This window comes from Silurus meridionalis, chromosome 28 (assembly GCF_014805685.1).
Source record: "Silurus meridionalis isolate SWU-2019-XX chromosome 28, ASM1480568v1, whole genome shotgun sequence".
NCBI lineage: Eukaryota > Metazoa > Chordata > Actinopteri > Siluriformes > Siluridae > Silurus > Silurus meridionalis.
This window is the reverse complement of record NC_060911.1, coordinates 3,277,584-3,349,672: the sequence shown is the minus strand read 5'-3', so window position 1 is coordinate 3,349,672 and position 72,089 is coordinate 3,277,584. Positions and strand designations below refer to the sequence as shown.

Below are 72,089 nucleotides of genomic sequence, written 5' to 3'. Positions count from 1 at the left end.
GTGGAATTGAAGGAAACTGAACACTGATCTGATTCTGATTCTACTTCTATGGGTTTCAGGTTCTGGGGTCAGTGGGAACCAAATGGTAAAGAGAAAGAGAATTGTGTAGAGGTTTACAAAACTTCAAACAGCATCGTGTGGAATGACAAGCAATGCTCTGAAAAACGAAACTGGATCTGTGAGCAACATGTTTCACCCTGAAGTGAAAAGTGCTTTTATACAACATGAGCCAATGATATACAATATAAGAGACAGTATTTTAATGAGAGTTGTGTCTCAGTGTCCGTTCTTCTTTTCTCAGTGTGCAGAAACTGAGAAACTGTTCATGTCTTTGTATGTTTAATGTAAAATGTAATAAATCTGTATAAAGTATTTGTTGCACTACATTCTTATATTAAAAAGCTGATGTTTTACACAATTACCATATTTGTTAAAAAAAAAGACATCATTATCCATTTATAGTTACATGTAATGATACATTTGTGAAACATTATTTCCTGCTATTGGTTAAAGTCGTTCCATCAAGAGCTTCTTTTTTCTTGTGAAGTTTAAATAAAAACTGAAAGCGATCAGCCTGCCATGTGTTATGATATGGAGATGAAGGCAAATGCAAGTGCAAATAATATTTTAAAAGATTTCAAACATCCATACAAAAGACATGAAAACAAACCACAAATGTATGGAATACAAGAACCTGAACTTGGACACGAATGTGAATAAAGGCAGCCATGGACGACAAACATGAGACAATGAATGCTGGGAAAGGTGAGGCGTTATCCAAGTACTAATGAGTTCTACATAGAAATCAGGTGGCGCAGTGCAGTGCCTTAGGTGAAACGTAGTCCAGTGTATTTTATAGCATGATTCTTACAGAGCCCCACCGTTCTTGCACAATAGTTTTATCTGGTAGGTTTTGGCAGCCAACAAAAAAGATGTCTGTCACTTTGTATGATTCCCTGTGGGGTGCTGTCCATTGCTTGGCCTGTAGGAGCACTGATGGTCAGTGTAATATTTGTAGCAGAGCATTAAAGTGGATTAACAATCAATGCAAAACTTACAAGGGGAATTGAAAGTTTAAGGCAGGTAGAGGAAGGCAAAAGGGGAGAGTGAGGTTCTCCATGAGGTCAAAGGGGGTTGTCATGTCTTCTGTCTAACATAAGGAGAAACCATTGTTCTTAGCCAGGCCTCAATAGAGGATGGAGGCAGATGTTCTTAGCTGGACAGGGAGGCAGAGTCATTGATGTCCTCAACAGGGGAGGAAGGGTGAGAGATTGTTATGGTTATGGTTCAGGAGGCCTGACCCTAGGCAAAACATTTTCCTGAGTGACTCTAACCAGAACTCTCCTCCACTGTTCCTATAACGTGTATCCTTTACAGGAGGGCTTCCTGAACAGCAAAAATATAATCTATTACAGTGGAACCCGGTTATCTCGCCCTCGGTTATCTCAACAACCCTATTAAGTCGACGTTTTTGAAGTGGAACCGCCAAATTCTCGCTTTTTCTAAGCATTTTTTATCGGTTATGTCGCCGAACCCTAATATCTCTAACACAAGGGGGGAAAAATTTGCCATTTAACGTCGGTTATCTCGGTGCAGCCGCAGAAGAACTCGCGAAAGTGGCGGAATAATCAAGTCTTACAGCTGCTACAGGTGTTGTATTGTATACTGGTGTTAGGCGTGGTGCGGAGGCGGAAGCCGGACTAACGGCAAACAGAAACTTTATTTAACAAAGGCAGAGCCAACACAAAATACCCGCGTAGATCGGGATAATCCGGCAAACGGCAGTCCAATAATAACATCAACGGTGCGTTATCGAGGAAGCGCGGCGCAGAGGAAGCGACGGGGAAGCGTCGAAAGTCCGAGGTGCGCTGGGGAAGGAAAACGCAGCCGTGGAGTGAGCGAGGAGTCCGGGAGGAGACGGTATGTAGCGGGTGCAGCATACACACGCCCACGCATGAACACATATAATAACGGACCCCGAGTGTGGGTGAGAGAGCGGTTAGTATGGGAGCCGGGAGTGAGTGAGTAACGCGCTTCAGCTGTGCATGATTTGCGCTGCGAGCTTGTTAGCGCGCGGAGGCAATGACAGCCTCTGAAGGAGGCGTGGCAGGTGGATTCCTGACAACTGGTGAATCTCTGCTGTTAGTTAGTGCACATATGCCTTTTGTTGTTAAATGTTATGCGATGAACGGGAGGCGAAAGCCACGAGCACCATATGTGCGCGATTGAAGCGGAGCTTCAGAGAAAGCGGCCGAGAAAGCACCTGGCACGCTGAAGGGGGCCGAAGGGGGCGTGGCAGGTGGAGTCCTGACAGATAAACATGTACTGTATGTATTTTTATAACATGCCTTCATCAAACAAATCACGGCAACGCTGTTGTGTAAAAAACCCCTTCAAAAACACGTGCATGCACATTCTTATTTATTAACGCACATCATGTACATAAAGAAATTTTAAGCACGTTAATATATTGCCGCCATTTTGATTTTCGTTTATCTCGATCATCGGTTACCTCAATGCTTTTTGGCGACCCCCTAGGACATCGACATAACCGGGTTCCACTGTATTTAGATCTCACTTTGTGTTATGTATTGGAGAAGAAGCAGATGCCAGTTTAGATATTCGATAGAGTACAGCAATAAAAACAAAAATCATAAAAACACAACACATAATTATGGAATATACTTTATGAGTTGAGAGGAAATCAGCCACAACATACTGAGGAAGAAGAGCACAATGTGTGACTTGATTCATTGAGCATCGATTTTTCTCGCCTAGTTGAAGGCATATGAAGTGTAAGAAAGGATTTCTATTCAGTTGTATTTCCATACTTCACCACTAGAGGCAGGCTTACAGTTTACGTTTCATCTCATTTTTGCTCCTGAGGGGAATATTAGCTTAACTTTAAGGCAGAACCCATTCATGCACCTTCCCCTTAATAAAAGCTGAAATGCAGAGAATTAGCCAGGACTAAAGGTGGGGACTAAACGCCACCTTAATTTTATTCTTTTTTTCCTCAAAATGAATAGAGATGGCCACTAGCAGATATTCCTGGATATTCCTGTGCACACACCTCACCTACACCTGACGTGTAAAATTCAAAGCCTAGTGACAGACCACACACACACACAGCTCTCTCTCTCTCTCTCTCTCTCTCTCTGCTCTTTTCCCCTCATGCTCACTGAAACAAAGAACACAGATTAATTAGATCTTCAAGAGGTACATGATTTTTATCACTTCTTTGTTGTTGTTTCCTCTAACTCTCTTACTCTATTCACAAACCGGCACTTGGCCGCACCTCCACTGCCACAAGACTGGACCACATTTTCCATTAGCCACTGCTGTGATGGGGAAGGCTATGTGAAAATGTTGTGAATTGGATTCACATGAAGAATGATGTGACATGGTGTAAGAGCTTGCAGGCCAGTTTACATTACACATAATTCTGACACCATGATACTGAGAAATCACAACGCATACAAATAATTTCAGATCTACTGCATCAACATGTTAACTAATTCAAATGACTAACTGTGTTAACTGTGAAATGACAACAATATTTTTTGGTATGTTATATTTTAACAAGACCATCACTGGTAAGTGTAAAATTTGCCTTGACCACAACTCACTTATGCTCTGTTATAAAGTCTGATGTTCCATTATAGTCATGTGTCCACTTAACTTTGGCCATATGGTGTTCAAAAAGTCATTTTCTTTGCGGCCTCTCATTTTTCACTCTCAAAGTCCTGCAACCATTTTTGAGTGGGTTCCCATGTGTGTGCACCGTAGATGTGATCTATTTCGTTGTAGGTGTGAACATTTTTCTTTCTTTCTATGAAGGAGAGCAGGGGCTAATACTAATTCAGACCTCTGCCACTTGGCTGGGTGTCGTTCAACCTCACAGTAAAGCTGAATAAAACCTCTAAAAATATAAATACAACTAATTGCAAGAATATGTAGACTAATTTATAAGACTGGATTCAAACTATAATAAACATATAAATTAACTTTAAAAGCATTAATTTAAAGCCTAATAGCTTTGTTTTGTGGTGTTATGAGAAAGAAAAATATGAACAACAATGTTATTTCGGTATTTATGTGACTGTTATGCATGAAAATTGCTGCTTGAATGTTTTCACACTTTGACCACAAGAAGCCACTGATGTCCCTCCTCTGATGTGTAACTTCCTCTAACTGCATTCACGGACAGCAGCAATTTAATTCATGCACACAGAGTACAATAATGCAGCTGTCTGTCAAGTCCACACAGAGACACAGACACTTCTTGGTTTAGAGAGTTTTATAAATTAAAGATGCTTCAGCGTTCTTCTGAGCGAGTGGAGATGGTGGTGGATATCTATGAGAGTGTAGATGCTTTAAAGGATCAAGACCCCAACACACAGGAGGAAGATGCTGATGCAGAAAGAGGGGAAGCAGAGAGATGCCTACAAGCACAACACAGAGGTACAAAATGTTTGTTTGATTCCTAACATTTGGTCAGTATCTGACTATGGGTTTAGCAATTCATGCACTCGTCCCTGTGTATAATTAATGCGTAACTGTTGCTGTTATCCTTAACATCCTGAAAGCAATACAGTTCCTGTGGTATAGTGGTCTATACCGCTCTCACCGCTTCGTCCCGGGTTCGATCCCCGGTCAGGGAACTGACCCCAGCCATTAGGTTTGCACAAACCTGTGCAGTCTTAGTGCCGGTCTCAAGCCCGGATAAATGGGGAGGGTTGTGTTAGGAAGGGCATCCAGTGTAAAAACATGTGCCAAATCAAACATGCGGATGATCCGCTGTGGCGACCCCTGATGGGAGAAGCCAAAAGAAAGTTTATTCAAGTTGTATCATCAGTTAAAACAAAAAAATTACCTTTTTTTAAAACACAACAATAATTATTTATTGTGTTATTTTAATATTTATTGGTCTATGTCAAATGAAATGAATAAATTAAGTGAAATAAATCATATCAAGAGTGCGCTTGGCAACCCCTTGAAAATTTTCAACGAACCCTAGTGGGGGTTGCGAACCCCAACCAATGCTATAGAGAACCTCAAAGAACCTCTTCTTTATGAGTGCACATCCATTTTATGCAGATTTAACAGTGGTTTAAACTCTAAAACATTTTATGCATCACACATTTCTCAGGTTATTTAACTCCACAGACAACATTATGTGGATAATTAAAAACCTCCTGTAACTGTGTAGAAAGCATATGCCTGAAATAACGAACAGGAAACTGTACAGATGAAATCCTGCATATGATGAATTAAATCTTCACACTGAACTGGTTAAACTGGTGTGGCGGAGCTTTGGGGAGACTGCTGTACATTTCTTTCTACCTTCATTGGGTATTATTTGTATATCATTGACACTGTTTCCTTTGATCAGCACATTCTCATCTGGTGATTTACGAGAGGAGTGTGATGGTTATTCACAGTATCTAAACACAGTATCTGCTCAGAGCTGATAAAAAAGCCTTAGCTGATGTAGTGCGTGCTTTTTATTATTAGAAATTTGAATTCACCCAGTATCAATAAAATGTGAAATGAACTATTTTAATCAGATTTATAATCAGTAAATAAATTTCACTACTGATAATTTTGTTATGTTTATTTGTCTTTATGTCCATTTACCTCTAGGAGGAGACACTGCATGGGGCAGGTGTAAGAGACTGACTGTAGTGTGTGTGGTGCTGCTGTGTGTCCTCCTGTTTGTGGTCTCCATTGTGCTGTGGATCAAATTCAACAACCTGACTAAAGAGAGAGACCAATTACAGACCAGATACAACAACCTGACTACAGAGAGAGACCAGTTACAGAGAGAGAGAGATTTGTGTAAGTAGATACATTTACTCTTGAATTTTCTGCTCAACAGTTGAGTTCTCTCAGTGAAAATTCAGTTCTGTCTTGAAAATGGGGATAAAACCTTTAACTCACATCCTCTCACATGTTCCACCATATTTTGTCTCAAAGGTCTTAAAATGACATTAACATTGATCTTTTTAACACTGAAAAGATTTAATGATTCTGTTCCATAACTCATAGCTGACTGCAGAGGAAGAAATAATGACGGAAAAGTTCTTGTATTATACTTGTAGTAGTTCACTATGAACTAAACAGTGATTACTGAGTCTTAATGAGTTTTATGTTTCTCCTGGAGAACTAATAGCTATGACTGTTTATTAATAACACCTGATTAATTACTGATCACCTCAACATTAACTCCCAATGACTAAACCTTCCCTTCCTCCTGGATATAATAGATGTACCCTGGACATGTCTAACACACAGTGTCTAAAACATAAATATCTACATAAGTCATTATTATCTACAGAATTCTGTTTAGAGTGAATCTGCAGTTTTTATTTATCCAGTCAGAGTCTAAAGAGAGAAATAAACAACTATTTCCTGTTATCAGGTTTTATAAAAGTACAGCTGTAGTGCTGCAGAAACACCACATATTTACACTGACAAACAAAAAGAGAAAATAAATTCTGGATGCAGTAAACATTCAGTAAATATTTATATAATGTATGTTCTCATTTGAGTGATTTTTTTAATATTAATATTAAATATGAAACTAATAATTACCCCATTATCAATTTAAAATCCATAAATGGTGATTTCATGCATATTAAATACTTTATCATATTATATTGCTTATGTTGTGAATTAGAAATTGTGGATTTACAGAAACATTAGTTTATAAACTGTGTTTTAAATTCTCTCCATTTCTCTCTACAGGTAAATGGAAGTGGATCAGTTTCAGCTCCAGTTTTTACTACGTCTCTAATGATTATAAGAGCTGGGAGGAGAGCAGACAGAACTGCAGGGACGAAGGAGCAGATCTGATGATCATCAACAGCAGAGAGGAACAGGTGTGAGAGAGAGAGAGAGAGAGAGAGAGAGAGAGAGAGAGAGAGAGAGAGAGGTGTAATTTGTGCTGTTGTTTGCAGGAGTTCATCAGTAAACACATCAGCAGTAACAGTGGGGTTTGGATTGGTCTGAGTGACAAAGATAAAGAGGGAGAGTGGAAATGGGTGGACGCTTCACCACTGACCTTCAAGTAAGAAATTATTTCTCTATTTTTATGAAGCAATAAAATAAAAATAATCTTAATAAAGATTATTCTCTATTATACTCTTATATTTTATATTGTTCTAATGTACATATCAGTAAACAGAGACTGAAATGTTTGAGTTAAATGTGTGGAATTGAAGGAAACTGAACACTGATCTGATTCTGATTCTGTGGGTTTCAGGGACTGGGGTCAGGGGGAACCGGGTGGTAAAGAAAAAGAGAATTGTGGTGAAATTTACAAATCTTCAAACAGCATCATCTGGAATGACAAGAACTGCTCTGAAAAACTAAACTGGATCTGTGAGAAAAATGTTTCTTCCTGAAGTGAAAAGGTGAAAACGGGAGTGTAGCAACAATAACTGTTTAACTACTAGATCACAACAGGGCTAACAGCAGCAGCAATGCTAACAACAGCAGCAATGCTAACAACAGCAGCAATGCTAACAACAGCAGGTCTAACCGTAGTAACAGCAGCAGCAATGCTAACATCAACAGCAATGCTAACAGTAGCAGCAGCAGTGCTAACAACAGCAGTACCGCTAACAACATCTTGGCTAACAGCAACAAGGCCAACAACAGCAGAGCTAACACCAGCAAGGCTAACAACACCAAGGTTAGCAACAACAAGGCTAACAGCAATGCTTAGAACACCAAGGCTAGCCTTCAGCAAGGCTAACAGCAGCAGGGCTAACAAGACATGGGCTAGTAGCAAAAAGGCTAACAACAGCAAGGGCTAACACCAGCTAGCCTAACAACACCAAGATTAGCAACAACAAGGTTAACTGCAGCAGGGCTAACAGAAGCAAGGCTAGCAGCAGAAGTGTTAGCAATAACAATGCTAACAGCAGTAGGGCCAGCAAAAGCAGGGCTAACAGCAGTAGGGCTAAAAGCATCAAGTCTTACAATAGCAAGGCTAACAACAGCAGGGCCAATAGCACCGAGGCAAACAGCAGCAGGGCTAACAACATCAAGCCAAACAGCAGCAAGGCTAGACTTCAGCAAGGCTAACAGCAACAAGCCTAACAACAATAAGAATAGCAGACGCTGGGCTAACAGCAGCATGGCTAGCAACAACAAGGCTATCAACAGGAGGGTTAGCAGCAGCAGGGCTAACAACATCAAGGCTAGCAACATCAAGGCTAATGACAGGGCTAACAGCAGCAAGGCTAACAACACCAAGGTTTGCAACAACAAGGCTAACAGCAGCAATGCTAAAAATAACAAGGGCTAACACCAGCTGAGTCAACACCAAAAGTAGTTATATCACACAACATAGAGCTACATCACACAACATAGAGCTACATCACACAACATAGAGCTACATCACACAACATAGAGCTACATACAAAACACAGAGCTACACCACACAACAGAGAGCTACATCACACCACATAGAGCTACATACAGAACACAGAGCTACATACAGAACACAGCTAATTACTAAAGTAAATTGTTCCCACCACATAAAGTGCATTGTGTGCAAACAGACAACACAAGACAGTGTAAGACAGATACACAAAACACAACAAACTCCAACAGTAAACTTACAGAATAATGTGATACACTGTACAATGTGCAAAAGAGAACAATAAAGAAGGAAGGGAAACTTTAATGCTACAGTCCAGTCAAGTTTATTTTTATAGCACTTTTCACAACAGACATTGTCTCAAAGCAGCTTTACAGAATTTTAATAGTTAAGGTGAATCACAGATCCAACACCAGCTTCTCCATGCCAGACCCTTCAAACACTCAAAGAGGTCCAGTGTCCAAACTCCACATAAAGTGGGATCCAATTAGCACTGGTACGTCTCTAGATGGTTCGGGATGTTTGTGGGGTCGGCGTCTACTTCTTTCAAGGTCCACAATCTTTATAAGGTGGGACGTGATTGGGGCTGGAGCAACCTCAGGATGCCTTGGGATGGGGAGAGAACGAGAAGCAGTGTAGAGGAATCAGCGTTAATGCGATAATCAGCGATAATGTGCTTGATAATCACATTATCAAGCACAAGTTGATAATGTGCATTTGATCAGATGTTCTGGAGCACAAGGTTATGATATGTGAAGTGTGTTATGTGTAGAACTCGCTAAAAAGATACGTCTTTAATCTGTACTTAAACTGGGAGAGTGTGTCTGAGCCCCGAACACTGTCAGGAAGACTATTCCAAAGTTTAGGAGCTAAATGTGAGAATGTTCTACCACCTTTAGTGGACTTTGCTATTCTAGGAGCTACTAGAAGTCCAGAGTTTTGAGATCTCAGGGAGCGTGACAGATTGTAGCGTGTTAGAAGACTTGGATAGATACATGGGAGATAAATCATTTAGTGCTTTATAAGTAAATAGCAGTATTTTGTAGTCGATTCAGCATACAAATAGAATTTATACAACTGTGGCAACGATGCAGCAACAGTTTGGGGAAGAACCACATATGAGTATAATGTACTCTTGGCCATATTGTGTATAAACAGTCATTTCCTCTGCAGCTTCTGTTTGTTACTCCTTTAATCACTAATGGGTATAAATACTGGGCTGCTTTGTTACAGTAAATTACAAATCAAAAACTCCTCTGTCCTGAACACCATCGCAGGAGGGAAAATGTACAAATGTTACACAGTAAATAAATTCATATCCTTCACTCTTATGCACGCCTGTGTGTAAATAAAACCCTACGAGCGTTGTGTAAAAATTTTATGAGCGGCAAAAAGATGACAAATTGGTGCGATGTTTACACATCATTATAATACAACAATGTTATACTGGTATTTACATAAAAACTAAGAACATCTCTGGTAAGAGTGAGAATTGCAGCTCAAATGTCTTCACACTCTGACCACAAGCCTCTGATGCTCCTCCTGAAGACACTGGTGTTATATGTACAGTAAATATAATATGTATACGTGTATAAAGAGTCGTTTCCTCTGCTGTCTTTTTTTTCTCTCTTGGAGTTAATAAAATAATAAAAATGACTTGCTTGCCATGTTACTAAAAACCACAAACACAAACTCCTTTGTTCTGGAGACTCTCCTGTGAAGAAAACCTGCTGTTACAAAATAAATAGTAAATAAAGATCCGGGTCTCTATGCATGCGAGTGTGTGAGTGTGTGCACATGTGTAAAGTCAAGACAAGTTTATTTCTATAGCACTTTTCACAACAGACATTGTCTCAAAGCAGCTTTACAGAATTTTAAGAGTTAAGGTGAATGGTGTGTATTTATCCCTGATGAGTAGCCATGGTGACTGTGGCAAGAAATAACTCCCTTAGATATTATGAGAAAGAAACCTTGAGAGGAACCAGACTCAAAAGGGGAACACATCCTCATTTGGGTGATATCAAGAGTGTGATTATAAATCTTTAAACAATACAGGACATTGGAGAGTGAGAACTAACATGAGCACTGTAATGTAAGATTATAAGTAATGTTCTTTCTACAGTCTTTTACAGTCATTGTGTGTGTGCACCCTGTATGTGGTCTATGTGGTTATAGATGTGAAATTTTTTTCTTTCTGTGAAAGAGAGCAGGGTTAATGATAATTTTAAACCAGCGACATTTGTGTCTTGCAACATCACAGTAACGCTGCATAAAAACTTCTGTAAAAGTAAATAAAAATAATTCCAGATCTACTGCAGGAACATGTCGACTAATTCATACGCTTGAATTCAACCTGCTATAAATATTTAAATCAATTTCAAGTTCAGTGAAATGTGAAAATTCTAATAGTTTTCTGTAAATAAGTTATTAGAAACAAAAATATGAGGAATCTGTAAACGTATACACACTATTACAACACAACAATATTATTTTGGTATTTATAAAACTGCTGGACTTTAACAAGAACATCTCTGGTGTGTTAGAATTGCAGCTTAAACATCTTCACATTCTGACCACAAGTGACCACTGATGCCCCTCCTCTTATAGTTTACTTTCTTACTGACAGCAGCACATTTAATTCACTTCAACAGAAGTACAGAAGTGCAGCCTGTCCATCACATCCACACAGAGACACGGTCACTTCATGTCTGTTTAGATTAAAGATGCTTCAGCGTTCTAATAAGGTGATGGAAGAAGGTCATGATCCAGAGTCAGAAGATCTTAAAGCAGAGAAACGCCTACAAGCACAACACAGAGGTACAAAATGTTTCAATTCTCTTGCTAACTTTTGTTCAGTATTTCACTCTGGGAAACGTCATTCTCTCTCTTCCCTGTGCAGAATTACTGCTTACCTGCTTAACGCCTGAATGCAATACAGTCTCAATAACACATTATGGTGAATTTTATCTCAACTCTGTGTTTTTTTCTAATTCTGATGGTGTTTATCATGCACCAAAAGGAAAACGATGAGTTTATGACTCTCTGTTTCATGTAATCATGAAGAGGGTACAGGTTTCATCATGGCCAGCTTTGGATTTTATTATATTCATTTATTTTAGCTAATTATCATGTAACTACTATTGAAATTCCAATTCCAAATAGTAAAATAGTAGGAACATAGTAGCAAGTGGGTTTACTAAACCAAAAATAAAATTATCTTTGCTAAATATAAAAATTTTATTTTACCAAATTGAAGAAGCTTTTAGTTGTGGATGAGAAAACAGCTTTCATTGCAGTCAGTCAGCACGTCCTACAAGCTCTAAGGAAGAACATTACTGAACGGCAATGACACAAAATGGCACTTTTCCTTGTCCTAGTTACATATTTATGTGATTTTTTCTCTTTTCATATACCCAGTTTAAAAACGTCTATTGTTTTTCTTGTGCACTGACAAGATTTAGTTTTTCTTTTGGCATTGTCGTGCGTTTAAGAAAAACGTTTTTTTCTCCTGATGCCGTGCAGCTCAGAACACAGGTGAGGTGCGTTTTTTCGTTTCCATTCGAAAATTTCATTGGTCTAATGTTATGGGGTTCAGTTTTTTGGTTCGAAGTTTGTGAAACCAGGAAAAACCCAGGAAAAATTCATAAATAAGCCGCTTCGTTGTTTAAGCCGCAGGGGTTCAAAACGTGGGGAAAAAATAGCGGCTTATAGTCTGAAAAATACGGTAGTTTAAAATTGTGGGTGGATTATTGGCTTCGCTGGTAAGAGCTCATAAGCACATTTGAATTGAGTTTATGGCTCCAATCATCTAAAGGCCATGATAATTTTCTCTATAATAGTGATGCATCAGCAGTGTGACCTGCAGAAGCACTTCAAGAGCTTAAAACACACAGATTAAACTCCAATAGGTATAAACAATCAATTTATAGTTATTTTATTTGACATGCTTTCACTCATACTGTTTATAGTCATTGCAACTATATATTGGGTATAAGTTTACAGTACAGTGTCTACAGTCAAATCAGCTGTGTGATCAGCTTGGTGTTGAGCATTTTTTACATGTCAGTCACACAGATCATATTACTGTAACATCATTGACTATTGACTGGCAACTCTTTTAGTGTTACTTCTATGTTTGAGACCAAACATTTCTTAGGTTTTTTGTCAGGACATGGAACTCTTGTCGTTGTTTTTATATATACATATATGTACGTTCCCTTTGTGCTGGATGATTGGGTAACTACTGCAGGAGTGATGAGGGATGCAGCTAGAAAAGTACTTGGTGTGACATCTGGAAATAGAAAGGAAGACAAGGAGACGTGGTGGTGGAATGAGGAAGTGCAGGAGAGCATAAGGAGAAAGAGGTTGGCAAAACAGAAGTGGGATAAACAGAGTGATGAGAAAAGTAGGCAGGAGTACAAGGAGATGCGGCAGCAGGTAAAGAGGGAAAGCCAATGAAAAGGCATATGAGGAGCTGTATGAGAGGTTGGACACTAAGGAACGAGAAAGGGATTTGTACCGATTGGCCAGGCAGAGGGATCGAGCTGGGAAGGATGTGCTGCAAGTTAGAGCAATAAAGGATGGAGATGGAAATGTGTTGACTAGTGAGGAGAGTGTGCTGAGAAGGTGGAGGGAGTATTTTGAGCAGCTGATGAATGAGGAAAATCAGAGAGAGAGAAGGTTGGATGATGTGGAGTTGGTGAAACAGGAAGTGGATAGGATTAGTAAGGAGGAAGTGAGAGCAGCGATTAAGAGGATGAAGAGTGGAAAGTCGGTTGGACCAGATGAAATACCGGAAGAAGCGTGGAGATGTTTAGGAGAGATGGCAGTGGAGTTTTTAACCAGATTGTTTAACAAGATTCTGGAAGGTGAGAAGATGCCTGCAGTAACTACAGGGGAATTAAGTTGATCAGTCACACCATGAAGTTATGGGAAAGAGTAGTGGAAGCCAGGCTGAGAGAAGAGGTGACCATCTGTGAGCAACAGTATGGTTTCAGGGCGAGAAAGAGCACCACAGATGCCTTATTTGCTTTGAGGATGTTGATGGAGAAGTATAGAGAAGGACAGAAGGAATTGCATTGATTATTTGTGGATTTAGAGAAATCGTACGACAGGGTGCCAAGAGAGGAGTTGTGGTATTGTATAAGGAAGTCAGGTGTGTTAGAAAAGTATGTGAGGGTGGTGCAGGAAATTTATGAGGACAGTGTGACAGCAGTGCAGTGTGCAGTAGGAACGACAGACTGGTTAAAGGTGAAGGTTGGACTGCATCAAGGATTGGCCCTGAGCCCTTTCCTGTTTGCAGTGGTGATGGACAGGTTGACGGATGAGGTCAGACAGAAGTCTCCCTGGACTATGATGTTTGCGGATGATATTGTGATTTGTGGTGAGAGTAGGGAGCCGGTGGAGAAGAGCCTGGAGAGGTGGAGGTATGCGCTGGGGAGAAGGGGAATAAAAGTCAGCAGGAGTAAGACAGAGTACATGTGTGTGAATGAGAGGGAGGGCAGTGGAGGGGTGCGGTTGCAGAGAGAAGAGGTGGAGAAGGTGGAGAAGTTCAGGTACCTGGGGCCAACAGTGCAAAGTAATGAAGAGTGTGTTAGAGAAGTGAAGAAAAGAGTGCAGGCAGGGTGGAGTGGGTGGAGAAGAGTGATAGCAGGAGTGATTTGTGATAGTAGGGTATCTGTAAGAATGAAAGGGAAAGTTTATAGGACTGTGGTGAGACCTGAGATGTTGTGTGAATTAGAGACAGTGGCATTGAGTAAAAGGCAGGAGGCAGAGCTGGAGGTAGCAGAGCTAAAGTTGTTAAGGTTTTCGTTGGGAGTGATGAGGATGGACAAGATTAGAAATGAGTTTATAAGAGGGACAGCACATGTGGGACGTTTTGGTGACAAGGTGAGATTGAGATGGTTTGGACATGTGCAGAGGAGGGACATGAGTTATATTGGTAGAAGAATGCTGAGGATGGAGCCACCAGGAAGGAGGAAAAGAGGAAGACCAAGGAGGAGGTTTATGGATGTGGTGAGGGAAGACATGCAGGTAGTTGGTGTGAAAGAGGCAGATGTAGAGGACAGGGTGGTATGGAGACGGATGATCCGCTGTGGCGACCCCTAATGGGAGCAGCTAAAAGAAGAAGAAGAAGAAGAAGATGTACGTGTCTTTTTATTCAGTGACTTTATGTTCATTGGTCTTAATGCACTCCACAAAACACAGAAAGATGATTTGCTTGATTTGCTTGACAGTCCATTTTCTACAGACATTAACAGTGGTTTTAGCTATAAAACAAAATTTGAGAAATGAAGGTCAGGCAGGTTTCTCTACTCAGAGCTGTTAAAAAGGTTCAGCTGATGTATTGCATGTTTCTTCTTATTATACATTTTATTTGTCATAGTATCAATAAAATAATAAATAAATGATTTCCACTTCTAATCAGTAAATAATTTCCACTACTGAATATTTTGTCATGCTCATATTTGTCTTTATGTCCCTTTATCTCTAGGAGGAGACACTGCATGGAGCAGGTGTAAAAGACTGACTGCAGTGTGTGTGGTGCCCCTATGTGTCCTCGTGTTGGTGTTCTCCACTGTGCTGTGGATCAAAATCAACATACACAACAACCTGACTAAAGAGAGAGACCAGTTACAGAGAGAGAGAGATTTTAGTAAGTAGATACATTTATCCTTGAATTTTCTGCTCAACAGTTGAGTTCTCTCAGTGGAAATTCAGTTCTGTCTTGAAAATGGAGATAAAATCTTTAACTCACATCCTCTCACATGTTCCACCATATTTTGTCACCAAGGTGTTAGAATGACATTAACATTGATCTTTTTAACACTGAAAAGATTTAATGATTCTGTTCCATAACTCATAGCTGACTGCAGAGGAAGAAAGAATGAAGGAAAAGTTATTGTATTGTAGTTCTGTATTAGTTCACTATGAACTAAACAGTGATTACTGAGTCTTAATGAGTCTTACATTTCTCCTGGAGAACTAATAGCTATGACTGTTTATTAATAACACCTGATTAATTACTGATCACCTTAACATTAACTCCCAATGACTAAAGCTACAAAAGACATGTCCGGGGTACATCTATTATCTCCAGGAGGAAGGGATCCTCCTGGAGAGAATAGATCAGGTGTCACCAAAGTGGTGCCCGTGAGCACCAGGTCGCCCGCAATGACAACATGAGTCACCCGTGGGCCGTTTCTAAAAATTGTTGTTTCCTACCTTGTTAAATGATTGTTGATAATTATTGTGAGAAATCATTAACATGATCAGTGTCTTCACATAGATCAGGGGTGTCAAATCCGACCCGACTTACAATTATATTTGGACCGCGAGATAATTTTATAACGATCTATTATGATTGTTATTATATAAACACAAACTACAGATCCCATAATGCAGCGCTTCAGCTGTCTTACCGAACGCTAGACTACCTGAAAACATTCCAGCGTCAATCAAGTCGAGCTTCTGTTGATGTATTTAACCCTATTGTACAGTTATTGTGAAACAGCGCCTCACAGTGGTAAAGAGAAAAGCTGATTCTGAAAACAGCCTTTCAAAACCGATGGGATTCTGAGTGTATGTTTACTGACACTGCCGGTAAACACGTGTGTCTTATTTGTGGAGCGAATGTGGCTGTAATTAAGGAATTGAATCTAAAACAACACTACGAGACAAAACATCAGGAGAAGCTGAAAAACCTAAATGTAGAGCAGAAGATACAAAAAGTAGAAGAGTTAAAGAAGAATCAGACATTTCAGCAGATGTTTTTCACCAGAGAACAATCACAAAGTGAAGCTGGTGTGAAAGCAGAGGAGAAATCAGAGGCACATCAGCCGGTTATTTACTGAGGGAGAGTTTCTGAAGAGCAGCATGATGAAGCTGTGAGATGTCTGGTGTTTGACAGGAGATATTTTTATGGAGAGCAAAATATTTTAAGTTATTTAAAGTTTAAGATTATTTTTTATAAAATGGCATAAGAGCAAAGAAATCTGATTGTTTTGATTTGTTGTTATTTTAACATGAACTTAAAAGCACAATTAATATTTATTTGTTCAGGGTTTTTTTTGCAGCATGTTCATATTTCTAACTTGTATCATTTTGGCAGGATATATTTTTATGGAGAGCTATTTATTTAAAGTTAAAGTTTATTTATTCTAAAATAATATTCCTGTCTGTTTTTATTCATATTTATGTTAAAAAAACATTGTTTTAGTGTGGTTAATAAATGTTTATCCTGTTCGGCCCGCAACCTAAAGTGTGCTTTGAGTTTTGGCCCCTGTGCAATTGAGTGACACCGCTGATATAGATGAATATCATTAATTATTAATAAGAACATATAATTAAAGGTAAATTGACCAAATTTGTTATTTTAGAGTTGTGTATCAAACTGGTAGCCCTTTACATTAGTCAGTACCCAAGAAGTAGCTCTCGGTGTCAAAAAGGTTGGTGACCCCTGATATAGATGTACCCTGGACATGTCTAACACACAGTGTCTAAAACATGAATATCTACAGAAGCCATTATTATCTACAGAGTTCTGTTTAGAGTGAATGTGCAGTTTTTATTTATCCAGTCAGAGTCTAAAGAGTGAAATAAACAACTATTTCCTGTTATCAGGTTTTATAAAAGTACAGCTGTAGTGCTGCAGAAACACCACATGCTCTCCATATTTATACTGACAAACAAAAAGAGAAAATAAATTCTGGATGCAGTAAACATTCAGTAAATATTTATATAATGTATGTTCTTATTTGTGATGTGAAATTTTCATTAAATGTTCAAAAGCAGTGAATCAATTACTGTTATAAACATTGTTTCCCCAATTTGTGTTTGTTTCATCATATGCAGTTTGAAAACACACCAAAAAGTCAAACTAATAATTACCACATGATCATTTTAAATGGTGATTTACACATATAATTTTCTTATGTTGTGAAATAGAAATTGTGGCTTTACACAAACATTCATTCTTTAACTGTGCATCTTAAATTCTTTTCATTTCTCTCTACAGGTAAATGGAAGTGGATCAGCTTCAGCTCCAGTTTTTACTACGTCTCTAATGATTATAAGAGCTGGGAGGAGAGCAGACAGAACTGCAGGGACGAAGGAACAGATCTGATAATCATCAACAGCAGAGAGGAGCAGGTGAGAGAGAGAGAGAGAGAGAGAGAGAGAGAGAGAGAGAGAGAGAGAGTGTAATATGTGCTGTTGTTTGCAGGAGTTCATCAGTAAACACATCAGCAGTATCAGTGGGGTTTGGATTGGTCTGAGTGACAGAGATAAAGAGGGAGAGTGGAAATGGGTGGACGCTTCACCACTGACCTTCAAGTAAGAAATTATTTCTCTATTTTTATGATGCAATTAAATAAAATTAATCTTAATAAAGATTATTCTCTATTATACTCTTATTTTATATTGTTCTAATGCACATATCAGTAAACAGAGACTGAAATGTTTGAGTTAAATGTGTGGAAATTGAAGGAAACTGAACACTGAACTGATTCTGATTCTGTGGGTTTCAGGGACTGGGGTCAGTGGGAACCGGGTGGTAAAGAGAAAGAGAATTGTGTTGAAATGTACAAATCTTCAAAAAGCATAATCTGGAATGACAAGAACTGCTCTGAAAAACTAAACTGTATCTGTGAGAAAAATGTTTCTTCCTGAAGTGAAAATCACTTTTACACAACTTGAGCTGATTATATTCAGTATAAAGACAATATTTGGATGTGAATTGTGTCTCAGTGTCTGTTCTTGTTTTCTCAGAGTGCACAGAAACTGTTCGTCTTTTCCTCTATCTTATACTGTTACATTCCCACTGTGGTGAAACCTAACAGGAGTGTAGCAACAATAACTGTTTACTAGATCACAGCAGGGCTAACAGCAGCAGTAATGCTAACAACAGCAGTAATGCTAACAACAGCAGGTCTAACAGTAGTAACAGCAGGGCTAACAGCAGCAGCAATGCTAACAACACCATGGCTAGCCTCCAGTCCAGTAAGGCTAACACTCTGTTCTGGCACCGAGGTGGTGGAATGAACCTTTGTTAAAAAAAACTACAAGAGTTGTAGTCTGATTTGTCTTGAGTTTGTAATCAGTGTACCAGTGTAGATTTACTCACCACAGAGACTCAAATCACTTTTATATGTCACTCTGGACATGCTGAAAATGTAACAGGAGCAGGGATAACAGCGGGGGCGGGGCTAACACCGGCATTCTGATTGACAGGCGCCTCCACCTATAGTAGAACAGCAGAGCTCCAGAGGCAGCAGAATAAAACACTATGAGCATGTAGTGTATAAACACTTCCTCTGCAGTCTCTCTTTCTTCACTCTTTAAAAGTTAATAAGAATTAATACTGGGTTGCCATGTAACAGAATAACAAACTCCAAATCACAAACTCCTCTGTACTGAACACAGTAAATATGTAATAAATATTCTGCTCTTGTTGCGTGCAGATGTGTAACATACACATCATTATAAAACAACATTATTTTAGTATTTACAAAACTTCTAGATTTTAACATAAACATCTCTGGTAAATGTGAAAATTGCAATTCAAATGTCTTCACACTTTGAAGCCACTGATGCTTCTTATAGAGCCACATATGGCATTTATAGTGGCTTTCTAACTTTGGCCATATGATGTATAGAGTCATTTCCTCTGCCACCTCTCTTTTTTCACTCTCTTAAAATGAATGAGAACAAATTACTTGTTGACATGTTAGTAAAAACCACAAAGCACAAACCCCTCTTCCTCTCCAATAAGGGAAATTTCCTTTCCTTAAACCTTCTGTTACAAAGTAAATATTTAATAAATATCCTGGCCTCTGTGCATGTGAGTGTGTGCACGTGTGTGTGTGTGTGTGTGTGTGTGTGTGTGTGTGTGTGTGTGTGTGCACTCTGGATGTGATCTATGTGGTTATAGGTGTGAATTTCTTTTTCATTTCTTTAAAAGAGAGCAGGGTTAAATGCTAATTTTAGACCAGTGCCACCTCACAATACAGCTGCATGAAAACTTCTAAAAAAAAAAGTAAATACAAATAATTACATATTTACTGCAGGAACATGTCGACTATTTCATACGATTGAATTCAACCTGCTATAAATATACAAATCCATTTCATTTAAAATGTACATATTCTAATATCTTTCTGTAAAAAAATATTAAAACCAAAAATATGACAAATCAATGAATGTATAGCATTAGAAAACAACAATATTATTTCAGTATTTATAAAACTGCTAAGAAGAACATCTCTGGTAAGTGTGAGAATTGCAGCTCAAACATCTTCACCCTCTGACCATGAGCCACTGATGCTCCTCCTCTGATGATTCACTTCCTTTACTGACAGCAGCACATTTCATTCACTTCAACAGTAAAGAAGTGCAGCTTGTTTGTCACGTCCACACAGAGACACAGTCACTTTATTTATTAGGGAGTCTTTGTTCAGATTAAAGATGCTTTAGCGTTCTAATAGGGTGATGGTAGAAGTTATCAATGAGATTGCAGACAATGTTGAGGGTCAAGAATCCAGAGTCCGAGAAGTAAGATCTTAAAGCAGTGAGACGTCTACAAGCACAACACAAAGGTACAAAATGTTTTCATTCTCTTGCTAACATTTGTTTAGTATTTCACTTTGGAAAACGCCATTCTCGCTCTCTTCCCTGTGCAGAATTACTGCTTACCTGCTTTAAACGTTCCTTTCATGTGTCTGATGAGTGATTGTGCTTTAAGGGATAACACTTTAAGGTGTTTTTTCTAGGCAATGTTTCTCATGTATCAAAAGTAAAGAAATTAGTTCCCAACTCTCTGCACAGCTCTGTACTAAGTTTCACGTAAACATAAAGAGGGTGCAGGTTTCATCATGGCCACTGCAAAAAAGCCAGTAAGCGTTGGGGAAAAGGCCGTCCTTCTTCCCCATTTACATGTAAATCTCTGCAAGGTTCACACAGTATGAAACGGCAGGAAATAAAAAAATCCCCACAATTTTTAATCCTTGAACAAGATGATAACACAGTAATAAGTGAACTCAGACAACAGTTTTGTACATGTTTGAACCATTTGGTCACTTGTCCTGGAAAAACAGATAAGTGTATACATTCCAATTGGGTCACATGAAGACCAACAGATCTGTTTAAAAGAACAAAGTGATCCACAGCTCTGTAAACAGGTGCCCTCTACAGGCCATCAGTGATATTGCTCATTGTAATATCCTCTTTTCAGTAAGTAATCATTGAGACATTTGTTGTGGGCGGAGCTTAGGTGTAGGCAGAAAAATTCCCTGACTGCTTCACTAATGATAACCATTAATTTGTGTTCGTTTGTTAAACAATAACTGGTTAAAAGTCTATTTGATCAAACTATGTACGGTCATTTACTGTCCAGAAACACGATTGTTATTTGAAAAAGTTCTTTTTAACAGACACAGTCGCTGTTGATGAATTCACCTGACTCACCTAAGGCTTATCAGTTAGTGATATACAGTATATATATATATATATATATATATATATATATATATATATATATATATATATATATATATATACATACAGTGAGGAAAATAAGTATTTGAACATCCTGCTATTTTGCAAGTTCTCCCAATTAGAAAGCATGGAGGGGTCTGAAATTGTCATCGTAGGTGCATGTCCACTGTGAGACATAATCTGAAAAAAAAATCACAAATGTATGATTTTTAACTATTTATTTGTATGATACAGCTGCACATAAGTATTTGAACACCTGAGAAAGTCAATGTTAATATTTGGTACAGTAGCCTTTGTTTGCAATTACAGAGGTCAAACGTTTTTTGTAGTTTTTCACCAGGTTTGCACACACTGCAGGAGGGATTTTGGCCCACTCCTGGTGCAGAAGGGAACGGAACGCAAGGAAAGATATCCTCAACAGGGCAAGGAGGTACAGCAACATCCTCAGCAGGAAAGGGAGGAACAGCAACATCAACACTGGACTACATTTTTCAGAACCACTGCTGTAATGGGTGAGGATACATGCAAGTGCTAACAAACTGTGAATAGGATTTACATGCAGAATGACGTGACATGGTGTGCGAACCTGCAGGCCAGTGTTCATTACGACATAATTCTGATACCATGTTACTGAGAAACCACAAAGCATATAAATATTTTCAGATATACTGAGGGCAACTACTTCAAATGACAGAATTTAACCTGCTGTAAAGATATACATCAATTTAAATATCAGGCTAAATGTGTCATGATGTGTGTAATGATATTACAAGGAACGATATATAATAACTTGGTGCAATTTATTCATCATTATAACACAACCATATAATTTTGGCAATTGTTTAACTGCTAGACTTGTTTTCTGGTAAGAGTGAGAATCGCAGCTCAAATGCTTTCACACTTTGAACGCAAGCCACTGATGTTCCTCCTAAACCACATATGATAAATAAACACAGTTATGTCTCTTTTTGGCCGTATGGTGTATAAAGTGTAATTTCCTCTGCACTCTCTCTTTCCTTTTATTTCCTCTTTTTTTCCACTCTCTTGAAGTTAATGAGAGAAAAATTACTTAAAGAAATTGCTCTCTGTAAAAGAGAGCAGGGGTTAATGCTGGGCCAGTGGCACTTGTGTCTTGTAACCTCACAGTAAAGCTGCATAAAAGCGTCTGGAAAGGTAATACAAATAATTCCAGATCTACTGCAGAAACATGTCGTCTAATTTATATGACTGGATTTAACCTGCTATGAATATTTAAGTCAAATAAAAGCAGAAATTAAAAAGCCTAATAGTTTTGTTTCATTGTATTATGAGGAACAAAATTACGAGCGATAATGTTATTCAGGTATTTATATGACTGGTATGCGTGAGAATTGCTGCTCGAATGCTTTGAACATTGACCACAAGTCACTGATGCCCCTCCTCTGATTATCAACTTCCTCTAAATTCCCTAATTAACAACAGCACATTTAATTCACTGCACACAGAGTACAGAGGTGCAGCTGTCTGTCACGTCCACACAGAGACACAGTCACTTCATGTGTTATGAATCTTTTATAGATTAAAGATGCTTCATTCTTCTTCTGAGCAGGTGGACATGGTGGTGCATATCTATGAGAGTTTAGATGCTTTGGGTCAAGACCCCAACAGAGAGAAGGAAGATGCTGATGCAGGAAGAGAGAAGGCAGAGAGACGCCTACAAGCACAACATAGAGGTACAAAATGTTTAAGTTCAATTGCTAATATTTGCTCAGTATCTGGTTATGGTACACGACATTTGTGAGTATAATAAAATAAAACTATTATTATATAACATAAAATAATTGTTAAATATAATTATTTATACAAATTTAGCAGTCACACAATATATAGAATGATATTATTATTATTATTATTATTATTATTATTATTATTATTATTATTATTAAACCTTGAGGAGTGCGTTCTTGTAACGGGGGTCTGTGGACCCCACTTTGAGAACCTCTGACCTACATTATATGAACAAAAGTACTGAGGCTCCTTTTTTAAGAATTTAACATGTTTCAATCAGACCCATTTTGACAGGTGTATAAATTCAAGCAATGATCATGCAGTCTGCTTTTACAAATATTTGTGTAAATGATGACCATTTACCTCTAGGAGGAGACACTGCATGGGGCAGGTGTAACAGACTGACTGCAGTGTGTGCGGTGCTGCTGTGTGTCCTCCTGTTTGTGGTCTCCACTGTGCTGTGGATTAAATTCAACAACCTAAAAGCAGAGAGAGACCAATTACAGACCAGTTACAACACCCTAACTAAAGAGAGAGACCAGTTACAGAAAGAGAGAGATTTTAGTAAGTAGATAAATTTACCTTGAATTTTCTGCCCAACAGTTGAGTTCCCTCAGAAAAAACCTTTAACTCACATCCTCTTAAAAGTTCCACCATATTTCGTCATCAAGGCCTTACAATGACAATCTTATTAACACTGTAAAATTTAACGATTCTGTTCCATATCTTATAGCTAAATCTTACAGTGTTAATAAGATTGTCATTCTAAGGCCTTGATGACGAGCCTAGTTCTTGTATTATACTTGTATTAATTCACTATGAACTAAGCAGTGATTACTGAGTCTTAATGAGACTTACATTCCTCCTGGAGAACTAAACGTTATAACTGTTTATTATTAACACCTGATTAATTACTGATCACCTCAACATTTACTCCAAATGACTAAAGCTTCCCTTCCTCCTGGAGATAATAGATGTACCCTGGACATGTCTAAAACACAGTGTCTACAACATAAATATATACAGAAGTCTTTATTATCTACAGTTTAGAGTTCTGTTTAGAGTCAATGTGCTGTTCTAATTTGAGTGATTTTTAATTGTAAAATTTCCTATAAATGTTTTAAAATCTCCATTAAATGTTTTATTGTAGTGAATTATTTACCGTTATAAACATTGTTTCCCCACTTTGTGTTTGTTTAATCATATGCAGTGTGAAAACACACCAAAAAGTCAAACAAATAATAAAAAATAATCAATTTAAACACTTATAAATAGTAATTTCATGCTTATTAAATACTTTATCATATTATGTTGCTTATCTTGTGAAATAAAAAATGTGGCTTTACACAAACATTAGTTCATAAACTGTGTTTCCTAAATTCTCTCCATTTCTCTCTACAGGTAAATGGAAGTGGATCAGCTTCAGCTCCAGTTTTTACTACGTCTCTAATGATTATAAGAGCTGGGAGGAGAGCAGACAGAACTGCAGGGACGAAGGAGCAGATCTGATGATCATCAACAGCAGAGAGGAACAGGTGTGAGAGAGAGAGAGAGAGAGAGAGAGAGAGAGAGAGAGAGAGAGAGAGAGAGAGGTGTAATTTGTGCTGTTGTTTGCAGGAGTTCATCAGTAAACACATCATCAATATCAGTGGGGTTTGGATTGGTCTAAGTGACAGAGATAAAGAGGGAGAGTGGAAATGGGTGGACGCTTCACCACTGACCTTCAAGTAAGAAATTATTTCTCTATTTTTATGATGCAATAAAATAAAAATAATCTTAATGAAGATTATTCTCTATTATACTCTTATATTTTATATTGTTGAATGTACATATCAGTAAACAGAGACTGAAATGTTTGAGTTAAATGTGTGGAATTGAAGGAAACTGAACACTGAACTGATTCTGATTCTGTGGGTTTCAGGGACTGGGGTCAGTGGGAACCGGGTGGTAAAGAGGAAGAGAATTGTGGTGAAATTTACAAATCTTCAAACAGCATCATCTGGAATGACAAGAACTGCTCTGAAAAACTAAACTGTATCTGTGAGAAAAATGTTTCTTCCTAGAGTAAAAATCACTTTTACACAACTTGAGCTGATTATATTCAGTATAAAGACAATATTTGGATGTGAATTGTGTCTCAGTGTCTGTTCTTGTTTTGTCAGAGTGCACAGAAACTGTTCATGTCTTTTACTGTATCTCATACTGTTACATTCCCACTGTGGTGAAACCTAACAGGAGTGTAGCAACAATAACTGTTTACTAGATCATAGCAGGGCTAACAGCAGCAGTAATGCTAACTGTAGCAATAGGGCAAACAGCAGCAGGGATAACAACAGCGCGGCTAACAGCTGCAATGCTAACAGCAACAACAAGGCTAACAGCAGCAATGCTACCACCAAGGCTAGGGCTAACAACAATAAGCTTGGCAACAACAAGGCTAACGGCAACAATGCTAACACCAAGGCTAGCCTTCAGCAATGCGAACAACAAAAAGAATAACAGCAGGGCTAACAACAGCATGGCTAACAGGAGCAGGGCTAACAGCATCAATGCTAAAACCAAGATTATTAATAACAAGCCTAACAGCAGCAGGGCTACAACAGCAGTTGTAACATCACCAAGATTAGCAATAACAGCCGCAGCAAGGCTAACAGCGGGAGGGCTACATTTCCTCTATCTGACACTAACCCCCAGGGTGCTGATTTTAAACTCCAGGCTTAAATCAATAGAATTGAGATCATTTGAGTTTAAAGTCCATCTCAGTGTCTCTGTTAAAGCAGCAGAAAGATGAGCTCATAGCTACAGCACAGCGTATAAAGAGAGTTTATACAAATGTGGCAATGATGCAGCAATAGTTTGGGGAAGAACCACATATGAGTATAATGTACTTTTGTCCATATTGTGTATAAACAGTCATTTCCTCTGCAGCCTCTGTTTATTACTCCTTTAATCGTTAATAAGAATAAATACTGGGCTGCCTTTTTCATCAAAATCACAAACTCCTCTGTACTGAACACCATCGCAGAAGGGAAAATGTACAAATGTTACACAGTGAATAATAAATTAAAATCCTTCACTGTTCTGCATGCCTGTGTGTAATGAAAAGCCTACGAGCATCGTGTAATAATTTCACGAAGAACAGAAAGATGACAAACTGGTGCAATGTTTACACATCATTAAAATACAACAATGTTATACTGGAATTTACAAAACAATTAAGAAGATCTCTAGTAAGAGCGAGAATTGCAGCTCAAATGTCTTCACACTCTGACCACAACCCCTGATGCTCCTTCTAAAGACACTGGTGTTATATGTACAGTAAATATAATATGTATAAAGAGTCTCTGCAGTCTTTTTTTTTACTCTCTTGAAGTTAATAAGAGAAAAAATGAATTGCTTGCCATGTTATTAAAAACCACAAACACAAACTCCTCTGTCCTAAAGACGCTCCTGTGAAGAAAACCTACGGTTACAAAGTAAATAGTTAATAATATCCTGGTCTCTGTGCATGTGAGTGTGTGAGTGTGTGCACCCTGAACATGATCTCTGATTATAGGTGTGAACATTTATTTTTTCTTTCTGTGAAAGAGAGCAGGGTTAATGCTAATTTCAAACCAGCAACATTTGTGTCTTGCAACATCACAATAACGCTGCATAAAAACTTCTGAAAAAGTAAATAAAAATAACTCCAGATCTACTGCAGGAACATGTCGACTAATTCATACGATTGAATTCAACCTGCTATAAATATTTAAATCAATTTCAAGTTCAGTGAAATGTGAAAATTCTAATAGTTTTCTGTAAATAAGTTATTAGAAACAAAAATATGAGGAATCTGTAAACGTATACACACTATTAGAACAGAACAATATTATTTTGTTATTTATAAAACTGCTGGACTTTAACAAGAACATCTCTGGTGTGTTAGAATTGCAGCTCAAACGTCTTCACACTTTGACCACGTGACCACAAGTGATCACTGATGCCCCTCCTCTGATAGTTTACTTTTTTACTGACAGCAGCACATTTAATTCACTTCAACAGAAGTACAGAAGTGCAGCCTGTCCATCACGTCCACACAGAGACACGGTCACTTCATGTTTTACTGGGTCTTTGTTTAGATTAAAGATGCTTCAGCGTTCTAATGAGGTGATGGAAGAAGGTCATGATCCAGAGTCAGAAGATCTTAAAGCAGAGAGACGCCTACAAGCACAACACAGAGGTACAAAATGTTTCAATTCTCTTGCTAACATTTGTTCATTCACTCTGGGAAACTTCTTGCTCTCTTCCCTGTGCAGAATTACTGCTTACCTGCTTAACGCCTGAATGCAATACAGTCTCAATAACACATTATGGTGAATTTTATCTCAACTCTGTGTTTTTTCCCTAATTTTGATGGAGTTTTTATGCACCAAAAGGAAAATGATGAGTTTGTGACTCTCTGTACAGCTCTGTAGTACGTTTTATGTAATCATGAAGAGGGTACAGGTTCCATCATGGCCACTGCAAAAATGTCCTTCTTCTTCTGAGTGGACACATTCACAATAGTTCAGTGACTATTTAGAATTGTAGCTATTTTAGAATATATTTAGAATTATCCAGTAAGCTTTGGATTTGTTATGTTGATTTAGTTTAACTAATTATCATGTAACTACTATTGAAATTCCAATTCTAAATAGTAAAATAGTAGAAACATAGTAGCAAGTTACTTTACTAAACCAAAAATGAAATTATCTTTGCTCAATATAAAAATTTAATTTTACCAAATTGAAGAAGCTTTTAGTTGTGGAAGAGAAAACAACTTTAATTGCAGTCAGTCAGCACGTCCTACAAGCTCTAAGGAAGAACATTACTGAACGGCAATGACACAAAATGGCACTTTTCCTTGTCCTAGTTGCATATTTATGTGATTTATTCTCTTTTCATATACCCAGTTTAAAAACTTCCATTGTTTTTCTTGTGCCCTGACAAACTGTCTCCTCTTTGCTGTGCAGGTTTTATTTTGGCATGTTTTTTATGCTTATTTCTCTATGTAAAGTTTGTGTAACACATCTCACTTTTTCCACGCATGAAGAATGAGAGACAGGCAAAAGTTTAAATTTTCAATAATCCTAGATGTTGCCAGCCACTCTGAAATGGTTTCAAAATGGTTTCAGATTCAGTTCTTAGACAGTGCTGGCAAACTGGAGTCTGTACCCTGTACTTGAGTTAAAGTAGAGACACTCTAAAATATTACTCCAGTAAACGTAAAAGTGCTCCCTTTAAACTTTCACTTAAGTAAAAGTACAAAAGTAGTTGCCTTCAAATATACTTGATCCAAAGTACTAAGATTTATTATGGCTATAATGTTGTGACAAGTTAGAATCAGGAGTTTCTTCAATCATTTATTCCTCTCTATATGTTCTGCTAGCTGTTGAACTGACTAAATTATATGTTGGTGCCAAACAAGCGGCAATCAAAACTTGTTCAAAACAGAGCACTCGCTCGACCCTGATTGGCGGCTTGCTGCGTGATTCACCATTTAAGATTTTATCTACTCATAAATAAAAAGGAATGACTGATTTCCCAAAATGTAGATATTTCACAAAGTAAGATATATGACTTTGAAATGTAGTAAAATTAAAGTAAAATGATCCCTAAATGGAAATACGTACAGATAAATGAACAAGCTACTTAGGTATAGTAACGAATTACATTTACTGTGCACCACTGGCTTAATGGTACAATTATGATGGTGATACTCAAATCTTCTAGTGACACAGTGATACAGAAGAGAGAAAATTTAAGTTATTTGCTGAGCAGTAAGGAGAAAATATATTTTCATGAATCCACTGCTGTTTAGAATGAATAGCGTATACTGTATAATATATTAAATTTTATTTATATAGCTCTTTTACAACAATTATATAATCATTATATTGCTCACATGAATAAATAAAAATTTAGCAGCACAGTACACTCGATGTACCTGGTACAGTAGTGTACTGAGAAAAGCTAAATCTAACTGACCTAATTACAAACACTCATTTCAATCCTGAACATCTTTTATAGGCTGTAAATTTCATACATTAATATTATTACCTGTGTACTGAATTACTGTATGTCTGATACAAATTCTCTGAACAAAATATTGTCTAACAAGCGCTATCAGTGATAGTGATTCCAATAGTGATGCATCAGCAGTGTGACTTGCAGAAGCACTACAAGAGCTACAAACACACAAATTACACTACATTAGGCATAAACAATTAATTAATAGTCACTTTATTTGACATGCTTTCACTCGTACTGTTTATAGTCACAGCAACTATATATTGGGTATAAGTTTACAGTACAGTGAAATATCAAATCAGCTGTTTGATCAACTTTGCGTGGAGAATTTTTCACACGTCAATCACACAGATCATAATACTGTAAAATCACTGACTATTGACTGGCAGCTCTTTTTGTGTAACTGAAATGTTTCAGACCAAACTACCGACTATAAGCCGCTACTTTTTTCCCATGCTTTGAAACCCGCGGCTTAAACAATAAAGCGGCTAATTTATGGATTTTTCCAGGGTTTTTCCTGGTTTTACAAGCTTCAAGCTAAAAAACTGAGCCCCATAATATTAGACCAATGAAATTGGCGAACGGGTTCAGGTGAACCAATGAAACTCTTTATATTAAATCAGATGCGCTCCCACTGAATCGGGCCAAAAGAAAAACTCTCAAGAGAAATAGTTGTGAAATGAAGAAGGAAGACCGTAAACAATGACTTTCTTGGTAGGCTACTGTTTAGATACAAGCCATGTAACAGACGCTTTCTTTCTTTCTTTCTTTCTTTCTTTCTTTCTTTCTTTCTTTCTTTCTTTCTTTCTTTCTTTCGTTAAAACCTGTGTAAAGTTTATTAGTTTCAATGTAGGCAGTGTATATGTATAGACAGGTGCGGGTAGAAATTATTGTATTTCTTATATATATATATATATATATATATATATATATATATATATATATATATATATATGTTTATTCAGTGACTTTATGTTGATTGGTCTTAATGCACTCCACAAAACACAGAAAGACATTTTGCTTGACAAGGGCAGTCCATTTTCTACAGACATTAACAGTGGTTTTAGTTATGAAACACTGAGAAAAAATTGAGAAATGAAGGTCAGGCAGGTTTCTCTGCTCAGAGTTGTTAACAAGGCCTCAGCTGATGTAGCTCATGCTTTTTATTATTTAACATTTTGGTAAAGAATTCACATAGTATCAATAAAATAAAATAAAAAATTCTAATTCTAATCAGTAAATAATTTCCACTACTGAATATTTTGTCATGCTCATATTTGTCTTTATGTCCATTTACCTCTAGGAGGAGACACTGCATGGAGCAGGTGTAAAAGACTGACTGCAGTGTGTGTGGTGCCGCTGTGTGTCCTCGTGTTGGTGTTCTCCACTGTGCTGTGGATCAAAATCAACATACACAACAACCTGACTAAAGAGAGAGACCAGTTACAGACCAGTTACAACAACCTGACTAAAGAGAGAGACCAGTTACAGACCAGTTACAACAACCTGACTAAAGAAAGAGACCAGTTACAGACCAGTTACAACAACCTGACTAAAGAGAGAGACCAGTTACAGAGAGAGAGAGATTTGTGTAACAACAGTTGAGTTCTCTCAGTGGAAATTCAGTTCTGTCTTGAAAATGGGGATAAAATCTTTAACTCACATCCTCTCACATGTTCCACCATATTTTGTCACCAAGGTGTTAGAATGACATTAACATTGATCTTTTTAACACTGATAAGATTTAATGATTCTGTTCCATAACTCATAGCTGACTGCAGAGGAAGAAATAATGAAGGAAAAGTTCTTGTATTATACTTGTAGTAGTTCACTATGAACTAAACAGTGATTACTGAGTCTTAATGAGTCTTACATTTCTCCTGGAGAACTAATAGCTATGACTGTTTATTAATAACACCTGATTAATTACTAATCACCTTAACATTAACTCTCAATGACTAAACCTTCCCTTCCTCCTGGAGATAATAGATGTACCCTGGACATGTCTAACACACAGTGTCTAAAACATACAGTGGTGTGAAAAGCGTTTCCTGATTTTTTATTTTTTGCATGTTTGTGACACTTTAATGTTTCAGATTATCAAACTAATTTAAATATTAGTAAAAGATAAAACAAATGAACACAACATGCAGTTTGTAAATTAAGGTTTTTAATTATTGAGGGAAAACAAAATAAAAAATTAAATAGCCCTGTGTGAAAAAGTGTTTGCCCCCCTGTTAAAACTGTTGTTTATCACATGAGTTCGATTTCTCTGGCCACACCCAGGCCTGATTACTGTCACTCCTGTTCACAATCAAAAATCTCTAAAATAGTACCTGCCTGACAAAGTGAAGTAGACCAAAAGATCCTCACAAGCTAGACATCATGCCGAGATCCAAATAAATTCAGACACAAATGAGAAAGAAAGTAATTGAGATCTATCAGTCTGGAAAAGGTTATAAAGCCGTTTCTAAAGCTTTGAGACTCAAGCGAACCACAGTGAGAGCCATTATTCACAAATGGCAAAAACATGGAACAGTGGTGAACCTTCCCAGGAGTGGCCGGCCGACCAAAAATACCCCAAGAGCACAGCGATGACTCATCCAAGATGTCGCAAAAGACCCCACAACAACATCCAAAGATCTGCAGGCCTCACTTGCCTCAGTTAAGGTCAGTGTTCATGACTCCACCATAAGAAAGAGACTGGGCAAAAATGGTCTGCATGGCAGAGTTCCAAGACGAAAACCGCTGCTGAGAAAAAAGAACATAAAGGCTTGTCTCAGTCTTGCCAGAAAACATCTTGATGATTCCAAAGACTTTTGAAAATTTACGCTGTGAACTGACGAGACAAAAGTTGAATTTTCTGGAAGGTGTGTGTCCCATTACATCTGCCGTAAAAGTAGCACCGCATTTCAGACCAGTTATTAGGTTTTGGGGCAAACACTTTTTCACACAGGGCCATGTAGTTTTGAATTTTGTTTTCCCCCAATAATAAAAACTTTCATTTAAAAACTGCATGTTGTGTTCACTTGTGTTATCTTTTACTAATATTTAAATTAGTTCGAGGATCTGAAACATTAAAGTGTGACAAACTTTAAAATCAGGAACAACTTTTTTACACCACCATAAATATCTACAGAAGTCATTATAATCTACAGAATTCTGTTTAGAGTGAAATCGACAACTATTTCCTGTTATCAGGTTTTATAAAAGTACAGCTGTGGTGCTGCAGAAACACCACATGCTCTCCATATTTACACTGACAAACAAAAAGAGAAAATAAATTCTGGATGCAGTAAAAATAGAGTAAATATTTATCTAATGTATGTTCTCATTTACGGAAGCGCATTCAATTCACACAAAGAAACAAACAAAAAAAGTACATTGCATTCACAAAAAATAAGAACAAATAAATAAAAGTTGGGGCAGTCTGTGGCAGGGAAGCATTTTAGCACTTAACACCGGATCTGACGTTACTGCATTTTTTGCTCGAGATGCGCCTCATTGCGCAACAATGGAGATGTAGCAGCTAAAATATGGTTCAGCTTGATGACTGTATATTAGTTTAATTAGCTACTGAACATTTCCTCCCTGACCTGCCACTCCTGCTAATTAATTAAGTTACGGTAAGTCTTGCTTCAGTTAACAGATACGGGGCAAAAATGCAGTAACGTCAGATCCGGCGTTATGCGCAGAAATGCTTCCCTGCCACAGACTGCATCAATTTTCTTTTTGTTAATGCAATGCGCTTGTTTTTTTGTTTCTTTTTTTTGTTTTTTTTGTGAATGCAATGCACTTGTTTTTGCACTAATGCACTAAAAAATGTTTAAATGCAGTGAATTCATTGCGTTATAAACATCGCTTTCACACTTTGTGTTTGTTTAATTAAATGCAGTGTGAAAACACACCAAAAAGTCAAACTAATAATTAAAAAATAATCCATTTAAACATCCATAAATAGTGATTTCATGCATATTAAATACTTTATCATATTATACTGATTATGTTGTAAAATAGAAATTGTGGCTTTACACAAACATTAGTTTAAAAACTGTGCATTTTAAATTCTCTCCATTTCTCTCTACAGGTAAATGGAAGTGGATCAGTTTCAGCTCCAGTTTTTACTACGTCTCTAATGATTATAAGAGCTGGGAGGAGAGCAGACAGAACTGCAGGGACGAAGGAACAGATCTGATGATCATCAACAGCAGAGAGGAACAGGTGAGAGTGAGAGAGAGAGAGAGAGAGAGAGAGAGAGAGAGAGAGAGAGGAGAGAGAATGGTGTAATTTGTGCTGTTGTTTGCAGGAGTTCATCAGTAAACACATCAGCAGTATCAGTGGGGTTTGGATTGGTCTGAGTGACAGAGATAAAGAGGGAGAGTGGAAATGGGTGGACGCTTCACCACTGACCTTCAAGTAAGAAATTATTTCTCTATTTTTATGATGCAATAAAATAAAAATAATCTTAATGAAGATTATTCTCTATTATACTCTTAGATTTTATATTGTTCTAATGCACATATCAGTAAACAGAGACTGAAATGTTTGAGTTAAATGTGTGGAATTGAAGGAAACTGAACACTGAACTGATTCTGATTCTGTGGGTTTCAGGGACTGGGGTCAGTGGGAACCGGGTGGTAAAGAGAAAGAGAATTGTGTTGAAATTTACAAATCTTCAAAAAGCATCATCTGGAATGACAATAACTGCTCTGAAAAACTAAACTGTATCTGTGAGAAAAATGTTTCTCCCTAAAGTGAAAATCACTTTTACACAACTTGAGCTGATTATATTCAGTATAAAGACAATATTTGGATGTGAATTGTGTCTCAGTGTCTGTTCTTGTTTTCTCAGAGTGCACAGAAACTGTTCATGTCTTTTCCTGTATCTCATACTGTTACATTCCCACTGTGGTGAAACCTAACAGGAGTGTAGCAACAATAACTGTTTAACTACTAGATCACAGCAGGGCTAACAGCAGCAGCAATGCTAACAACAGCAGCAGCAATGCTAACAACAGGAGGTCTAACAGTAGTAACAGCAGGGCTAACAGCAGCAGCAATGCTAACAGTAGCAGCAGAAGGGCTAAAAGCAGCAATGTTAGCAACAACAAGGCTAACACCAACATGGTTAACAGCAATAGGGCTGAAAGAAAGTAGTGCTAACAGCACACAGGTTTGCAAAAGCATGGCTAACAGCAGCATGGCCAACAACTCTACGGCTGGCACCAACAAGGGTAACAGCAGTGGGGCTAAAAACAATAAAGCCTCCAACAGCAAGACAAGCCTATAACAAGGCTAACAAAACCTTGCATGCATCAAGAGTGAGTCATAGACAGATGTGGTGAAACCCAGAATTAATACTGGGTTGCCATGTTACAGAATAATCCCAAATCACAAACTCCTCTGTAATGAACACAGTTGCATGAGGGAGAATTAACATATGTTATAGAGTAAATATGTAATATATATACTGCTCTTGTCGCGTGCCCATGTGTAACATACGCATCATTATAAAACAACAATTTTATTTTTGTATTTACAGAAGTAATAGATTTTAACATGAACATCTTTGGTAAGAGTGAAAATTGCAATTCAAATGTCTTCACACTTTGAAGCCACTGATGCCTCATATAGAGCTACATATGGCATTATAGTCTTGTGTCTTTCTCACGTGTGTGTTGGCACTCTGGATGTGATCTATGTGGTTATAGGTGTGAACTTTTTTTTATTTCTGCAAAAGAGAGCAGGGATTAATGCTAATTTTAGACCAGTGCCACCTCACAATACAGCTGCATGAAAACTTCAAAAAATAAAAAAAATTAAAATAATAATAAAAGTAAATAGAAATAATTCCAGATCTACTGCAGGAACCGGTCGACTAATACATACGATTGAATTCAACCTGCTTTAAATATTAAAATAAATTTTAAGTGAAATTTGAAAATTCTAATAGTTTTTTGTAATGTATTAGAAACAAAAATATGAGGAATCTGTAAACGTATACACACTATTAGAACAGAACAATATTATTTTGGTATTTATAAAACTGCTGGACTTTAACAAGAACATCTCTGGTGTGTGTGAGAATTGCAGCTTAAACATCTTCACATTCTGACCACAAGTGACCACTGATGCCCCTCCTCTGATAGTTTACTTTTTTACTGACAGCAGCACATTTAATTCACTTCAACAGAAGTACAGAAGTGCAGCCTGTCCATCATGTCCACACAGAGACACGGTTACTTCATGTCTGTTTAGATTAAAGATGCTTTAGCATTCTAATGAGGAGATGGAAGAAGGTCACGATCCAGAGTCAGAAGATCTTAAAGCAGAGAGACTCCTACAAGCACAACACAGAGGTACAAAATGTTTCAATTTCTGCCAGCACACCGCTGGCAGATACAACGAACGCATGACTTAGGTCAGGGAACCGTCCAGCCTCAGCTGACCATCCCCCCAGCATGCTCCCAGATTCCGAGGAGTGGGTGGGTGGTTGGGGAAGGTCAGTGGAGAAGGACAGCGGGAATGAGAGAGAGGGATAGAAGCTGCCTGTCCCTGGGTACACCGCCATCTGTACTTCCCAGGAGAGGGAGTGTATGATGCAGGAGGCGGCTGCAGTGTTCCTCATAGGCCTGTTCCGGCTCCCTCCATGGTGAAGTCTCCCTGGCGTCATACCTCTGGTCCAGCACAGGGTTTCGGCCCCACTGTAACACACTCACTGGTTCTGTGTGGAAAAAAGAGTGACAGTCAAACGTTCACAAGCAGAGCTTTCTTTATTTACTTTGATTTTCACCCCAGTGCTTTCCTTTCCAGTACTCACGCCGGGGCACACCCACAGTCTCGTGGGTCGGGATGACTTTCCTCTATACTTCCATGAGTGCACATTCATGGATCGGCACGCATTTCTTTGGCGTCCACCTGTCTCCCTCTCAAAGCGGTATGCTTTGTCTTTAGTGCCTGCCCGAGTTTCCTTGTGGACCTGCACGCCTTTTCTAAGCATCCACCTGAGTGCACTCGATGGCCGTGCTTAGTCACTGTTCGGCGACTCTTTCGCTCGTCTCTGCTTGGTGGCTTTGTCCCAGCTTGTTCCGTCAGTTTCACCCTTCACTTGTGCACCGCTGACACAGCTTAGTTATACATTCTCACAATTCCATAACTACCTCTACTGAGAGTAATAATGCTAAAATTAATGCTGAATACTCTGTAATGCTGGATGATATTGGTAAAAGCTGTTTTAATGCTAAGTAAAGCTGGCCTAAGCTAAATTTGTCAAACATTTCTCTAGACTCCTATTACCTGCTGAGCACTAGGTTTAAAACATTTATATAAACCTACCATTTTCAATAAGCCTAGATGTTGCCAGACACTCTTAAATGGTTTTAAATCTGGTATCAGATTCAGTTCACGGCCAGTGCTGGCAAACCGGGGACTATCATAAACTATCGCAATGAATTTCCACAGGTGTGAGAAACAAACAGACAGAAAATGTGATCCACCGTTTCATACACAAATGCCCTCTACAGGCCATTAATGATATTGTTCCTTGTAATAATATGAGGGCTTCATGCAGTGGTGGATGAAGTACACAAACCGTGTACTTGAGTTAAAGTAGAGACACTCTGTAAAATATGACTCCAGAAAAAGTAAAAGTGATTCCTTTAAACTTTCACTTGAGTAAAAGTACAAAAGTATTTGCCTTCAAATGTACTTATCCAAAGTACTATGATTTAATATGGGTATGATGTTGTGGCAAGTTAGAATCAGGAGTTTCTTCCATCATTTATTACTCTCACAATGTTCTGCTGTTGAGCTGAATCTGAACTGGATGTTGGTGATAAGTAGATACGACGAAGTGCCAATCAAAACATGTTTAAAACAGACCACACGCTCGATGCTGATTGGTGGCTTGTGGCGTGATTGACTGTTTAAGATTTTATCCACTCAAAAATAAAAAGGAACGACTTATTTTACAAAATGTAGTTGAGTAAAAAGTTATTTAGTTAAGTTGAGTAAAAGATATTTGACTTTGAAATGTAGTGAAGTTAAAATAAAAGTCTCCCTAAATGGAAATACAGATAAATGAAAAAGCTACTAAATTACAGTAATGAATTACATTTACTTGATTACTGTGCACCACTGGCTTCATGGTTGAGTTACGATGGTGATACTTAAATCATTTAGTGATACAGTGATACAGAAGAGAGAAAATTCAAGGGATTTGCTAAGCAGTAAGGAGATAATATATTTTCATGAATCCACCGCTGTTTAGAATAAATAGTGTATATAATATATTCCATTTGATCTGTATAGCTCTTTTACAACAATTATATAATCATTATATTCTCACATGAATAAATAAAAATTTCAGCATTTAGCAGCACAGTACACTCGATGTACCTGGTACAGTAGTGTACATCTGCTCTGAGAAAAGCTAAATCTAATTACTGGCCTAATTACAAACACTCCCTTCAATCCTGAACATCTTTTATAGGCTGTAAATTTCATACATTAATATTATTACCTGTATACTGAATTACTGTATGTCTGATACAAATACTCTGAACAAAATATTGTCTAACTAGTGCTATTAGTGATAGCCTGCCCCCTGCTGGCCATGTGCCTACATTACAACTGCAAAGCTCAAAACACAAGTTTGTGTTGGGTCCTAAAGACAGATGTTAATTGTTCTTTATCATAAAACAGCATGAAATTACGGAATCGCATTGCATTCACAAAGAAAAAAAAAAGTCTGTGGCAGGAGAGCGCTTTAGCGCATAACACCGGATTTGACGTTACTGCATTTTTTGCTCGGAAGCGCCTCATTGCGCAACAATGGAGACGTAGAAGTTATTTTATGGTTTAGCTTGATAAATGTATATGTTAGTGTTAAGATGGTTCTCACACTGGTTCTCTTAACACAGTCCTATTATCTGTTCAGTGTCTATAGGATCTTTATGATGTGAGTATGTAAGGTATACAGGAAGTCTTTATCTGGACTCACACATCTCCGGTTATTATGTCTTCTTACCCAATCAGGAACAGTTTTAGCTCAGGTATTTTCGTGTGTGTGTGTATCTATACTTGTCTGTTATCTGCATTAAATTAAAGAAAAACATATACACCATTCTGTGTGCTGTGTGATTCTTCCCTGATCAGAAAAGGCACCACGGGCATCGCAGATCACATTGAAAACCTCTCCAAAAATGAAGTTTTGTTTGGTCATAATAAAAATCTAACATTATATTAGTTTAATTAGCTAATTTACATTTCCTCACTGACCTGCTCTTATTATTATTATTATTATTATTATTATTATTATTATATTTTAACATTGACTACTAATATATGTTACACGTTCTGACTGTCCACTTGCTAAAAGTTTGTTTTATGTGTAACATGTAACATATATTAGTAGTCAATGTTGAAAAATAATAATAATAATAATAATAATAATAATAATAATAATAGTTATTGCCCCGTATCTGTTAACTAAAGCAAGACTTACCATAACTAAATTCTTTATCAGGAAGAGCAGGTCAGTGAGATAATAGGACTGTGTTTAGAGAACCAGTGTAAGAACCATCTTAACACTAACATATACAGTTATCAAGCTAAACCATATAATAGCATCTACGTCTTCATTGTTGTGCAATGAGGCGCTTCCGAGCAAAAAATGCAGTAACATTATAATTATGACTTACTAAGTCATAATTTTGAAATACGGATCTCATAATTATGAGAAACAAAGTCATAATTATGAGATCCTGGCTGTGAATTTTTTTTCTTTGTGAATGCAATGCGCTTCCGTAGAATAGACCTCTTTTCAGTTAGTAATCATTGAGACATTTGTTGTGGGCAGAGCTTAGGTGTAGGCAGAAAAATTCCCTGACTGGTTCACTAATGATAAATACATACATACACATATATATATATATATATATATATATATATATATATATATATATATATATATATATATATATATATATTTATTTATTTATTTATTTATTTATTTATATAATTATTATATATAATATTCCTAATTTATCAAGTCTGGTTCCTCTCAAAGTTTCTTGCTTTTATTTCACAGGGAGTTATTTCTTGTCATTGTGATCTTTTATCTGTTAACTTCTTGTTCTGTAAATCAAAGAATCCATCTAGCATCTGTCTGGTATCTTCAGAAAAGCAGAAGGGAACGGAAACAGGGCAAGGAGGCACAGCAACATCCTCAGCAGGAAAGGGAGGAACAGCAACATCAACACTGGACTACATTTTTCAGAACCACTGCTGTAATGGGTGAGGATACATGCAAGTGCTAACAAACTGTGAATAGGATTTACATGCAGAATGACGTGACATGGTGTGCGAACCTGCAGGCCAGTGTTCATTACGACATAATTCTGATACCATGTTACTGAGAAACCACAAAGCATATAAATATTTTCAGATCTACTGAGGGCAACTACTTCAAATGACAGAATTTAACCTGCTGTAAAGATATACATTAATTTAAATATCAGGCTAAATGTGTCATGTGTGTAATGACATTACAAGGAACGATATATAATGAATTGGTGCAATTTATACATCATTATAACACAACCATATAATTTTGGTATTACGTAGTTTAACTGCTAGACTTGAACAAAAAACATCTCTGGTTAGAGTAAGAATTGCAGCTCAAATGCCATCACACTTTGAACACAAGCCACTGATGTTCCTCCTAAACCACATATGATAAACCACAGTGATGTTATGGTGGCCGTATGGTGTATAAAGAGTAATTTCCTTCGCACGCTCTCTTTCCTTTCATTTCCTCTTTTTTCCACTCTCTTAAAGTTAATTAGAGAAGAATTACTCAAAGAAATTTCTCTCTGTAAAAGCGAGCAGGGGGTTAATGCTGGGCCAGTGGCAATTGTGTCTTGTAACCTCACAGTAAAGCTGCATCAAAGCTTCTGAAAAGGTAAATACATAAAATTCCAGATCTACTGCAGGAACATGTCGTCTAATTTATATGACTGGATTTAACCTGCTATAAATATTTAAGTCAAATAAAAGCAGAATATAAAAAGCCTAATAATTTTGTTTCATTGTATTATGAGGAACAAAATTACGAGCGATAATGTTATTCAGGTATTTATATGACTAGTATGCGTGAGAATTGCTGCTGAAATGCTTTGAACATTGACCACAAGTCACTGATGCCCCTCCTCTGATTATTAACTTCCTCTAACTTCCCTAATTAACAACAGCACATTTAATTCACTGCACACAGAGTACAGAGGTGCAGCTGTCTGTCACGTCCACACAAAGACACAGTCACTTCATGTGTTATGAATCTTTTATAGATTAAAGATGCTTTATTCTTCTTCTGAGCAGGTGGACATGGTGGTGCATATCTATGATAGTTTAGATGCTTTGGGTCAAGACCCCAACAGAGAGAAGGAAGATGCTGATGCAGGAAGAGAGAAGGCAGAGAGACGCCTACAAGCACAACATAGAGGTACAAAATGTTTAAGTTCAATTGCTAATATTTACTTAGTATCTCATTATGGGAAACGATATTTGTGATTATAATAAAATTAAACTATTATTATAATAAAACAAAATAATGGTTAAATGCAATTATTTATATGAATTAAACAGTCACAATATATTGAATAATATTTTATTATTATTATTATTATTATGAATATTATTATAATTATTATTAATAATATTACTTTAAGAAGTGCATTCTGGTAACGGGGGTCTGTGGACCCCACTTTGAGAACCTCTGACCTATACTATATGGACAAAAGTACTGAGGCTCCTCTCTTAAAAATTTAAGATGTTTCAATCAGACCCATTTTGACAGGTGTATAAATTCAAGCAATGATCATGCAGTCTGCTTTTACAAATATTTGTGAAGAGTGATGACCATTTATCTCTAGGAGGAGACACTGCATGGGGCAGGTGTAACAGACTGACTGCAGTGTGTGTGGTGCTGCTGTGTGTCCTCCTGTTTGTGGTCTCCACTGTGCTGTGGATCAAATTCAACAACCTAAAAGCAGAGAGAGACCAATTACAGACCAGTTACAACACCCTAACTAAAGAGAGAGACCAGTTACAGACCAGTTACAACACCCTAACTAAAGAGAGAGACCAGTTACAGAAAGAGAGAGATTTTAGTAAGTAGATAAATTTATCCTTGAATTTTCTGCCCAACAGTTGAGTTCCCTCAGTGGAAATTCAGTGCCATTTTAAAACTGGATATAAAACCTTTAACTCACATCCTCTTACATGTTTAACCATATTTCGTCATCAAGGCCTTACAATGACAATCTTATTAACACTGTGAGATTTAACGATTCTGTTCCATAACTCATAGGCGAATCTTACAGTGTTAATAAGATTGTCATTCTAAGGCCTTGATGACGAGCCTAGTTCTTGTATTATACTTGTATTAATTCACTATGAACTAAGCAGTGATTACTGAGTCTTTGTGAGTCTAACATATTTCCTGCAGAACTACTAGCTATGACAGTTATTAATTACAGATTATTAATAACACCTGATTAATTACTGATCACCTAAACATTAACTCCTAATGACTAAAGCTTCCCTTCCTCCTGGAGATAATAGATGTACCCTGGACATGTCTAACACACGGTACAGTGTCTAAAACATAAATATCTACAGGAGTCATTATTATCTACAGAGTTCTGTTTAAAATGAATGTGCAGTTTTTATTTATCCAGTCAGAGTCTAAAGAGAGAAATAAACAACTATTTCCTGTAGAAACTCCACATGCTCTCCATATTTAAACTGTCAAACAAAAGGAGAAAAATAATTTCTGGATGCAGTAAACATTCAGTGAATATTTATCTAATGTATGTTCTTATTTGAGTGATTTTTGATTGTAAAATTTTCTAAAAATGTTTTTATAAATTTCCATTAACTGTATAAAAGCAGTGAATTAATTAGCGTTATAAACATTGTTCCCCCACTTTGTTTGTTTAATCATATGCAGTCTAAAAACACATCAACAATCAAACTAATAATTAAAAAATAATCAATTTAAACATCCATAAAGTGATTTCATGCATATTTAATACTTTCTCATATTATACTGATTATGTTGTGAAATAGAAATTGTGTCTGTACACAAACATTAGTTTATAAACAGAGTGTTTTATATTATTTTCATTTCTCTCTACAGATAAATGGAAGTGGATCAGCTACAGCTCCAGTTTTTACTACGTCTCTAATGATTATAAGAGCTGGGAGGAGAGCAGACAGAACTGCAGGGACAAGGGAGCAGATCTGATGATCATCAACAGCAGAGAGGAACAGGTGAGAGAGAGAGAGAGAGAGAGAGAGAGAGAGAGAGAGAGAGTGTAATATGTGCTGTTGTTTGCAGGAGTTCATCAGTAAACACATCAGCAGTATCAGTGGGGTTTGGATTGGTCTGAGTGACAGAGATAAAGAGGGAGAGTGGAAATGGGTGGACGCTTCACCACTGACCTTCAAGTAAGAAATTATTTCTCTATTTTTATGATGCAATAAAATAAAAATAATCCTAATAAAGATTATTCTTTATTATACTCTTATATTTTATATTGTCCTAATGTATATATCAGTAAACAGAGACTGAAATGTTTGAGTTAAATGTGTGGAATTGAAGGAAACTGAACACTGATCTGATTCTGATTCTGTGGGTTTCAGGGACTGGGGTCAGTGGGAACCGGGTGGTAAAGAGAAAGAGAATTGTGGTGAAATTTACAAATCTTCAAACAGCATCATCTGGAATGACAATAACTGCTCTAAAAAACTAAACTGTATCTGTGAGAAAAATGTTTCTTCCTGAAGTGAAAATCACTTTTACACAACTTGAGCTGATTATATTCAGTATAAAGACAATATTTGGATGTGAATTGTGTCTCAGTGTCTGTTCTTGTTTTGTCAGAGTGCACAGAAACTGTTCATGTCTTTTACTGTATCTCATACTGTTACATTCCCACTGTGGTGAAACCTAACAGGAGTGTAGCAACAATAACTGTTTAACTACAATGCTCATAACGGTAACAATGCTAACAGCAGTAGCAGCAGGTCTAACAACAAGGTTAGGGCTAACAACAATAAGGTTAGCAACTACAAGGCTAACGGCAACAATGCTAAAGAGAGTTTATACAACTGTGGCAACGATGCAGCAATAGTTTGGGGAAGAACCACATATGAGTATCATGTTCTTTTGGCCATATTGTGTATAAACAGTCATTTCCTCTGCAGCCTCTGTTTTATTCATTTAATCGTTAATAAGAATAAATACTGGGCTGCCTTTTTACATCAAAATCACAAACTCCTCTGTACTGAACACCATCGCAGGAGGGTGTTAACAGTAAATAATAAATTAAAATCCTTCACTGTTTTGCACGCCTGTGTGTAATGAAAAGCCTACGAGCATCGTGTAATAATTTTACAAGGAACAAAAAGATGACAAATTGGTGCAATGTTTACACATCATTATAATACAACAATGTTATACTGGTTATACTGGAATTTACATAAAAACTAAGAACATCTCTGGTAAGAGTGAGAATTGCAGCTCAAATGTCTTCACACTCTGACCACAACCCTCTGATGCTCCTCCTAAAGAAACTAGTGTTCTATGTACAGTATATATAATATGTATACGTGTATAAAGAGTCGTTTCCTCTGCTGTCTTTTTTTTTCACTCTCTTGAAGTTAATGAGAGAGAAAATGAATTGCTTGCCATGTTACTAAAAACCACAAACACAAACTTCTCTGTCCTGAAGACGCTCCTGTGAATAAAACCTGTGGTTACAAAATAAATAGTTAATAATTTCCTAGTCTCTGTGAATGTAAGTGTGTGAGTGTGTGCACCCTGTATGTGGTCTATGTGGTTATAGATGTGAACATTTATTTTTTTTTCTGTGAGAGAGAGCAGGGGTTAATGCTAATTTTAAACCAGCGACATTTGTGTCTTGCAAATTCACAGTAACGCTGCATAAAAACAGATCTACTGCAGGAACATGTCGACTAATTCATACGATTGAATTCAACCTGCTATAAATATTTAAATCAATTTCAAGTTCAGTGAAATGTGAAAATTCTAATAGTTTTTTGTAAAGAAGTTATTAGAAACAAAAATATGAGGAATCTGTAAACGTATACACACTATTACAACACAACAATATTATTTTGGTATTTATAAAACTGCTGGACTTTAACAAGAACATCTCTGGTGTGTGAGAATTGCAGCTTAAACGTCTTCACACTTTGACCACAAGTGACCACAAGTGACCACTGATGCCCCTCCTCTGATAGTTTACTTTTTTACTGACAGCAGCACATTTAATTCACTTCAACAGAAGTACAGAAGTGCAGCCTGTCCATCACGTCCACACAGAGACATGGTCACTTCATGTCTGTTTAGATTAAAGATGCTTCAGCGTTCTAATGAGGTGATGGAAGAAGGTCATGATCCAGAGTCAGAAGATCTTAAAGCAGGGAGACGCCTACAAGCACAACACAGAGGTACAAAATGTTTCAATTCTCTTGCTAACATTTGTTCAGTATTTCACTCTGGGAAACGTCATTCTCTCTCTTCCCTGTGCAGAATTACTGCTTACCTGCTTAACGCCTGAATGCAATACTGTCTCGATAACACATTATGGTGAATTTTATCTCAACTCTGTGGTTTTTTCCTAATTCTGATGGAGTTTTTATGCACCAAAAGGAAAACGATGAGTTTATGACTCTCTGTACAGCTCTGTAGTACGTTTTATGTAATCATGAAGAGGGTACAGGTTCCATCAGGGCCACTGCAAAAAAAGTCCTTCTTCTTCTGAGTGGACACATTCACAGAGTGACTGTCGGGGTGTGACGAAACAGAAGGCGGAAGCCGGAGTACAGCTCGCTTGGGTTTAATACAAGTGTGAGGGAGAGAGAGAGAGAGAGACACAAGCACACACACAGAGATGCGCACACACACAAGCACAAGCACACGGCAGTCCTACGGTTGAGAGAATCCGAGGTACGCTAGCTGACCCGAGATGCGTGGGGAGGTGAAGCGCAGCCGGGGCCGGATTGTGGATGCAACGGATAAGTAGAGTTCTGCGTGAAGACCTGCACACGTAAACCTAGCTCGCACTTAAAGTCCAACACATACAATAACGAACGGGAAGTGAGTGTGAGTGAGGAGCTTATATAGATGCGGGGTGGAGTGATGATGAGCCCCAGGTGAGCGTGATTATGCCTGGAGCTCCAGAGAGAGTGGAGGCATGAGTGATGATGAGCTCCAGGTGTGCGTGGTTAAACCTGGAGCTCTAGGGAGAGCGGAGTCATAGAGAGCCACCAGAGGGGGCGTGGCAGGTGGATCCCTGACAGTGACTATTTAGAATTTGAGCTATTTTAGAATATATTTAGAATTATCCAGTAAGCTTTATATTTGTTATGTTGATTTAGTTTAACTAATTATCATGTAACTACTATTGAAATTCCAATTCCAAATAGTAAAATAGAAGGAAAACATAGTAGTAAGTTGGTTTACTTAACCAAAAATAAAATTATCTTTGCTAAATATAAACATTTTATTTTACCAAATTGAAGAAGCTTTTAGTTGTGGATGAGAAAACAGCTTTAATTGCAGTCAGTCAGCACGTCCTACAAGCTCTAAGGAAGAACATTACTGAACAGCAATGACACAAAATGGCACTTTTCCTTGTCCCAATTACATATTTATGGGATTTTTTTCTCTTTCTGATACCCAGTTCAAAAACGAAATTTGGTTTCAGATTCAGTTCTCAGACAGTGCTGGCAAACTGGGGACTATCACAAACCGGCCCTGAATTTCCACAGGTGTGAGAAACAAACGACAGAAAATGTGATCCACCGTTTCATACACAGATGCCCTCTACAGGCCATTGATGATATTGTTCCTCGTAATAATATGAGGGCTTCATGCAGTGGTGGATGAAGTACACAAACCGTGTACTTGAGTTAAAGTAGAGACAATCTGTAAAATATTACTCCAGTAAACGTAAAAGGGCTCCCTTTAAACTTTCACTTGAGTAAAAGTACAAAAGTATTCGCCTTCAAATGTACTTATCCAAAGTACTATGATTTATTATGGCTATAATGTTGTGGCAAGTTAGAATTAGGAGATTCATCCATCATTTATTACTCTCACAATGTTCTGCTAGCTATTGAACTGACTCTGAATTATATGTTGGTGCCAAACAAGCGGCAATCAAAACACGTTCAAAACAGAGCACACGATCGACCCTAATTGTCGGCTTTCTGTGTGATTGACCGTTTAAGATTATATCCACTCAAAAATAAAAAGGAACGACTGATTTCACAAAATGTAGTGAAATTAAAATAAAAGTCTCCCTAAATGAAAATACTTACAGATAAATGAAAAAGCTACTTAAGTACAGTAACGAATTACATTTACTTGATTACTGTGCACTACTGGCTTCATGGTAGAATTATGATGGTAATACTTAAATCATTTAGTGATACAGAAGAGAAATAATTCAAGGGATTTGATGAGCAGTAAGGGGAAAATATATTTTCATGAATTCACTACTGTATTTAGAATGAATAGTGTATATAATATATTCAAATCAATTTTATTTGTATATTTTGTTTATTTTTATATTTATTTGCAATTTTGAATTGTTTCCAATTTCCAACTGAGGTATGGTGAAAAGTGTGTGACCCTCCTTACCCTGTTGTTCAATACTTCATTTGATCTCAAAATTAACTTTGGTGCTTCAAGCTTCAGATGAAACGTCTCTCCTACAGGAAAATCAATTTGAGTTATTGGTGCAATTTGGCCATCAATTTCACTCCAGATCTCCCAACCAGGCTCTCTGAGTGAGATATGTTCTAATGCATATTTTGACCTGCACAAGTCTTGAAGATTGTTTAAAACTGTGGGTGGATTATTGGCTTCGCTGGTAAGAGATCATAAGCACATTTGAATTGAGTTTATGGCTCAATCATCCAAAGGCCATGATCATTTTCTCCATAATAGTGATGCATCAGCAGTGTGACCTGTAGAAGCATTTCAAGAGCTACAAACACAGATATTACACTACATTAGGAATAAACAATCAATTAATAGTCACTTTATATGACATGCTTTCACTTGTACTGTTTATAGTCACTGCAACTATATATTGGGTATAAGTTTACAGTACAGTGAAATATCAAATCAGCTGTTTGATCAGCATGGTGTTGAGAATTTTTTACACTTTAGTCACACAGATCATATTACTGACTATTGACTGGCAGCTCTTTTAGCCTTACTTCTATGTTTCAGCCCAAACTATTAAAAAAATTTTTGTCAGGACATGGAACTCTTGCCATTGTTTTTAATATATACATATATGTACATGCCTTTTTATTCAGTGACTTTATGTTCATTGGTCTTAATGCACTCCACAAAACACAGAAAGACGAGTTTCTTGACAAGTGCAGTCCATTTTCTACAGACAATAACAGTGGTTTTAGTTATAAAACATTGAGAAAAAATTGAGAAATTAAGGTGAGGCAGGTTTCTCTGCTCAGAGTTGTTAACAAGGCCTCAGCTGATGTAGCTCATGGTTTTTATTATTTAACATTTTGTTAATTAATTGACATAGTATCTATAAAATAAAAAATAATTTTTAATTCTAATCAGTAAATCATTTCCACTACTGATTATTTTGTCATGCTCATATTTGTCTTTATGTCCATTTACCTCTAGGAGGAGACACTGCATGGAGCAGGTGTAAAAGACTGACTGCAGTGTGTGTGGTGCCCCTATGTGTCCTCGTGTTGGTGTTCTCCACTGTGCTGTGGATCAAAATCAACATACACAACAACCTGACTAAAGAGATAGACCAGTTACAGAGAGAGAGAGATTTGTGTAACAACAGTTGAGTTCCCTCAGTGAAAATTCAGTTCACTATGAACTAAGCAGTGATTACTGAGTCTTAATTAGTCTTACATTTTTCCTGGAGAACTAATAGCTATGACTGTTTATTAATAACACCTGATTACCCAATGACTAAACCTTCCCTTCCTCCTGGAGATAATAGATGTACCCTGGACATGTCTAACACACAGTGTCTAAAACATACAGTGGTGTGAAAAAGTGTTTCCTGATTTTTTTTTTTACATGTTTCTGACACTTTAATGTTTTAGATAATCAAATTAACCTAAATATTAGTAAAATATACCACAAATGAACACAACATGCAGTTTTTAAATGAGGGTTTTTATTATTAAAAAGAAAACAAAATCCAAAATTAAATGGCCCTGTGTGAAAAAGTGTTTGTAAAACTGTTGTTTATCACATGAGTTCGATTTCTCTCGCCACACCCAGGCCTGATTACTGTCACACCTGTTTACAACCAAGAAATCTCTTAAATAGGACCTGCCTGACAAAGTAAAGTAAACCAAAAGATCCTCACAAGCTAGACATCATGCTGAGATTCAAATAAATTCAGACACAAATGAGAAAGAAAGTAATTGAGATCTATCAGTCTGGAAAAGGTTATAAAGCCGTTTCTAAAGCTTTGGGACTCCAGCGAACCACAGTGAGAGCCATTATTCACAAATGGCAAAAACATGGAACAGTGGTGAACCTTCCCAGGCTGACCAAAATTATCCCAAGAGTACAGCAACGACTCATCCAAGAGGTCACAAAAGACCCCACAACAACATCTAAAGATCTGCAGGTCTCACTTGCCTCAGTTAAGGTCAGTGTTCATGACTCCACCATAAGAAAGAGACTGGGCAAAAATGGTCTGCATGGCAGAGTTCCAAGACGAAAACCGCTGCTGAGAAAAAAGAACATAAAGGCTTGTCTCAGTCTTGCCAGAAAACATCTTGATGATTCCCAAGACTTTTGGAAAAATACTCTGTGAACTGACGAGACAAAACTTGAACTTTCTGGAAGGTGTGTGTCCCATTACATCTGCCGTAAAAGTAGCACCGCATTTCAGACCAGTTATTAGGTTTAGGGGGCAAACACTTTTTCACACAGGGCCATGTAGTTTTGAATTTTGTTTTCCCTTAATAATAAAAACTTTCATTTAAAAACTGCATGTTGTGTTCACTTCTTATCTTTTACTAATATTTAAATTAGTTTGATGATCTGAAACATTAAAGTGTGACAATCTTCAAAATCAGGAACAACTTTTTCACACCACCAGAAGTCATTATTATCTACAGAATTCTGTTTAGAGTGAATGTGCAGTTCTTATTTGAATAATTACTTAATTACTGTTATAAATATCGTTTCCCCACTTTGTGTTTGTTTAATCATATGCAGTGTAAAAACACACCAAAAAGGCAAAATAATAATTACCACATGATCAATTTAAAATCCATAAATGTGATTTCATGCATATTAAATACTTTATCATATTATACTAATTATGTTGTGAAATAGAAATTGTGGCTTTACACAAACATTAGTTCATAAACAGTGTTTCATAAATTCTCTCCAGTTCTCTCTACAGGTAAATGGAAGTGGATCAGTTTCAGCTCCAGTTTTTACTACATCTCTAATGATAATAAGAGCTGGGAGGAGAGCAGACAGAACTGCAGGGACAAAGGAGCAGATCTGATGATCATAAACAGCAGAGAGGAACAGGTGAGAGAGAGAGAGAGAGAGAGAGAGAGAGAGAGAGAGAGAGATGTGTAATATGTGCTGTTGTTTGCAGGAGTTCATCAGTAAACACATCAGCAGTAACAGTGGGGTTTGGATTGGTCTGAGTGACAGAGATAAAGAGGGAGAGTGGAAATGGGTGGACGCTTCACCAGTGACCTTCAAGTAAGAAATTATTTCTCTATTTTTATGATGCAATAAAATAAAAATAATCTTAATAAAGATTATTCTCTATTATACTCTTATATTTTATATTGTTCTAATGTACATATCAGTAAACAGAGACTGAAATGTTTGAGTTAAATGTGTGGAATTGAAGGAAACTGAACACTGAACTGATTCTGATTCTGTGGGTTTCAGGGACTGGGGTCAGTGGAAACCGGGTGGTAAACAGAAAGAGGATTGTGGTGAAATTTACAAATCTTAAAACAGCATCATCTGACAAGAAATGCACTGAAAAACTAAACTGAATCTGTGAGAAAGATGTTTTAACTAGAATATGACAGCAAGGCTAACAGCAGCAGGGGTAGCAGCAGGACTAATATCAGCAGGGCTAACAGCATCAGGGCTAACAGCAGCAGGGCTAATATCAGCAGGGCTAACAGCATCAGGGCTAACAGCAGCAGGGCTAATATCAGCAGGGCTAACAGCATCAGGGCTAATATCAGCAGGGCTAACAGCATCAGGGATAGCAGCAGGGCTAACACAATTTAATTCATAAGAACATTCTCTTTGAGACTAAAGATGAGCGAATCCAAATTCATCCAGGTTAAATAATCCTTTATATGGCTCAGGATTCATGAATCATTCTTTTCATTTACTTGGATCACTTGAATTATTGGTTATCTTGACAATATTAGCAACAACATATATAAATACAAATTGTAAATTACACTATTGTGTTGTTCTAAGTTGTTGTTAGCAAGTAACTGCAACAACAAGAAGCTGACTAGATGTACAGAAAACCTCCTGTATGGTCATAAACACTTGGCGAGTTTCTCTTTGCCACAGTCGCCACCGGCTTGCTCATCAGGGACAAACTTACACATTGATAAAGAACATCTCATAAGTCTACGGATTCTGTGAATTCTAAGGATTCAAAGAATCACTCGCCATACCCATAGGAAAGTCGAACAGAAAGACAAATTATGGCTTTTACAGAGAGAAAGCAAGACACTCTTGTTTTCCATAGGAGTGCCACCACAACATCTGCTGGTGTGGCAGTGTAATAGCATTCAATTAAACATTTTAGATTAGTTCAAATAACCAGAAAGATATATAGGGCTTCTGTTCTCTGCAAAAAAAACAAAACAAATACTAGCATTTTCTTAACCAATTACATTTACCATGCCAAAAGGAGGGAAAAATAAGAGTTGATTACCCTCTGGTTCCTGTTTTGTTTGAGGTGTGAGTTATTTCCTCATTTAATACATTACTGTTTACCTTTCCACTCTTTTATTTGCATATATTTGTGTCCTTCTTTAAGAATAGAATAGCCTTCATTTGTCACATATACATTACAGAACAGTGAAATTCATTCTTCGCATATCCCAGCTTGCTCAGAAGCTGGGGTCAGAGCGCAGGGTCAGCCATGATATGGTGCCTCTGGAGCACAGAGGGTTAAGGGCCTTGCTCAAGGGCCCAAAAGTGGCAGCTTGGTGATACCAGGTCTTGAACCCCCAACCTCTCTCCTAATTTTGTTCATGAAATGCTGTATTTGGCTTCATATATATTTGGCTTATCTAAGTTCTGGAGATATTTTCTTCTTTTTATCCATCTTTAAGTTCCCCTTTGATTTATCCTGTGTGTCTGAACCTTTCACAGAACAAGATTAATCTTTTGTGTACCCTTAATAAAGCTACGTTAAGCACATGAACTGTTTAAATGGTCGCAAATGTTTTTTTCAGTTTCAAACTGATGGGTTGCAATTTGGTATTTTGCAGTGCAAATATGATTTAAGTTTTCATAGGAACTAGATACGGCGTGTTGCTTTAGAAACAATGACTTCTTTAATTTCAGAGCTTCTTTAATTTTAGACTTCTGTATTTCAGAGCACTATATTATAGTGTGCATTTGTTGTCCACACAGTCAGTTCGTTGCATACAAAAAACCAGAGACCTTATAGTTGACCAACTTAGTGAGGCTTTTTAAATTGATCAGAGATGTCTCAGACTGTTGAGTATGAAAACTACACTAAAAATAGAGGAGAGCGCATCGAGACTTGGGTGGAAATGTACGAAAATGCAGATGCTGTTAGAAATCACAAACCACAAAAGGAGGATTCCAACATGAAGACCCAAGACACAGGTAATACAATATATATATAATTTAAAAAAATCTAATTTTGCATGGCATAGTGAATAAAACTAAAAAAGGTCTCTTTATTTAAGTCTTGAATATTGCTTACATTTTTTCTCAGCTGATTAGGATTTCTTGCAAAAGCATGTACTTTTCTCAAAATCCTTAGTTCACCTCTCAAAAGTAAGTATTTGTGTCAATGAACATCTCATTCCCATCAGAATGAAAAGTCCTTTTGTCATTGTTCACATACAAAATCATCAGAATGTTCAGTCGTGTTGTCAGTATGATGGCACACAGTTTCAGGATTTCTTGATATAAACTATGGTTTGGATCACAGTGACTGAAAATGCACAAACTTTCACTTCATTCTGTTTGGCATCTATGAATTATAGCAGCACAAATTAATTTAGTTGATTGCATATTTGATTTATATTGATTGCAAGAGACCAGACAGGATTCACACTTTTACCGTACTATACAAGTGTTCGTTTGTTGTTCATCCATTTTAATTTTCTCTGTCTGTATACACTCTCCAACTGAAGGGTCACAAGATTCACCTTTGACCATTTATAGAGAAATAGTTGATTATTGGTTGATCTGATGTCATACACTCTCCTTCATTACAGACATTTAAGATTCATCTACACAGTTAATAAAAAAAAAGGTTTAATAGAAATTTTAGATAATAGACGATTCAACTGGTTTAACCATTTTGCATTAAATGATTTATGCAATGAACTGATGTCGAGATTTTTTAAGGTTAAGACTATTTAGGTGAAACCAGTATAATATATTTTGATCAACATGACATAAACAACTAATAATGTAGGAAACACAATTGATTAAATGTACAAAAGCATTCACAATTTGATCAAAGCAACAAGAAATGTTTTCATGATGAGAACAAATGACTAAATGATGTGGATGTTGAACAAGTAGTTTGAGAATTTAAGATACAGTTAATGCAATGGACTATAAACATTGTCACCACTGACCACACAGACTTCGCTCACACACTGACAGTAATCCAGCTATTGGATAAACATTTACTCACAGCCACAAGTTCAAACTCATTATACACTCAGATTGTCACTGCCCAACTGTTGATTATGTTACTATGTTGGTTTTCTTCTTTTATTTTTACTTTGTTTTTGGTTTACCATGTCTCCACTGTAGTCTGTATGACTATCAACCAATTTACAGACATTTCTATGATTCTGTTTTATGTTTGCTGTTATGGTGTACTGAGTGTAGACTAGTGAGAAAAGAAATCTGTTTCAGCGATTGTAGTATCAGGGTGCAACATAACAAAATTGAAAAAAGCCTTAAAAGTGTGCGTACTTGTGGGCAAATGAACAGTGATTAGAGTCTGATTCTGATTTTTCTGGATTTTAGGTTCTGGGATGTGGGAGAACCTAATGATAATGGTAGCAACTAGGACTGTGCTGAGATTGTGGGTAATCCAAATAAGAAAAACTGGAATGACATGCCATGTTCTTCTACATTATTCTGGATCTGTGAGAAAAAAATGCTCAAGGCAGAAGGTTGATTAAGTAATATAATGTGCTGAATTAGCAGTTGAAAGCAGCACTTTTTAATTTTGTCTGCTCATAACCTATTGTACATTTCATCCAATCATTAACAAAGTCTTTTCATGCAACACCTTTTCCACTCATCTCAAATACATCAATTATAAATGTAAGAGATTAAAGACAGCACCAACCTTGATTCAACTCCCAAGATATATGTCAGATTAAGCTCATCTCCAAAATGGCTCAAATATCATGAAGGCAGTTATGTAATATGTGTAGAAAATCAGGTGAAAATTCTTTAATTAATTTTAGTATGGGAGCAGCAATGGGACATCAAAGACCATCTCTGACCAAAAGTGTATGTGACTGATTACCATTTAACAAATACTATCACTCGACCATTTAATAGAAATACCAAGCAAACGTGTACATGACTGTAAATACCAATTACAGACATCCAGCTAGACAATAGTATCATTCGGCCATTTGAACCATTAATTATTAAAATTAATTTGCATTTAATGCATACTTTACATTACAAGCAAGCAGAACACTCAAATGTATGAGAAGGATTTGTCCTGTGTTCTTTTTGACTCTGATGAACCCAAAGTACCTTTGGTATTTTGTAACTGCTTTTGCTGTCATAAATTTGTTCTTCATTGAGATCTTTGTTGTCCTCATACATTTTTCTTAGAAAAAAGAAAAAAAAAAAAAGAAAAAAGAAAAAAGAAAAAAATTAAATACAGTGGAACCTCGGGTTACGAACGCCCCGGCATACGTATAATTCAGGTTACGAATCGCAGTTCATCAAAATTTTTGCCCCTGGTTACGAACAATATATCGGGATACGAACGTCACGCACCAAAAAATCTCAGGCAAGTTGGTTGTTTTTGCTCTATCCACGCAGCTCGTCACATCAGTTAGCGTCCTGTATCCCTAGCGAGAGCATCGTGTTACTTATCCGCTTGAACTTTTCCCGGCAGCAGCGTAACAACTCATTAGTTGATGCTCGTGGAATGATGAGATGGACAACATTAGCCGATGCATAACCACTTTACTTGTTTTTATGAAGATAGATTAGCAGGGTTACAGTCTTTTCCAGTACAATACCCATAATGAATTTCACTCTGGACTTCAATACCAACTGATAGTAGCCTTAAAGAAACAGCTCTCATTATTCCTCTAATGCAACAATTGTCTCAGCGTTCGTGTTAATAACACTGTCTTTAATATTATATAATAAAATATATAATAATATATAAATAATATAATATAATAAGATTCTCCTTCAAACAATAACTCTCCCTCCTCCCCTTCTCTGACGTCGTCTCCTGCAGCGAGTCTTCTCAAAGGAAAGTACCGGTAAAGATCTTTTCCTCTTTTGTATGTTTTATGTGGTATAATTTTAATATAACATGTTAAAAGTAAATAATATTAGTGAATATTGGCTTTATTTTTATTTAAGTAATATTTTGGTTGTCCAGAACGAATTACCAAGTTTCTGTTCATTATTATGGGGAAATTTGTATCGGGATACGAACTTTTCAGGTTACAAATAAAGTATCGGAACGAATTAAATTCGTAACCCGAGCTTCCACTGTATATATATATATTTTACAAACTGCACCGCTTCAAGTCAAGTCAAGAAACTTTTATATATATATATATATATATATATATATATATATATATATATATATATATATATATATATATATATATATATATATATATATAATCATAGACATTTTACAGATTTGAATGATGTATTGTTCTTATCTGTACGATCAATAAAGACAGTAATTTAAGTTCGTGGCGCCATTATGAAGGAAAAACCCACAAAACGCCACCCAGAGGATTAATTGTGTAAAACATGGCAGATTTGGTGTTTGATTTGAGACTTGGCGATAAATAAAACAAAAGTTTACTGATTACAAATATTTTTATTTGGAGTTTGTTTATTTATTTTATATCAGCCATATATATATATTAATACAAAACGAATTAAAAATGTTGTTACTGAATGAATGTATTCAGGCTGAAGATCCACATATAGAACACAAGCAGAGAAAAGATGATAATGATCATGAATGTGTCTGTTCTCATGTCTCATGTTTACATCACTGACTCCCTCTGTCTCATCCACATTAACCCCAAACTTCTTACTGTCTTCTGCCCTGCTCATTCTTAGCTTCGTAAACTAGTCTACATCTGTGGTGTGTGAGAGACAGGACTTTATACACCAGCGGATTGAAAAAGACGCACAATGACAGGAAATCGGTTGTTTGGCTGAAATCGGTGCGCAGTGAAAATTAAAAACATATATTTCACCAAATCAATGGATTAAAACTAAAGTAACGAGCCGGTTTTGAAAATGTAAGAAGTAAAAAGTGCAGATATTTGTGTAAAAATGTAATGAGTAAAAGTAAAAAGTAAAAAGTCTGAAAAATAAATAGTGGAGTAAAATACTGATACCAAAAAAATCTACTTGTATTTGTACTTCATTACTTCCCACCTCTGTTAATCAGAGAGCTGATGTTAAGCTTCCACTTAATTTCTTAAGAAATGATGGCTCCAGGGAAGTGGAAAGAGTCGACAGTGACAACAGGAGTGTCACATAGTATGAAGGGTGAGGCTGGTTTCCTCCTGCAGTCTATAACCATCACCACTGTTTCAACAGAGTTGAGCTCCAGGCTCTTCCGACTTCACCAGACCACCAGATGGGTAATTTCCCACTTGTAGGCAGACTCATTCCCATGTTTTCTTCTATGCTTACAGCTTTCTTTCAGTTCATTCTTGGCTTAAATTAAATAACATGCAGTGCTCAGGATGAATGTTGTAAGTTCAAGACATCTCAAGTCAGATTTCACTCATTTATTTGCAAATGTTTGTGCCCTTCTTTTCCTTCTGTTCCTGAAAGGCTCTAATTGGCTTCATCACTGATTTCTAGAGTTTTGTATATTTAATCCTTTTAATCCATCTTTTAATCCTCCATGATTTATTTGTGTCTGGGACATGGACCTTCTTTGGAACAACAATAAAATGTTGTGTATATTAAAAGTTAATAAATGTTAATTAAGCTACTTTAAGCACATGAACTGTTTAAAAATGTTTAAATGTTTTTTTTCAAAACCATCCAAGAATGGTTTCAATTTGTTATTTTGCAATGAAGTTTTAATAGGAAGTAGATACAGATGGTCACTTCTGAAACAATAACTTCTGTAATATACTTCCGCATTTCACAGCACTATATTAATGTGTGTACTTGCCACCCACACAGTCAGTGGATCAGAGTCAATTTGTTGCATACAAAAGACCAGAGACATTATAATTTACCAATTTAGTGAGGTTTTTTAATTTGGTTAGAGATGTCTCAGACTGATGAGTATGAAAACTACGATGTAAATAGAGGAGAGTGCATCAAGAGTTCGGTGGAAATGTACGAAAATGCAGATACTGTTAGAAATCACAACCTCAAAACAGAAAAGGAGGCTACCAACATGAAAACTCAACAAACAGGTAATAGATTATAAATATATATCATTAAAAAAATTACATTTTGTATGGCACTATAGTCTGTTTGTCTCCTAAACCTTGTTTGCCTTGATTTCATAATTTTGCGATGTTTTATATTTGTTTGTTTGGTCATCATTTGAAGAATTTTGTCTTGTATTTCCACAAGCCTTCATTCTTACCTGACAGAGTGGTAACAGTAACCCCACCCCACCCACCTTTGATTATTTTCCTAAAACAGAATCTCATTAAGACATACCTTTTATTTTAACAATGTGCAAATGAAACTACAACAAATCTGTCTCTGTGTCCATTGATTTCTAGGAAAGGAGAAGAACATGAGCAAATGTTACATACTGACTGTAGTGTGCGTGGTGCTGCTGTATGTTCTCCTGCTGGCTGCCATCACAGTGCTGTGGATCAAATTCAACAACCTGTCTACAGAAAACAACCACCTACAAGCCAGTTACAACAACATGACTATAGACAGAGACCAGTTACAGAAGTTTCAGAGAGAACTGACAGGTATAATTCCTGATTTTTTTATTGGTCAGAAGGTGGTGATTATTTTTCTTTAACAGTAGCACTGACAGTAAGTGGTAAGTACTAATTATTAATAAATCATTTATAAATAAATAAAATAAATAAATAATTAAAAAAATTACTAATAAAATGTTGATAAGCCTCCAAGATGTGCTGTTATTAAAACATCAGTTACTCATCTTTATCATATCACCTCGTCATTAAGTATTTTAACAAGACATGGTTTTCTTATCTAAAATCTGGGGTCTTTTCTATATAATTGATTAATTACAGCCGAAAACAAATGACAAACACATTTCAGCTAATTAGGTTAATTAGACATTTAATTTAAGCTCAGCTTTTGACTTTGTTGACCCCAAGATTCTTTTATCTCGACTGGAGCGGTCAATTAGTATCACATGCATGGTACAGTACATGCTTCCAGTCCTTTTTATGTAAGAGAAATTTTCTCAGAGGTGTCTTTTGTGACCCTCCTCACTTGCGTGGTACCACAGGGATTGATTCTGTCACCTTTATTATTCACCCATCGCTGCTCTCACTTCCTCCTTACTAATCCTATCCACTTCCTGCATCACCATCTCCACACCATCCAACCTTCTCTCTCTCTCTCATTTTCTTCATTTATTAGCTATTAAAAATACTTCCTCCATCTTCTCAACACACTCTCCTCAACACATTTTCATCTGCATCTTTTATTGCCCTAATTTGCAGCACATCCTTCCCAGCTCGGTCCCTCTGCCTGGCCTTTCGGTACAAATCCTTTACTTCTTCTTTAGTGTCCAACTTCTCATACAACTCTTTATATGATCTCCATGTTATTTTTGCTTTCATAAAAAATAAATAGAGATGATATGGCTGTGACAAACTTCCAGCTTCACCTCCGCTTATAAAGCAATGATCTAATCCTGTTTTTGTGAAATGAGGCATGTTTCCGAATAGGTTTCGAACCTGTCAATGTGACTAAAACTCCAGGATAAGTTTCAAAGGACCAAGCTATCAAGTCAAATAATTATAAATAAAATCCACATAACCGACTAATCCATGTACAAAGAACAGCCCCTGGTATTGTGTTATATTATTACATTACCTGTAATATGTCCCATTGTGTTTCAGACTCATATGCCAGACTGGGATGGAAATATTACAACAGCAGTTTTTACTACATCTCTACTGTGATAAAAAATTGGAATGAGAGCAGACAGGACTGCATCAACAGAGGAGCAGACCTGGTGATCATAAACAGCACAGAGGAAGAGGTGAGACAGAAAGAGAGAGAGAGAGAGAGAGAGAGAGAGAGAGAGAGAGAGAGAGAGAGAGAGAAAGAAATTAATTTATACAGTATATTGCAATGTCATTTGCAGGAGTTTATCCTTAATCAGCTCAACAACAGTGAGGCTTGGATTGGTCTAAATGACATTGAGACAGAGGGGGAGTTTAAATGGGTGGACGGTTCACCACTGACTACTCAGTAAGTGATTCATTACACTGTATATTTATTGACAGGTTTTGCTATCATCCTATAAGGTGCGCAACAATCAAAAGCTTTTTGGGGAATATGACCTTGTTGTTGTCAGTAGATGGATTAAGCCGCGATAACGCAATCAACTTTTTGTATATATTTCTAATAGACAAACCAAATAGTTTGTTGATGCTATGAAGATTAACTCTGCATGCTTGAAGGCAAATAAAAACTGATCAAAGTCTCATTCTATGGATTTCAGGTTCTGGCATATGGGGGAACCCAATAATCTTGGGAATGATGAGGACTGTGCTGCGATCCTGTCTGATCGCTTTGCAAAAAAATGGAATGACTATCCATGTTATAATTTATTATACTGGATCTGTGAGAAAAATTGGATTTAGCTGTAATTTAGTATATGTAGTACATTATGCATTCTGCTGCACCTTCTAATAGAACCTGCTCCTCTCGCATATTGTACATTTCATCCAAATCAATCAGTGTTGCAATTTCTTATCATTTAACATTTATTTCCTGCTTGTCTAAAAAGCAATAGATGTTCTGGTGTTTGACAATCTCGAGGGAGACACAGGTTTCTACAGGACATTTTAAATTTGCCCCAAAAGGCTTGCAAATGGAAACATGAAAGGTGGCTATCATGATGGGCCTGATGTAGTGCTGTGCAAGCTTCTTCAGAGACTCCAGCCATAGTTCTTTGTGGACAACCAAACCCTCTGTCCAACCCTCAGAGCTTGGTACTGCTGAGAGGTGTAGACCAGTGTCTCCAGAGCGAAGGAATGCAGGGAGGTGTGGACGTGCTCAGCCCACACGAGGAAGGAGGACCAGGAGGAAGGATTCTTGGTAGACTATGCATGTTAACGTGGTTTTTGCATATTTGTCACACTTTAATGATTCAGATAATTTTTATATCACACAAAGATTAAGTAAATACTAAATGCAGTTTTGAAAATGATAATTTCATTTATTAAAAGAATAAGCTGTCCAAGCCTGCCTGGCTCTATGTGAAAAATAAATTGCCCCCTAATCCTACTGTAATAACTGGTTGCTCCACCCTTTGGTGGCCACAACTAAAACCATACGTTTGTGACAATATTTATTCAATAATGAATAAATCCAGGGTAGACAAATACAAATCAGTAATCCAAAATAGTGTTGAAAAACAAACAAAGTTCAGATCTGTGTGTGCATGTGTGATTAAGCACAGATGCAGTTCATCAGTAACTTGAGGAATAAGAGTGAGAGCACTGCAGGCTGTTTGATCTTACTTTGACAAATATCTCCCCAAAGGGTTTTCTCTGGGAGTCATTGATATTTTTGGGGTTTTACTAGGTAAAGGTTTTACTTGTCAGTCCCTTTAATGGGTTAATAATTGGGTTGTTCAGATTGCCTTTTTAAGCATGGTCTTTGTCTATACTACCCGGCTTTTTTTGTGTCACCAGACCCAACCATCTACTGCTTTTGAGTCTGTGGGGTGCCTGTTTTTACTATGCTTACATTTGTGTTGCCACAATGACCTGATTCAGTTGAAATCACTAATTTTATTACATATATATATATATATATATATATATATATATATATATATATATATATATAGATAGATACACACATACACAGTGAGGAAAATAAGTATTTGAAAACCCTGATATTTTGCAAGTTCTCCCACTTTGAAATCATTGAGGGGTCTGAAATTGTCATCGTAGGTGCATGTCCACTGTGAGAGACATAATCTAAAAAAAAATCCAGAAATCACAATGTATGATTTTTTAACTATTTATTTGTATGATACAGCTGCAAATAAGTATTTGAACACCTGAGAAAGTCAATGTTAATATTTGGTACAGTAGCCTTTGTTTGCAATTACAGAGGTCAAACGTTTCCTGTAGTTTTTCACCAGGTTTGCACACACTGCAGGAGGGATTTTGTCCCACTCCTCCACACAGATCTTCCCTAGATCAGTCAGGTTTCTGGCCTGTCGCTGAGAAACACGGAGTTTGAGCTCCTTCCAAAGATTCTCTATTGGGTTTAGGTCTGGAGACTGGCTAGGCCACGCCAGAACATTGATATGCTTCTTACAGAGGCACTCCTTGGTTATCCTGGCTGTGTGCTTCGGGTCATTGTCATGTTGGAAGACCCAGCCTCGACCCATCTTCAATGCTCTAACTGAGGGAAGGAGGTTGTTCCCCAAAATCTTACAATACATGGCCCCAGTCATCCTCTCCTTAATACAGTGCAGTCGCCCTGTCCCATGTGCAGAAAAACACCCCCAAAGCATGATGCTACCACCCCCATGCTTCACAGAAGGGATGGTGTTCTTGGGATGGTACTCATCATTCTTCTTCCTCCAAACACGTTTAGTGGAATTATGACCCAAAAGTTCTATTTTGGTCTTATCTGACCACATGACTTTCTCCCATGACTCCTCTGGATCATCCAAATGGTCATTGGCAAACTTAAGACGTGCCTGGACATGTGCTGGTTTAAGCAGGGGAACCTTCCATGCCATGCATGATTTCAAACCATGACGTCTTAGTGTATTACCAACAGTAACCATGGAAACGGTGGTCCCAGCTCTTTTCAGGTCATTGACCAGCTCCTCCCGTGTAGTTCTGGGCTGATTTTTCACCTTCCTTAGGATAATTGAGACCCCACGGTGAGATCTTGCATGGAGCCCCAGTCCGAGGGAGATTGAGAGTCATGTTTAGCTTCTTCCATTTTCTAATGATGGCTCCAACAGTGGACCTTTTTTCACCAAGCTGCTTGGCAATTTTCCCGTAGCCCTTTCCAGCCTTGTGGAGGTGTACAATTTTGTCTCTAGTGTCTTTGGACAGCTCTTTGGTTTCAGCCATGTTAGTAGTTGGATTCTTACTGATTGTATGGGGTGGACAGGTGTCTTTATGCAGCTAACGACCTCAAACAGGTGCATCTAATTTAGGATAATAAATGTAGTGGAGGTGGACATTTTAAAGGCAGACTAACAGGTCTTTGAGGGTCAGAATTCTAGCTGATAGACAGGTGTTCAAATACTTATTTGCAGCTGTATCATACTAATAAATAGTTTAAAAATCATATATTGTATAGGCCTTTCATTTTCCCTCTGTTCTTTAAGTTTATTTCCTCTCAGAGTTCTGGTGTTTTGTATAATTTCCTGTTTTGAACTACACTACTTGATTTATCCTTTGTGTCTGCAACCTGAACCTTTTGTTGAACACCATTAATTATTTGTCTATGTTTAGTAAAAAAAACATGTAATTTGTGTCCTGTCAATTAGTTTAATTTACACAACAATTTCAATACTTAATTTTGCCAGTTCCAGACAATTATTTTGGCTTTAAATTATGATATTACAGTTTTGCAGTACAAATTATAATATAAAAAACTTTATAGGAACTAATTACGATTTGACGTTCACAAAACAATTACTTCTCTTTTAGACTTCCCACTTTCATAGCACTGTATCAAATAAAGTGTGCACTTGTGGCATCAGCCATCAGTGTGTCACTTTGTTGCACACAAAAGACAAGAGACACTAAAATTTAAAACAAAAATAATTAACCAGAGATGTCTCAAACTTTTGAGTATGGGAGGTACACTGAGGAGAGAGGAGAGCACATCGAGAGAGAGGTGGAAATCTACGAGAGTGCTGATGCTGTTAAAGGTCACAATCCCAAACCAGAAAAGGAGGATACCAACAAGGAAACTCAACACATATATATATACATACACATACATTGTTGTAAAAAAACATGATAGATTGTTCTGTGTGAATTTTCTCTATCATAAAACATTTTGGTCATTTTGGATTTTTTTTATATATATTACAGTATATATATTTGTATTTATTTTATATATAAATATATAAAAGCATAGAAACAAGTACAAAAAATAAACAAAAGATAAACAGCATGAAATATTCATCAAGAACATGAGCTAAAAGGTTGTGAGTTGACAAAACTGTTAAAGACAACTAACGAGAGACAATAAGTGCTGTCAAGTCAAGTTTATTTCTATTGCGCTTTTCAAAACAGACATTGTCTCAAAGCAGCTTTACAGAATTTAACAGTGAAGATGAATGGTGTGTATTTATCCCTGATGAGCAGCCATGGTGACTGTGGCAAAGAAAAACTCCCCTAGATGTTATGAGGAAGAAACCTTGAGAGGAACCAGACTCAAAAGGGGAACCCATCCTCATTTGGGGAACATCAAGAGTGTGATCATAAATCTTTAAACAATACAGAACACTGGAGAGTGAGAACTAACATGAGCACCTGAATGTAAGATTATGAGTAATGTCCTTTCTACTTAAACAGTCGTTTGTGGTTATAGAACTAGGAGCTACTGAGCAACTCATAAAATAGCTCAACATTTGCGATCATCACAGATCCAACACCAGCTTCTCCATGCCAGAGCCTTTAAACACTCAAAAAGGTCCAGTGTCCAAACATTAGATGGTTCGGGGTGTTTGCGGGGTCGGCATCTACTTCTTTAAAGGTCCACAATCTTTATAAGGTGGGACGTGACTGGAGCCGGAGCAACCTCAGGAAGCCTCGGGATGGGGAGAGAACGAGAAGCAGTGGAGAGGAATTAGCGTAGCTGCTGTTCATGATATTAACAGCACATGTTGATAATGTGCATTTGATCAGATGTACTGGAGCACAAGGTTATGATGTGATGTGTGTTATGTGTAGGCTTTGCTAAAAAGATACGTAGTGCTGTGAAAGGTACAGTATATATACACAAGTTATATAAGTATTAGTTATTATGATCAAGAAAGTGAAACAGGTGGGCAGTGGGTTATGGGAATCATAGTATGTGATTCTGGGTATAATCCTGACAATGACTATATCAGTCATTAGTCCACAGTTTTGTTCATAGTGAATTTACTTTTCTTTATTCAGTCAGCCTAAAGAGATAAATACACAACTATACCCTATTATCAGATTATATAAAATTACAAGCTGTATTGCTGCCAAAATGCAGTTTATTTAACTCCATTTAGTCCTCATGTCCTGTTATAATAACATCCATTCTTCTGGGAAGATGTTTGTTGGACTGTGTTTTATGGAGATTTTATTCATTCAATCACAGGGGTGTTGGTAAAGTCAGGTACTGATGTAGGTGAGAAGGTGAGGAGTTCTGGGGTGCAGTCAATATTCACATTCATCTAATGATGTTCAGCAGGGTTGAGGTCAGCTCTCTTTAGCAGGAGCTCTTCCACTCCAACCCATGTCAAGCATGTCTTCATGAAGCTGGCTTTGTGCAAAGGCACATTGCCATGCTTTTAAACAAGTTTGGGTCTCCTAGTTAAAGTGATTGAAAAATGTTATGCTATCGTATTTAAAGTCATGCTATACAATTGCTTCTCTACCATTGTGTCTGTAACAGTTTGGGGAAAAACCACATATGTCTTTAAAAGTCAGGTGTCCCAAAACTTTTGTCCATATAGTCTATGTGCAGTATGACATCACTGTATAATTTAACCAAGTTATTATTTTTATGCTTATTTTTCATTACACAAAGAAGCTAATAAGAGTAAAAGCAACCTTTCTTATAATTAAATAAAATCCATTAAATAGTTAATAAAAGGTGAATCCACGTGTTTTTATATATTTATTCCTGATATTATATATAACCTATATTGTGAAATAGAAATCATGGCTATTTAAAAACCATAGTTCAGCAACAAATTCATTTAAATTCATTGTAAATTCTCACCATTTCTCAATACAGGTAAATGCAGATGGATCATCTTTAGCTCCAGTTTTTACTACATCTCTAATGATTATAAGAGCTGGGAGGAGAGCAGACAGAACTGCAGGGACGAAGGAGCAGATCTGATGATCATCAACAGCAGAGAGGAACAGGTGAGAAAGAGAAAAAGGGGGTTGGGGGAGAGCGAAAGCGAGATGTGTAATTTGTGCTGCTGTATGCAGGAGTTCATCAGTAAACACATCAGCAGTAACAGTGGGGTTTGGATTGGTCTGAGTGACAGAGATAAAGAGGGAGAGTGGAAATGGGTGGACGCTTCACCACTGACCTTCAAGTAAGAATTTATTTTTAAATATGGTTTCAGTAATATTTCATTAAAAAAAATCATGGACATTTGAATCTCTAATATATTTGTATGTTTATATTGTTCTAATGTTGTAATACTGAAATGATTCAGTTAAAGATGTGGAATTGAAGAAAGCCTAACACTGACCTGAGTCTAAGTTTAATTCTCTGGGTTTCAGGTACTGGGGTCAGGACGAACCGAATGGTAACGAGAATGAGAATTGTGGTGAGATTTACAAATCTTCAACTATCAACTTATGGAATGACAAGAGCTGCACTAGACAACAACATTGGGTCTGTGAAAAAAGTTTTTGTCCCTGAAGTGAAATGAATTTACACAAAATGAGCCAAATATATACAATGTAAAAGATTTTATGATAAGCATTGTGTCTCTGTCTGTTTTTGTTTTCTCACAGTGCACTGAAATTGTTCATAACTGTTTATTTCATTGATCTATCTTTCTTATGATTCTGATGCAGTAAATCTTGTAGATTAATGATGATTGCAGTATGATTGTATAATTATAGCGCATCTAAAGACGTCCTATACAATTGAGTGCCTCCAGCTTTGTGGTAACAGTTCAGAAAAGAACCACATATAGCAGGTGACCTACTACTTTTGGAAATATAGTGTAGATTCTTCTATATCCAGATCTCATTTAATTTTTTCGAGGACCTGTTATCCACATTAAGTGGAAAGGAATGGCCACATTAAAAATATATAATGTACATTAGCTCGAAAAATTTTTTATGTTATTTTTACACACTTTCCTGACAGATGAAAGTCCTGCTGACTTTATACAAGAAGGGTTCTTTTGAAAAAAGAAATGGGAATGCAGTAGATGGGAAAAGGAAAATTTAATAAAAGAAAATGCAAGATTACTGTTAAAAATGCAAAACACCATGGAAAATTATTTGGAAACAGAACACTTTGTAAATTGAAAATACCTTGTACTTCATATGAAAATGAATATTGCCTACACTTAAAAACAATAAAGCAAATACAAAACATCCAACATAAATATGTTTATTTGACTATATATACTTAAATGTATATAAAAAAAATGCAATAAAAATGTTGTTGTGTAATTAATTTGTTATTTTGTTGCATTTTTATAAAAAGTAATCAAGCAGGAGCAGAATACACTAAATTATTATGAAATGTCTCAGTCAGGCACTATATTTTTTACATAATTGCATCACCCTCTGTGAAAATGTTTTTGTAAACCTATGAATTTGAACACATGTACAATAGGTTTTAAGCAGGTCTAATTAAAATGTACTGCATGATGCTCTCACTGCTAATTCAGCACAATATACCACACATACTGAATTACTGAAAAACATTTTTCTCACAGATCCATTTTATAGTATTAAAACATGGAACATCATTCCATTTTTTATCACGTTTATCAGTCTCGATCTTAACACAGTCCTCATTATTATTATGGTTATTTGGTTCAGTCTCGTGCCATAACCTGAAATCCAGAGAATCAGAATCAGACAACTCCAAATCAGAGTTAATCATCATAAACACAACAAGCTATTTTTTCTGTCTTTTAAGAACGTGCAAAAAACAAAACATTATGAAAACTGATTGTGTTTTTACAGTTTAATCTATCTGCTGAAAACATCAAGGTCAAGTTGTTATTGAAGTGATTTTGGCTGTGTTTCCTGTGATTGTGTTTCCGTTATAAAATTATGAGATATATCACTTACGCTATAGTCAGTTTTGATCCATCCACCCATTTCCACATCCCCTCGGTCTCAGTGTCACTCAGGCCAATCCAAGCCTCATTGTTGTTGAGCTGATTAATGATGAACTCCTGCAAATAACATCACAAAATACTGTATAAGTCTCTCTCTCTCTCTCTCTCTCTCTCTCTCTCTCTCTCTCTTTCACTCTCACACCTCTTCCTCTGTGCTGTTTATGATCACCAGGTCTGCTCCACGGTTGATGCAGTCATTTCTGCTCTCAGTCCAATTTTTCATTACAGTAGAGATGTAGTAAAAACTGCTGTTGAAATATTTCCATTCCAGTCTAGTATATGTGTCTGAGTGCACAGTGGGACATGTTACAGCAACAACAATGTATTGTTTTTCCATATTTCTTTACAAAAAGATCACTTTATTTTACATTAGGAAAAAAATGCATTGCTTTGTCCTGTTACAGAAACATTTTCAATCACAAGGTGGCATGATGAAGAGGCGCAACTGATGTTTTCTATTGTCCACTAACAGCCCATCATGGAGGGTTTCAGCATTCTTTTTTACAAGTGTGATTTTTATTTAGCAAAATTAGTATTATAGTATGTCATTTTTTTTTCTTTAATTAATTTTATTTGAAAATTATATTTTTTGTTATAGTTACCACCTATTTTATAGCACCTATAAACATTTTCTTTATTTTCTTGAAACTAATGACACACAAACGCAAAGAAATGAAGCTTGCCATGTAATTGAGAAATCACAATATTCCCCATCATGAGGAGTTTAGTAAAACAGAAGTATCACATAACAAAATAGGGCTTCCTCTTTCCATAAACGTGTTAACAAATTTTTCAAATTTCTTCACTATTTGTCATATTGTATGTAGAACATCCTCCATACAAGTCCTTGTGTAAATTGGTATTAAATTGACAATTCATCAGAATCACTGACTTTTTATATTGTTGTCCATTAATATTTATAAAATATTTCCTAATAGTCTATTGTCTTAATTTCATAGTGTTTCTCTCAAAAGGTTTCTATATACCATAAGCCCTTCAGATTTAGCACCTGCAAGTAACTTCGGCATTTTCACCTTCTTTGATTGGATGGTCAGAGAGCGCACTAGTCAGAGCTCGCAACCCATATCTGAAGCAAATTGCACAAGCTCAAATCTATTGTGTGGATTTAATAGCATTTTTTTTATTCCACAACAGCCAACAGAGGAGTAGAAATTGATGTGGTCACAGATACACATACAAGGACATTTACAAGACTGAATTTTCAAGAAAAGCTGGACATCATGAGTAAAAGTCGACCAAAACAGCTCAAAATAGCTTTTTCATGAGCCAGTTATTCTTTTGCATTTTCTTTGTTGTAAAATTTGCACAAAAACTAAAATTTATTTAATTTACCTTCATTTAAAATCCTTAGAAAGACCGTATTGCACAGATAAAATGCACAAAAATGCATGGAAAACCGGGAGTCATTTTATGAGTTAAATATTGATGCTTCTGCTAGAGATGATGTTTAGGTTTTTTGCTTTTTGAAATGGCATTTATTCTCACTGTATGAGATTCCTGTCTGTGATGAAACGCTTTTTTTGTACTGCATTTCTGTATAATATTGATGGGTTATGTAGCTCTATCATAATGATGGGATTAAGAGGTGGATTGACTCAAGTAGGACACCACTAAAGTATAAAATGAACCATTCATCAATGCAATAGTCTGTATTTTAACAAGCGCATTTATATGACCATGTAAATTGAATTATAATCTACCTGTTAAAAATCTATGCACAATGTTAAAATTGGATTTAATTACAAGCTGTAAAAACTAAAACGTAACAAAAGTATGTTTTCTGATTGTCTGGTGACCATTTAGGAATATTAACTAAGGAATTAAATGATTTTCTCACCCATGTCTTCCAACATTCTCTGGAGTGTGTCTTTCTCCTTCTGTAACTGGTTCCTTTGGTTTGTCAGATAGCTATTATTGGTTTGTAGCTGTTTTCTCTCTACAGTCAGGTTGTTGAATTTGATCCACAGCACTGTGATGGCAGCCAGCAGGAGAACACACAGCAGCACCACCACACACACTACAGTGATTGTGTAACATCTGCTCACTTTTTTGTCTGCTCCTAGATTTCAGTGGACACAGAGACAGATATGCTAGTTTCATTTGAATATTTATAAGATTCTGCTTTAGAAAAACAATAACTGGTAAGGTGGGTGTTACTGTTCCCACACTGTCAGGTAAAGATGAAGGCAAATAGAAATGCAGGTCAACTGTTTTAAATAAAGCCAGGCAAATCTATAACATGACAACAGAGACAATGAAGACAGACAAGGGGCAGGACAGGTTCAAATACTGTGTGTGTGTGTGTGTGTGTGTGTGTAAGTGTAAAGTCCGCACAGTGTAGTGTATAGCAACCATGTTTGTAGGTCATGGTGGCTGCTGAGATTTGGAGTATGTGGTTTGCTGTGACAAAACATATTACGGTGGCCAAGAAGTGCAAAACACATTAACAAATAAGAAAACAAAAGAGGAAATTAGAAAACACTAACAAATCCGAAAACAAAATAACCAATGCAAAAACAAAATAACAAATCCGCAAACACATTAACAAACCTGAAAACACAACAATTCAGACAAACCGGAAAAGGTAGATATAGTTTGTGAATGAAACACTTACCTAAGCACTATCTAAACACCTGTCATTCAAGATATACAGGAAGTACAAGTCTTTTTTGTATTTATTTATTTTTATTAAGCAATTATCCATATACAAACAACGTGGCAAAAACAAGTTAATTTCACAAACTGATCTAAACTTTCACTATACCTAATTTGTTTTCTGATTTGTTTGTGTTTTGAACTTCTCGGCCACCATAACATATGGGTTATTTTTCTAATAACAAGTCCCTGTTACAAATATCCTTCGATTTGAAATACAGCCCAAAATACTGTCTGAGCTGCTATTACAGAAAATTTATCAAAACTGTCTTAATTAAAGAATTAAATAATCATCAGTTCTGTGGTAGACCACTTGTCCTCCTCTCTTTTAATATCGTCTGGATTTTTATCTTCTATTATACCTATTCTATAACCATCATGCATGACTAACATTTTCTTTCATATCTTATGTCTGTGAGATACATATCCATCCAATATGCATAGAAAATACAAATGTATTACAAATGATACAGATTATACCCCTGTTCTGCATTTGAATGTGACTTCCTTTTGTGTCCTCCATCTCTAGATTATATTTCTGTCCCTTGATGATGTCTGGTGTGTCCGAAACTTTAGGTGTCCCTGACAACAAGTGCATTAATCAATAAATGGACAGCAAGTACTAAATAAAATGCAATAAAAGCATCAAATGTTATGAACTAATCATATCTATTTTGAGCATTGTTAAAACTTTTATAAATGCAGAGAGACCAAAAGCTATACAATGTTTTTTTTGTCAGAGTGATTATTTACTTTTCCTTTATCTACTGTATATTATTATTTATTATTATTATTATTATTTTTTAATAAAATATGCTTATTTTTTTACCAGTTTGAGTCTTCATGTTGGCATTCTCCTTCTCTGTTCTGGGATTTTGACCACTAATACAGTCCGCACTTTCGTAGATTTCCACCACCCTCTCGATGTGCTCTCCACTATCTACAGCATAGTTCACATACGCAACAAGCTGAGACATTTCTAATAATTTTTTTAACTCACTCTATTGCTGGATTTTAGGATCTCTGGTCTTTTGTGTGAACTGATTGTAAAGGCAACAACTGCACACTGATGTAGTGCTATGAAAATGGGAAGTCTGTACATACAGAGAAGTCATTGTTGCTTCAACCATTAATATGTAAATACCGTAGTTCCTATTTAATCTTTTTATACCATTATGTGAAATACAAATTGTGCAATCTATCAGTTTATTCCAACAAGACTATAGAAAAACTGAATATTTAAACAGTTGTGTAAAAAAAAAAGTTAAAGCCCAAAGTGCATGTGCTTAATGTAGCTTTTATTAAAGATTTACAAACAACTAGTTTTGTTCTATTAAAGGTTCATGTGTCAGACACACAGAGTAAATCAAGAAGTAATAGGAGAAGGATTAAAAAGAGAAAATATACAAAACATCAGAACTGCAGTACTTCATGTACAGAAGTTACAAATGAGCTTAAATATAAGCAATTTGACAAAACTGGAAACAATTGAAAAACTAACAATAATATGTATAAATGAGGAAAAAAATAAATAAATAAAACAGGAACAAAAATAAACAATAAAAACAATACATTTAGTGCCATTGATATTACCATGAATTAAGAATAAAGAGACTATACAGTGTATATTAAAATGAATGACAGATAGAAATCAGTTCAATTAAACCATTGTTTAAAGTTGATTAATTGATATAATGGCATATAACACGAGGTCAAAACAATATCACAACCTGACCATACTGACTAAACACACTTGTGCCCAGGTACCCACATGCCCACACAGAGAATATAAAATCATTCAGAAATTGTGAAGTTCTTGCTCACTTTTTTGCATCCTAATGTAGTACTGCTGATGTTACCCAACTATGATTTATTATATTGTTGCTGAACAATTTTTGTCCACGTTTCTGAATTTTTGCATGCCGTTATAGTTTGTTTGTTAAATGCCTGAACGTTTCCTTTTTCTTGACTACAATTAGAATTAACTTTTTGGCATTGTCTACTGTGGATTACTACAGTGACAAAGTAAAAAAACGGATGTTGGAGCACTGACATGATACATTTCTTCCTCTACTACAGATTAATCCTCTGACTGTACTGTTTGAAGTTTAAACGCTGGTACGTTAAATAAAAATGTTGTTTTTATTCGATTTGGTATGAAGGGGAGTATTTAGATGTCACAGGTGATCGTTCTTTTTCTTCTGGAAGATGTTTTCATCTGGCTGCACCTTGCAGGTAACTGTGTTGTTCAACATGAGATTTTTTTTTACCAGTTTCTGCTTTATCTGACAACCAGAAATATATTTTATTTACTCAAAGCTAAAATGAAAGGAATATGAAGCAGGCAATCATTAATAAAAGAAGTAATATTTTTGAGAATAACAGAATTTTCGAGCAGGTGATTACTGAGAATGCTAACAGGGATATTCCGGAGACATCCTGCAGCTCACCTGCTCCAAAATGGAGGAATGCACAGCAGGATCAAACACACTCCTATCAGCCTGCACCTGCAGTCTAATTGTCTGACTCCTTTTAGTATAACACACACACACACACACACACACACACAGAGAAAAAGTTAATTAATTTCCCCATAGTACTACAGAGTCTGAACAAATGGTTTAATATGCTAACATCTTAATTTTAAAATTATAATGAGTTCACATTAACCATCCCTCTCTTCACTTTATAGCAGTTATTTTGTGAAAGACAGTTTATTTAGGAGGCCCTGAACACTCCAGCACTGATTATAAGGTATAGCCATTTATTATTATTATACTGAAACACTGCAAAATATAATGTAGAAAAGTAGAGTAATAACATATCACATAGAGCAACATACTATTTTT

At 36.6% G+C, this 72,089-nt stretch overlaps 5 protein-coding genes and 1 long non-coding RNA gene across 11 annotated transcripts in view; 5 read left to right on the top strand and 1 right to left on the bottom strand.

Annotated features, from left to right (window-relative positions):
• LOC124381385 (CD209 antigen-like protein E) overlaps positions 1–372 on the top strand; it is a 6,460-nt gene extending 6,088 nt beyond the window's left edge. For both annotated transcript variants that reach the window (XM_046842980.1, XM_046842981.1), the window contains one exon: positions 60–372. In XM_046842980.1, the coding sequence (XP_046698936.1) occupies positions 60–201 (142 nt within the window). In that variant the 3' untranslated portion in view covers positions 202–372. The remainder of the gene's footprint in view (positions 1–59) is intronic.
• A 3,878-nt stretch (positions 373–4,250) lies between these two features.
• Positions 4,251–7,431, top strand: LOC124381391 (CD209 antigen-like protein E). Its single transcript, XM_046842991.1, has 5 exons — positions 4,251–4,464; positions 5,647–5,841; positions 6,751–6,884; positions 6,963–7,072; positions 7,268–7,431. The coding sequence occupies exons 1-5, from the start codon at positions 4,314–4,316 to the stop codon at positions 7,407–7,409; spliced, it is 732 nt and encodes a 243-aa protein (XP_046698947.1). The 5' UTR covers positions 4,251–4,313; the 3' UTR covers positions 7,410–7,431.
• A 9,789-nt stretch (positions 7,432–17,220) lies between these two features.
• Positions 17,221–18,128, top strand: LOC124381395. The gene is made up of 3 exons (XR_006924840.1): positions 17,221–17,542; positions 17,616–17,725; positions 17,920–18,128. It is a non-coding gene; the product is annotated as an uncharacterized LOC124381395 (long non-coding RNA).
• A 4,116-nt stretch (positions 18,129–22,244) lies between these two features.
• LOC124381380 (hepatic lectin-like) lies at positions 22,245–70,300 on the bottom strand. 3 transcript variants are annotated; one of them, XM_046842970.1, is made up of 7 exons: positions 70,070–70,300; positions 69,721–69,822; positions 68,423–68,644; positions 66,707–66,849; positions 66,515–66,621; positions 23,015–23,130; positions 22,245–22,577 (listed from the first exon to the last, which is right to left on the bottom strand). In XM_046842970.1, the coding sequence occupies exons 1-7, from the start codon at positions 70,215–70,217 to the stop codon at positions 22,351–22,353; spliced, it is 1,065 nt and encodes a 354-aa protein (XP_046698926.1). In that variant the 5' UTR covers positions 70,218–70,300; the 3' UTR covers positions 22,245–22,350. The 3 variants fall into 3 exon arrangements, with proteins under 3 accessions (XP_046698926.1, XP_046698928.1, XP_046698927.1); XM_046842972.1 differs by lacking the exons at positions 22,245–22,577; positions 23,015–23,130 and adding an exon at positions 63,936–64,576; XM_046842971.1 differs by lacking the exons at positions 22,245–22,577; positions 23,015–23,130 and adding an exon at positions 66,120–66,273.
• On the top strand, positions 38,769–42,720 carry LOC124381386 (CD209 antigen-like). 3 transcript variants are annotated; one of them, XM_046842983.1, is made up of 6 exons: positions 38,769–38,998; positions 40,082–40,205; positions 40,636–40,872; positions 41,904–42,037; positions 42,105–42,214; positions 42,410–42,720. In XM_046842983.1, exons 2-6 carry the CDS (start codon positions 40,088–40,090, stop codon positions 42,549–42,551), a joined length of 741 nt encoding a protein of 246 aa, XP_046698939.1. In that variant the 5' UTR covers positions 38,769–38,998; positions 40,082–40,087; the 3' UTR covers positions 42,552–42,720. The 3 variants fall into 3 exon arrangements, with proteins under 3 accessions (XP_046698939.1, XP_046698938.1, XP_046698940.1); XM_046842982.1 differs by lacking the exon at positions 38,769–38,998 and having other exon boundaries at positions 39,956–40,205; XM_046842984.1 differs by lacking the exons at positions 38,769–38,998; positions 40,636–40,872 and having other exon boundaries at positions 39,956–40,205.
• On the top strand, positions 56,468–59,771 carry LOC124381390 (hepatic lectin-like). The gene is made up of 5 exons (XM_046842990.1): positions 56,468–56,725; positions 57,044–57,244; positions 58,376–58,518; positions 58,624–58,730; positions 58,984–59,771. Exons 1-5 carry the CDS (start codon positions 56,575–56,577, stop codon positions 59,123–59,125), a joined length of 744 nt encoding a protein of 247 aa, XP_046698946.1. The 5' UTR covers positions 56,468–56,574; the 3' UTR covers positions 59,126–59,771.
• Positions 70,301–72,089: the final 1,789 nt, after the last annotated feature.

Excerpts from the sequence above, each read along its gene's own strand:
- LOC124381380 (XM_046842970.1), bottom strand. The coding sequence starts at position 70,217 with ATGTCTCAGCTTGTTGCGTATGTGAACTATGCTGTAGATAGTGGAGAG. Across the intron at positions 68,645-69,720 it reads CATTCAAATGCAGAACAGGG|GAGCAGACAAAAAAGTGAGC; the intron begins GTATAATCTGTA and ends ACTGAAATCTAG. Across the intron at positions 22,578-23,014 it reads TGCAGTGTCTCCTCCTAGAG|GCGTCTCTCTGCCTTCTCTC; the intron begins GTAAATGGTCAT and ends TTGTGCTTGTAG.
- LOC124381390 (XM_046842990.1), top strand. The coding sequence starts at position 56,575 with ATGTCTCAGACTGATGAGTATGAAAACTACGATGTAAATAGAGGAGAG. Across the intron at positions 57,245-58,375 it reads GTTTCAGAGAGAACTGACAG|ACTCATATGCCAGACTGGGA; the intron begins GTATAATTCCTG and ends ATTGTGTTTCAG. Across the intron at positions 58,731-58,983 it reads GGTTCACCACTGACTACTCA|GTTCTGGCATATGGGGGAAC; the intron begins GTAAGTGATTCA and ends TATGGATTTCAG.
- LOC124381391 (XM_046842991.1), top strand. The coding sequence starts at position 4,314 with ATGCTTCAGCGTTCTTCTGAGCGAGTGGAGATGGTGGTGGATATCTAT. Across the intron at positions 4,465-5,646 it reads CCTACAAGCACAACACAGAG|GAGGAGACACTGCATGGGGC; the intron begins GTACAAAATGTT and ends ATTTACCTCTAG. Across the intron at positions 5,842-6,750 it reads ACAGAGAGAGAGAGATTTGT|GTAAATGGAAGTGGATCAGT; the intron begins GTAAGTAGATAC and ends TTCTCTCTACAG.
- LOC124381386 (XM_046842982.1), top strand. The coding sequence starts at position 40,058 with ATGCTTTATTCTTCTTCTGAGCAGGTGGACATGGTGGTGCATATCTAT. Across the intron at positions 40,873-41,903 it reads ACAGAAAGAGAGAGATTTTA|ATAAATGGAAGTGGATCAGC; the intron begins GTAAGTAGATAA and ends TTCTCTCTACAG. Across the intron at positions 42,038-42,104 it reads TCAACAGCAGAGAGGAACAG|GAGTTCATCAGTAAACACAT; the intron begins GTGAGAGAGAGA and ends TGTTGTTTGCAG.